This window comes from Periplaneta americana, chromosome 10, assembly GCF_040183065.1.
Source record: "Periplaneta americana isolate PAMFEO1 chromosome 10, P.americana_PAMFEO1_priV1, whole genome shotgun sequence".
In the NCBI taxonomy this organism is placed as follows: domain Eukaryota; kingdom Metazoa; phylum Arthropoda; class Insecta; order Blattodea; family Blattidae; genus Periplaneta; species Periplaneta americana.
In genome coordinates this window covers 153,484,472-153,556,560 of record NC_091126.1, presented here as the reverse complement: position 1 = coordinate 153,556,560, position 72,089 = coordinate 153,484,472, and the positions used below count along the sequence as shown (strand labels likewise).

The 72,089-nt window shown below is 35.3% G+C and overlaps 1 protein-coding gene across 1 annotated transcript; it reads right to left on the bottom strand.

The window, feature by feature from the left end:
- Positions 1 to 13,183: 13,183 nt before the first annotated feature.
- LOC138708112 (protein DENND6B) lies at positions 13,184 to 70,071 on the bottom strand. Its single transcript, XM_069838304.1, has 8 exons — positions 69,892 to 70,071; positions 57,531 to 57,803; positions 50,155 to 50,340; positions 44,410 to 44,657; positions 39,132 to 39,322; positions 38,780 to 39,051; positions 33,110 to 33,322; positions 13,184 to 17,387 (listed from the first exon to the last, which is right to left on the bottom strand). The coding sequence occupies exons 1-8, from the start codon at positions 70,054 to 70,056 to the stop codon at positions 17,190 to 17,192; spliced, it is 1,746 nt and encodes a 581-aa protein (XP_069694405.1). The 5' UTR covers positions 70,057 to 70,071; the 3' UTR covers positions 13,184 to 17,189.
- Between the last annotated feature and the right edge of the window lie 2,018 nt (positions 70,072 to 72,089).

Genomic DNA, 72,089 nt, shown 5'->3' with positions numbered 1-72,089 from the left:
ATTATAGTAAATTTCAGTTCGTTTTGCACAAACAAAAATTATATTAACTTATTTCTTGCAGGTATCTTCGAGCTTATGGTGAAATTTAATATACTTCATTAAAATAATAAATTAACTTTATGCATTTAATATTTCAATAATGGAAGGAAGGTGTTAATTTTTCCAAAAGAACACGACAACGAAAGTGTAACATATTTTGTCGGCTGCTAGGAGAGAGATCTGCAATGATGAGGCGATAGTAGCGATCCTAGTGGTGGGCAACTACCCATGTTTGCATTTTTACTACATATTGAGCTTCGCGACTGTATATAGTAGACTGTGATGTACGCATGTATTCTATCCGGTCTATTAGAGGAATTTACATCAAGGTTCCACAATTTAGATTGCCTGGAAATGGATTTGCGTATTTTTGCTACATGTTCTGATTCCAACTGATTATTGATAATGTCCCCCCTTCATTATAGTGTGAATTGATTGACCTGCGATGTGATCGAGAGATGCGAGCGAAATATGATTCAAGATCGAGTCTTATGCAGTTTTATGACGGATTCCCAAGAGGACGCTTTCCCAATCTGCATAAGCTGTGTGAGAAAGTTTTGTGTTTATTTGGTTCCACTTACAGATGTGAACAGTTATTTTCTATTACGAAAATAAACAAATCTCAAACAAGAAATGATGGGGTTTTAACGGCAGTTCTTCGCATAGCTTGTGCTAATACAGTTTCTCCAAATCTTGAGAAACTGAGTAATATGAATTAATGTGCAACAGACATGTTTTGTTTTGTGTTTAATGAAGTGTTTCATTACTTTATGTTCTTTTATTAATTTGGTAGAATAACATTTTCTTTTGAAACATACAGTACGTACCGCAACTTGAATAAACCTGTTTTCGTGCACTCTATAAGCACACTGCTCTTGTAGTACACCGTGCAAGCACAGAGTGCATAATTCTGCCCAACCCTGGTCTAGGAGTAACGTGGCTGCATAATAATCGAGAAGTTACGAGTTCAAGACTCTGCCCTGTTTTTCCTTTTTTTGGTTTGTTTTGTTTTCTGTCTCTCTACAGATTATGTGTTATAAATAATTTATAACAAAGTTATACACAAGGGGTAAATTAGGTGGAACATAAAAATTCTCTATCTTAATGGTTAAAAATATGACAGGTTTTCCTCGTGTGAACCAGGCATTATCCAAAGCACGACATAGACAAATTTACACTACAGGAGATCAGTCATTTTTTGTGTCTGTGACTGTAGGATTTCAAAATGTGTACATGTTCATGCACTGTATATGTAGCCACTGCAAAACGCAACACAATGTAATAAACTACACACATTTTCAGCTGACCCACTGTGTGCCTTTACTGCAGACAGACTGATACAACGAATTTCAGGCACCAGGGATTCACCAACCATGCAACTATCACGTGGTAATCTCTATCGCTCTTTCCCTCATTCCTTATCTTTTGGCACACATGTACAGTAACAGCTGACGCATGGAGGAAAGCATTAACACCAGTCGGGAGTGACGAAATAAGTTAAACATTGCAGGATTCAGCAGCCATGCAGATAAGGTGAGAGGATCTCATGAGAATAGTCAAATTATTATTTTTATGCTCGACCATGCCGAAATGTAGTAATTATTAACCTGGTAGCAGTCCTTTAATGCATGTCATTAAAGTACACCTACTCATTAAAGTACAGGTGTTCAGCCAATGACAACTCAGCTTACAGGTGTTCAGCCAATAACAAGTCAGCTTTGTACCATTATAAAACCGCGAGTATCGATTATTCTCGGATATGCAATCGAAAGAGAATTAGCAAAAAGTCACAGAGGCTGGAAATCCAATACTGTCGCAGAAGGTTATGTTCTCTTACTATAATAATTAGCGTTAATTGTAAATAATATTCAAATAAATTAAATTTGTCATCTCGTTTTTCAATGTCGAATTCAATAATCAAGGTTATATCAAGTTTAACGGGATTACATCAAGGTCAATGACATTATTGTTCCTCGGAAAAAATCAATACTTTCGCGTCTGTGCACATCTCACAATTCACGACCTAGAACAAGGTCACTTCCGATCTTGTCAGATACAAATAAAATGTATACACCTGAATAATTTAAAGTTAGAAATATGGTCGAGCATAAAAAGTCGTATGAAACTCGCCTATAATGGTAATTAAGAAGCTCATATGAAAATTATGAAACTCGCTTGCGTTTATTTCATAAACATCCATACTCACTTCTTAATTACTATCATTATAGGTTCATTGCATAATGTACTATTAGTTGTTAGTTATAAACCAGGAATATCCACTTTTTAAAACTTAAATGTATTAATATAACATGGTACGTAAGTTTAAATGTAAGTGCTGTGATTTCGCAGATGCTAGTAGCATCAGTAGTAGGACGGACCTGCCAATGGTCAGCCAACAGAAACACTGGGGACATTCACCATGACAACTTTTTTTTTAAACTTTCCATAATAATTTTAAACAGAAGAATTACCAACGCTGTTTATGAGAATTGTACTACTGCATACTGTTAAAGTATATTGGTGTCTTTTTTTTTGTTTTTTTTTTTTACTACTGGTTATTTAACGATGCTGTATCAACTACAAGGTTATTTAGAGTCGACGGCAATTCGGAAGGCGGTAGTCTGCTAGCGTTTGCATCGAGAGAGACAGATAGAGAGAGCAAGGCAGCATACAACATTGCCATATAGTACTTCATGTGCATGTGCAATACAAAAAGCACAGGAGAGAATTTAAATTATCAAAAGACAATAATGACCTTAGCCATTGATTACTGTAAGCATGACACCAAATAAACCTGTTTCCTTCACTAACAATATTCTTTGCACGGTTCTCAATCCCACACTACATGCTTCTGCAGTCATTTCTTGCACGTTGGCAATGTTGCAGCCAGCATCAAGATGGCTGGCAGCGTTGTGCTCGTCAACGTTTTTAAAATAATTATATACCATAAACAATATTTTCCGCACCTGCCTGTGCAATACTTTTTTTTTTTTACAATCTCTTCTTCCATTTATTTATCTTACACGCACAGTAAATGTTAGGTTTACTTATTCAATGTATTGAAACACTCACACGTGAACAAACGAACTTGGGAAGTACTTTTTACAGACTGATTCCGATTTATTCTGCTGTACAAGCTCATGACGTCACATGCCAGAAATTCTACGGCGCATATAGCAGCCGACCACCTTCCGAACTGCCGTCTAGTCTAGTGTCAATGCAATTTGTGATAGCATGATGAGGACAAGGATTCGCCATAGATTACCTGACATTTTCCTTACAGTTGGGGAAAACCTCGAAAGAAAATCAACCAGGTAATCAGCCCAAGCGGGAATCGAACCTATGCCCGAGCACAACTCCAGATCGGCAGGCAAGCACCTTAGCAGACTGAGCTACACCGGTGGCTTATATTGGTGTTATTTTGGCAGATTTATCGAAGGCGAATAATAACTGGGACAGAAATATAAACTGAGAGGATTCAATCCGGCATCGGAATTGGAATCCGGTATGGCTTAGTGGATAGAGCGTCAGTACATTGAGCTGAAAACCCGGGTTCGAGTCCTGGTCCCAGAGAGAATTTTTCTCCACTCCACCGATCCTTCATCATATGAAAATGCAGAATTCCTGCACGGAAATATCATATGTATTGTCGGACCATCGGATCTGTGCCCTCGTAAGATATGTGAACTGAACCCTAATTTCTTCTCAGCCTCGGTAATTCATTTCTCTCCCTGCATTCCTATCTCTCTCTTTTTTTTATCTCTCCCCCTTTCTCTCTTCTGCTACTCACAATTTTGAGCCTTCTTGCAGGACAATTTATTTGCACTTGCAGTCCAGTGTTGTCAACTCAACATGAATACTGTAGCACCGAGTGGTGGAAAAAATATTAAGCAAGTAATGGCATTTTTCGACGAAGAGAACAAATCAGGCAATGAAAAGAGCAGCTGCGATCACAGATGAGGCTTATTTTATTTCAATTGATTACGTATTAAAATTACTTACTTAACTAATACTGATATAATACAACATTTTTATGTAATTTATAATTTATATAGGTAGGTCAGAGTGCCTAATAAAGAAAATCAGGAGAGAGGGAGTCTGTGCACGAGATGAAAAGCTAGAATCACCAGGGAAGAACAGACCAAGGGAACCTTTAATTCTTGTAGATGATATGGACCGATGTATTTTAAGAAGAAGAATACAAGAATTTTATACCATGCAGAAAGAATTTCCGACTTTGAAGAAATTATTGAAGATTGCGAGAGAAGCAATAAATTTCCAAGTTGGGAGAGAAACGTTACGGATTAATAGAAGAGGAAGTAACTAGATTTGTTCTTGGGTGAAGATAGCAGCAGCAACAGCAATAATAGTGACTCAGATTCAGATATGTCCGGAATATGCCCTCTGTAATTTCATGCATAATATAACTATTGGTCTTTTTTGTAAATAAGTAAATTATTTTCATAAGCATAAAATAGAACTCCTGCACATTATCAGTATGTTATGTTATATAGTACGTAAATAAGATCATAGCAAGTAGTAACTTTGCCATATCCGGTACCTGGCTCTGATGAGAAAGAAAGAGGGCACATGACTATGTGTTCATTCATTCCTACAATTTTATAATTTTATTAGGACTTCAAGATTACGTTACAAACCTAACAAAATAAGATAATGAGGTCAAGGAGAAATATTTATGACTAAAACATTTCTCTTTAAAAACGAAATAGATTCCCTTCACGTAATTTCCATTTAACCAACAAATATCCACTGTAATCATATAGTGAATTATCTCCAAATAATCGTAGAAGTCAATCAGCGTCATTAGATCTACTTAAATTTAATTATGAATAATTAATAACTAACCTCACATTATTAATAAGCAATATTTAAGAGACGTAACACTGTTTGACTGAGGTTTGGCAACATCCTTATCCAGCAAGGTTCGTGGCCTGCTGTTTGAAGTAGTGGGAAGAAAGCTGGTGGAATGGAGTGAGTAACGGCGTTAACTTTTCCAAAAACGACGACAGCGCTGAAAGTGCACAGATCTGATGGTTCGACAATACTTCAGTACATCGCGATAATGTGATATGCGTATATAATCATTTAGTGATTTAAGATGGTGCTCATTCCATTGGATCCCGGCCACTTAGTCACTTGTATTGAGTACACCCCTGCACATAAGTGTGTTGGACATTGTACCACTGTCACACATCTGTGACACAGTGCATGAGGGTTGGCCACTAAAAGGAAACTAAGAGATGGAGCTTAAACCGAGAGGATTCAATCTAGCATCAAAATTGGAATCTGGTGTGGCTTAGTGGATAGAGCGTCAGCAAGTAGAGCTGAAAACCCGGGTTCGAGTCCCGGTGCCGGAGAAAATTTTTCTCCGCTCCACTGATCCTTCATCATAAAATTATGTAATGACTGTAAAATGTCGACTGCCATAAAAAAAAAAAAAAAAAAAAAAAAGGTAGCTGGTCTTAGCTGAAATTACAAGTGCAATGTACAGTAAATGTAGATGATGATTTTAAAATATGTTACAAACACTTTGGATCATTAGTGTACAGTATGGCAAAAAAAATTGAATAAAAATTTAAAACTTGCTGACACAAAAAGTTCTTATAAAGTTATTCATCCCCTTCATTTCAGTTCTCAGAGATTGTTACTCCATATTACTCTTTATTTTTATTTACTCTTTGACTCATCTTTTTTTTTTTTTTTTTGAAGCTCTGTTTTAAAATTAGTACACCTGATGATAGGAAAGCTGTCGCCTGCAGTTCATCCTCTGAAAATTTACTGTAAATATAACCACAAATTACAATAAAGTATCAACGAAGAGATGCAAAATTGCATGTAAATCGCAGCTGCAAAAGAAGTGTCGTGTATGTGAAAAGTTTCGCTATTTTCTGTCATAAATTTTGTATTTTCCGAGTTGCGCAATATGGAAAGCATTGCACTGCACCGTATTTCTGGCTTGTGTATGAACATAATGCTAGTTTTACAGCTTCAGTATAAAAACTGCGCAGTAAATGCAGCAAAATGAGACAGTACCTTTACAAAAACACAATTGATAATCCTACATTATTCTTCACAAAAAATTAAGACAGCAATCTACTACAAATATACGTTTAAATGTTTCTGTACAAAAGTCATGATACTGTACTTTATATAGTAATGTCAACATTTTTTTCCAGAAGAAATACTTTCAGTGCAGTACAGAATTTTCAACCTGGGCGTAAATTTACTCTCATGTATCTTTTCCTATTGCCAAACATACTGTCTTATGAATGTTAATATACCTGTACGACTCTTTAAGAAATCCTTCCCCTGTGCATTATGGATAATTTTAATTAACATTTAAGAACATAATTAAATACAACTCCTTGTTAGAAGTAAATGTGAAGAAGAAATATAATGTACAAAATGATAAGGGACACGAAAGAAAATTTCTTACAATGCATTTTCAGAGATTCTTCTATATTTTTACAACTGATTTTCTTTACTTCGAGTTATAACCAGTGGCCATTATTCATTACATCCTATTGGTGCTCTAGCATGTTAATATATATATATATATATATATATATATATATATATTGGTTATCATATAAAGCAGGCATGCCAAAACCCTGCACATTGTGCAGTAGTCTCTGTGCGATGTGCACTTTCTATTCCCCTACCTGGAGGGAGTGAATCGCCTTGGAGGGAACACGACAGGGCTATACAGACCTCAACAGCATATCAGCTTTTGTTTCAGTAACGCAGTTTCAGTATGGGTGCTGATTTGGCTGTGTCTGTGAATGAGTTATGATAAATAAAGTGAGGAGTTCACAGATAATGAAGAAGAGAAATTACTAATCATATAACATAATTGTTATAATGTTTTCCTCAGCCAACAATAATTATTTTAAAATGAAAGGCTTTTATCAGCCTATGTCGAGGTAATAGTCTTGTGACAGTTTAGATCAGATTAGTAAAGTTCTCAAAATATATTGCCAGCACTTATTTCTTAATCATTACTTTCATGGCAAAACGAACTTGACAATGGCGTTGTTTGGAGTCTGTACTAACATAGCCATCAAAGATTAGACGACTTTCGACTTTCATTTCATAAGCTGGTAAGTGATGAGAATATAGTAGGAATACATATGTGGCTCGTGAGGTATGGAGCGAAGAAAGCAACTATTTGCAAGGCGGGAAAATTTTCTGGAAAAATATATAATGGCAAATTTTCCATCTCACGTCACTATATTATGCTAATATACCTACATTAATAAACCTTTAAACCTGACATAAATAGAATATCGTCGCTTCACAGCTTGTGAACTACACTTTAATTTCTTCCAGTAACCTTCGAACTTGTCGATACTTGCTCTCAATGCTTTCCGAATAAACTATATGTGAATTTAAATTCTAAGCTTTATTTATATCACTTATTAATATTAATGTTAATTTATATTGACATACAGAAAGGAAATTATTTCAGTGCAAAAACTTCACAATGTCCTACTGCATCTAATTAATTGGGAGTATAATATTTTCTTCAACATTTGTGTATCAATGGTCCCAAAAAATAATAGTGCTCAACGAACAATGAAAGAGTAGGGTCTATTACTTTAAAATAATCAGTACCTACTATGTAAAATGAAATACTTGTTCGTTTTTTGTTGTTTCGAAATTACTGCAATATTTTTTTTCTTCAAATACTATATAAAAATCATATTAATAAATTATGCTTTACAAACCACTACTTTGTGGAGTATAACTGAATAAGCCTGAAGTTTCTTGTATTACATTGTCAAGTATAGGCACTGATAATAACCGTGTATTTTTCCTTCTGCTAAGTGTGTTTATAATGCAAATCAAGCTTTCAGGTATAACTCCCTGTGAAGTTGATTTGAATAATTTCAAGGGAAAAATTGTTCTGGGGCCGGGTATCGAACCCGGGACCTTTGGTTAAACGTACCAATGCTCTCCCAACTGAGCTACCCGGGAACTCTACCAGACACCGATCCAATTTTTCCCTCTAAATCCACAGACCTCAAAGTGGGCTGACAACGGTCAAGCAACCAACATTGAGTGCACACTAACTCTGTGTGACTTAAATTATGGTTTTCTGTTAACGAACAGTGACGTGTATTATGCAAATCAAGCTTTCAGGTGTGTTTATAATGTCCAAATGCCTATTTAATCCAATCCTAGAAGCGCAGAATAGATTATTATACACCCCTCCAGCTAAGAAAAGGTAAGAGCAACGCTCTAATGATGCAGTCTGCACAAACTGGCGATCCGCGCACAAAACTGCACATTTAGTGTTTGATTTCTGGCATGCCTGCTATAAAGGAACACTTAATATGTTAACAAAATGTAATCTGTAAATACATAATAAAATTGTTGATGGTTCGTACAGAAGATAATGAAATCCATCCTTTGATGTGCTGTGAACATTACAGCACGAAATCATTTCATTCCATGCAGGATTACACGTTTCTTACCACTCCAACCACTCAATATCCTTCATCTCCACAGAATAGCATGCAAGAAATGGTGCAGAACAAATGAGCATGGTAAACTTGAATTTCTTTCCACAGAGACTCTCTGGTACTAGATGTCAATGCTGAGTGCTGCAAATATGGTACTTCATTCAGAGAAACTTAAGAATGTATTGACTCTTAACCCTGATATTTTTAAACTGTATTATTTAACTACTTCGTTACATTTAGGCTCAGTTGTACAAACACGGGATAAAGTCATGTTGAAATTAATTCCATAGTAATGCGAGTAATGTGTTGTACAAAGTCAGAATAGTTCACTATTCAGAGGATATTTTCCAAATAAGCTATTCCATGCTTTCAGTCGCTGTTAAATTATTATCTAGAGAATAGATTACAAAATGGCAGCAGCATTCGACATGAATCTCTGATACTGATTGTGAATTACTATATAATATATTTTTGAGAACATGGAAACAAAAGAAAATAAGGCTGAAATGAGTATGACGAATTTCTGGCAACATTTAGACTAAAAATGGACACTGTTTTAAGAGTATTGGAATTAATCAATGATGATGATGTGACACATGACAGACAGGTCTAAAGGAGTTAGGTGGTCCAAAATTGTATTAATATTTCTTCCCTCCCCCCCAAAAAAAAAATTCTTCTGGCCTCCAAATTCCATTCTTATGTTTGAATAATTATATAAAAATGCTTAGTTTACTCCCAAGGTAACTAGTCCCAAACTGGGATTCGAACCCAGACCACCTGGTTTTGCGGCCAGACGCACTAACCATTACTCCACAGATGTAGACTTTTTAGTATTTCTATTCATTCATTCATTGTTCTGCCCAAGGGTGGGTTTTTCACTGCAAACCCAGCTTTCTCCAATATTTCCTATTTTCTGCCTTCCTCTTTGTCTCCTCATACTGACACAGCGGAAAAGGCATGGAGGGCATTACACTTTGTGATGAGGGTACTAAGGAAAGGCTCTGATAAATCCAAAGAGATTGCATATAAATCACTAGTTCGTCCAGTAATGGAATATGGTGCTGCATGTTGGGATCCTTACAGATTAGAACATATTAAGACACTGGAAAAGATTAAAAAATGGGCTCTCAAGTGTTGTCGTAATAATTCACCATTAAAATGGGACACACTCACGGACCGGAGAACGCGAATTCGATTATGCGCAATGTTCAAAACATACAGAGGTGAGCCTGCCTGGGGAGAAATAAAAAGTAGGTTGCAGCCGCCAAATTACTCTTCAAGGAACAACCACTCATAAATTGAGGGAAAGAAGGCAGAGGATGGACACTGGAAAGTTTTCTTTTCTCAAACGTACTATCAGGGACTGGAATGCTTTACCTGCAGACTTACTAAAGGCTTTACCAATAACCAAAAATGTATTTAAAAATAGGCTTAAGGACTTTACTAATAGATGGTAGTATATTATACACACTACTTAAAGGCTGTAATTGATATCTTGTTATTTAAAATGTTCTATCAGTGAAGAAGTGTGTTGTGTCAGCGAAGTCTATTGTGTAAGTGAAGTGTGTTGGTGTCAGTGAAGTGGCTGTGCAAAGTATTTGAACAGTGAAATGGTTAGAAGTGTTAGTGAAATCAGGTAGAATCAGTGCAGTGAGTGAGTTGATAGCGAAATAAGTGTAGTGCAGAAAGGTACTTGTGCAGGTATGAACCTGTCACACTCGAGGGTCTTAGTTCGAACTTAGGGTTAAGATACAAATTTGATTTGCTTTAAATGTTACTTTAAGTGACCATGCTTCATTTAATTTAGAATGCTCCTTGTTGTTGTTATTATTATTATTATTATTATTATTATTATTATTATTAATAATTGTTTTTTATTAGTTGCGTTTATTAGTAACTGTCATTATTGAGTGTAATTAGTTACCACTGCCACCGGGTATTCACCCAATTGCAGTGTGAATAAATAAATACATACATACATAATCCATATATCTTAATGTCGTATAGTAATAATAATAATAATAATAATAATAATAATAATAATAATAATACACAACATTTAAAATACTGATAATGTAAACTGTAAATGATTTTAATAATGACCCCTCCCCCCTTGACAAAATTCTGCGTACACCACTGGAATGAGATATCCCATATAGAGTACTAGAGGATTGTTCATCACAACACTGCGTTGTTAGGAGAATGTTTATCATTTGTCATTTGGAATGTGGTGCTTGTAAATACACCTTGAATTTTACGCATTTGAAGAAAGTTTGCACTACCATGGGCTAAAGAAGATGGAGTGTCACGTGAAAAAAAAACAAACAAACAAACAAAAAAACAAATACTTCCGAAATATTCTTTTGTTTCAGTAGGGCCGATTTCATAAACGAGTCTTTGGATGAAGACTTACCAAAGTCGACTTTCGTAGTAAAGTTTAACTTTGTTAAAAGTCCTATTCATAGACAATACTTCTGAGACTTTGACTTCGACTTCGGTAAGTTGAGATTTGACGATCTTGTTCTAATGTTGGCAATCACAATTACTGCCTTTTAAACGAATTAAATTAATAGATAATTGAAACAGAGTAGGCATTGCCAAAATCAAAGCCATCTTTTAAGTCGCAAATCAATGAAACAATTGAACATTGGTACATGTTAAGCGATTGTTAGCTTTATATAAGAATAATTTTTATTTCATCCTAAATTAATTTTATTCTGAAGGATTGGAAGATAAGAAGATGCCACCAATGACAGACTATGAAAGAGACATATTATCCTGGTGACATTTGCAGAGTTGCTTCCTGCATGTCTGCAGAAACTACTTAAAAATTATCTGAAATCAATATGCAGAAAACATTATGACAATCACAGGATTGTAAATTAACTTAATATCCAACTGTATAACCTATCCTCTATAGAATTAAATAGTCAAAATCAATATTAAACTGTCAGTCCTTACTTGTGGCATAAAATCGCGATAAAATAAGAAATTGTATTAGTGGTGGAACAGGTAATTCTTTCTGACTATTACACTCTTACTACGTCATACTACTTTTGACCAATAAAACGGTACGAAAGGACGTATTTCGACCAATCATGGCTGCTTATCGCACAATTTTATCGCGTCCCTAGCATTTGTTTAATTTTATCGCGTCCCTAGAATTTGTTTAATTTTATCGCGTCCCTAGCATTTGTTTCTTTGTGTGCCAACATTTGAAACTGCGCTGGTCTGGATGTCAAAAATATATATAAAATTACAAACCACTCCAGTCGATGCACAGCAGTTTCAAATATGACTCGCATTGGCATTCAAGAACAAGAATTAATCAAAATCACTGATCATACCTATCCATCTTCTGAAATCCGATTTACAAATAAATGAAGAGCACCATTCGGAAATCCTGAATAGGTTGAATACACCATGTAGGCCTAAATCAACGAGTTCCACTTCTATTACGCACACGTCCAATATAACATCAATTGAACCACCAACCACATTCAAATTTGAAGATTGTACATTTAATAATTATTCCTTTTAAAATTATTCATTCTGAAATCCTGAATAAGTTGAATACACCATGTAGGCCTAAATCAACGAGTTCCACTTCTATTACGCACACGTCCAATATAATATCAATTGAACCACCAACCACATTCAAATTTGAAAATTGTACATTCAATAATTATTCCTTTTAAAATTATTCATGTTTATTTTTTATGTCGTCGTCGTTAATTAAAACTTTTCTAACACTTGTGTATATTAGTTAGGTTATGTTATAGCTTCTGCTATATGATATTATGGATAGTCACGTATCAGAGATTGTTTAATATTAAGATTTATTGAAAATCATCTGCCAAGTGACGTTGATTACTGGGATTCGGATAATTGAAGTGGAATGCAACTGTCTTAATAAAAATGAAACTGAATCAACAAAGCTTTCTTGACTAATAACCGTCTACAGAGTTCAATGAAGATTCCATAGTTGGCACAACTGCCATCTAGTGTAATGGTGCAATAATACATTTGAAGACAGGTTTATTTTCGTAAGTCAATTAATATTTTATTGTATTGGAGTACTTTGTTACTTATAATCTTTATATACCGTACTTTCTTCTATATATTTTTGATGTACCGAAGTACATATGATATTTCCAAGCAGATATTCTGCGTCATCACATGATGAAAGAGTGATGGAACAGAGAAAAATTCTCTCCGGCGCGGGGATTTGAACCCGGGTTTTCAGCTCTACATGCTGATGCTTTATCCACTAAGCCACGCCGGATACAACCCCGACGCTGTTTAGAATCGTCTCAGATTAAGCTCCATCTCTTGGGTTCCCTCTAGTGGCCGCCCTCTGCACTACATCATAGATGTCTATGAACGCAGGACCGAAGTCCATACATGTGTTGAGGTGCACTCAGATGAGTGACTGTTTGGCCGGGATCCGACGGTATGGGCGCCGTCTTAAATCACAAAGTGATTTATTACGCATATCATTGTGTCATCACATGATGAAAGAGTGATGGAACGGAGAAAAATTCACTTTGTGATTTAAGACTGCGCCCATACCGTCGGATCCCGGCCAAACAGTCACTCATCTGAATGCACCTCAACACATGTATGGACTTCGGTCCTGCGTTCATACACATCTATGACGTAGTGCAGAGGGCGGCCACTAGAGGGAACCCAAGAGATGGAGCTTAATCTGAGACGATTCTAAACGGCGTCGGGGTTGTATCCGGCGTGGCTTAGTGGATAAAGCATCAGCACGTAGAGCTGAAAACCCGGGTTCAAATCCCGGCGCCGGAGAGAATTTTTCTCCGTTCCATCACTCCTTCTTACTTTCTTCTAATCGTGTAATAGTCAATTAAATCCCACTCGAGTTTTGATTTTCTCTAGATAAATCAAAACCTCTCGTGAGATTACTGTTGATTATTATTCATCAATGAATGTTGAAACATGGCGAGGATATATATTACGGTCTGTTTATCATATCTGTATCTTCATTTGAATTTATTATCTACATCTAGGCCTAATAATACGCTAAGGAACACGAGCAGCTTTAATAATCTCCTAGATGTCCTCAATATCAACAATTTCCCTAATATCAGCCATTTTCCTTATGTCCACAAACGAAAGTCAAACTCGATGTGTAGATTTTCGGCGACTTCGAAGTAAAGTCACGATTGAAGTTTACTGTCATCAAAGTGGCGATTGTGAATAGGAAAATGACGACTTTATACTTTCCAAAGTCAACTTTGGTCCAAAGTCTCGTCTATGAATACGACCCTTAATAGAGGAGCAAAGGCAGCGAAGGTGGCTCGAAACAATTTGTGCCGTATACAAAGAGAATAACATCGGAAAGAGGATTGCAAAAAATGGTTCTGTCATTTCAATGCACAACACCCCATACAAAAGTTAGTGTACATCCATAGAAGATAATGTTATGCATCTAGTAGGATAAAGAAGACGTCATGTACTACGAATTGCTTCCCAGGAATGTAATCATAACTGTTGGCACTTACTGCCAACAACTAAGATGCCTTGTGGCCACAATTGAAGAGAATGATCAGGAACACTACATCAAGTACTGGTGCAACACGATAATGTACGCCTGCACTCCACTAACATGACGAAAGCATTATCTTGAGTTTGGTTGGATGATGATTCCACATCCCCCATATTCTCCCGATTGTGTGCCCTCAGATTTCCACCTTTTCCGTTCTCTATACAACAATCTTCAGGAAAACTCCTTTAATAACGAAGATGCTTTACAAACTTGGCTCGATTACTTCTTTAATTCCACACCATTCTTCAGACATGAAATCGAGAAACTACCTATGATATTTTGCATGAACCCAATATATCAAGTAACAAATATAAAAGATTTTGAGTTCCAAATTCATTACCAAATTTTCCACCAAAAACAATAGCAGTAGATGGATTCCATTTTTCATGATTATGTGAATTGAATAACTCACCATATTACACGGTATCAATTTTGTAATGAGTCACCACTGGTTACAACCATGAAACCAATAACAATACACACACTGCACAGTGAGGCATGTTCCCTGCTATATTAAGGTAAACGTTCACTACATCGTATCGCACTCCTCGTACAAATCGCACGTAACGGATATTTTAAGTGCAGTGCATTCACTGTAACAGCTCTACCTCATCGCCTCATCGGATTCCCTATCAGCTGTTTAAAACATGACAGCGTATGGTATTGACATTGCTGAAAACAGAGGAGTTGAGGTGAGGTCTATTAATTATGAGTGTTAGTGAATAAGAATTTGTGATGGCTTAATGCGTCTTTATTGAAGAGGAAGAAACGAAAGAGATATTGTTTATATGTAAGAAACGATTTGATTACTGTAATGGGAAAGCCTCAAATTATATAATTCTTCGCAATTTTCTAAGTTTCCCGTCTGAACATGGCACAACATAATAGTAAGAGTTGAGCAATTAAAATTGATTTATTAAAGAAGGCCATGATCGCACGCATCGGAAAAGTTGCTCATCCGAGAAATGTGGACGGATTTGCCGAGAGCCAATGCGTGCGATGCGATGTGAACGCGGTTACATAACAATTACAGCAAAGATTGTCTTTTTCCGATCCGTGCGATTCGTCCGATGAGTGTGATACGATGTAGTGAACACTTACCTTTATTCGATCATTATGAGAGCCGACAAGTTCACACATCACTTCATCAAGGATCAGACACAACCAAACAAAATCTTACAGATTACGAGACTGAACATACTGACCACTGGCTCTTGCAAGCAGCTAGACAACACTTAGGGGAAGACCTTTGTCTATCAGGTGTCGGCATGCCACGTCTGGGACAATCAGAAGTATTCTTGCATCCTGTGATCATAACACTATGAATGCCACGCCTGCCCTAAAAAGCAGTCCACAAAATAAAATAACGCTGGTGCCACATTCAAACTACAAGGGCCTCAATATGAGACAAAGCAACAATGCATATTATTATCTGACTCTCAGATATAGGCATTCATGCAAGTAATATGCATTATAATGCTTTTCAAGCAACTTAGTTCTTAAGTCTCGTATTCTTCGTGGCTGCAATATTTTGTTCTGGAGGCATGTAATACAGTAAAACCCTGATAAGACGCTGTTCAAGGGACCAGGTGTAAACCGCGTATTAACCGGGACCGCTATTAGGCGGGTATACTAATTTTGACTTATATACAGTATATGTTAGCATTTTTCTTTATTGAAATACATGATTCATGAAAGGTAATATAGTATTACTCCATTATGTAATTACTGCACTGTACGTCAAAGACATTTACAATATGTACTGTACTTAATTCTTTCGGAAAAAAAATCATTTATAGTTCTTTGCCGTGTGCGTGTTCTCCAAGTCCTCATGTTTACCACACTTCAGTTTCCTGCGATTATATCCTCCCAACGACGACGCCGCAACTGTAGTGATAGAGTCGCGATTTTTTATTATCATTCTTAATGTCGATGATGGGATTCCTAATGAATCAGAGAGTTGTTTCTGAGTAAGAGTACTGTTCTCATCGTACTTTCGTAAGATTTCCAATTTTTCCGACACAGAAAGCGGTTTTCATTTAACACTCATTCTAACAACATTCACAAACACTTCAATACACTAAAGGACAACAAACTGCCCAGCAAAAATTTTCAGAATTTTATTACGGCCGAGTGAGGAATGCTGTTTGAGAGAGAGGGATAGCAAGAGGGTGAAGTATTGTAACTGTATGTAGGATTTAACCATGCAGATAAGGAGTCGAATAAAAGAGCGTAACAGAGGGTGGGGTATACTAAGGTATGAAGTATGAAGGTTTAAATGTGCAGGTAAAGGGTCGAATACCAAAACTTTTCAGGTTAATGGCACCAGTGAGTTCAGTGACCAAGATGTTTCATTGCTGTTACAGTACATTGCTGAAAATTACATCGAAAATATTCCACAAAAACAGTGTATTATGTGGGACTTGAGCGCAACAAACGGGGTATTTTATAAAGGCGTTATATATGAAATGTACAGGGACCGGACAAAAAAAAAAAGCGTATTGCACGGGAGAGCGTAATAAGCGGGCGCGTCTTATCGAGGTTTTACTGTATTTAAATTACCACCACTAACAGCAACCGAGTCTTAACAATACAACTAGGCAACATTGCTTAAGAGCAAATGGCTCGTGTTGTTCTGGGCAGCTAAAAAGCCACGCCCTCAATGAACTAAGTCACATGAAAAGGGGTATAATATTTTGGACATTATTCCAGCTACAATTTCGCGCTTTCTGGCACCTTATGTTTTAATTTGTACTAGGTTTCTGTTGTAAAAGTGACAAATTAAGTTAATAACAAAAAATATTACCATGTCGGCAATACCTTTCGTTGGATTAAAATACTTTACACGTAAACTCTTCAGGTGTTTTGAGCGGAATCTGTTTGCAGGACTAAAGGCACGTTCTGTAAAATAACACTGGTCAGCAACACTTTAACTTACACATCGTGTATCTTTCATCGGTTCTAATGTTCACCTCTTCCTCATGCCGCAGGGGACTAAGGCAAAGGCCAACAGTTGCGGAAACGTCCAAATCGACGACGGACTCGACAGTCACAGCCAGGTTCAGAGGTTGTCCCGTCGAGAGTAGATATCATCAGCTGGTCTTCAGTACTGTTTTCAGATCGTCGGGAAGAGTACAAATAATATCGGCCATTCGAAGACGTAGTTGGTTTCTCGTCAAGTCGCTCAGGGGTAACTCTTGTGTTTCGCTTTGCTCCAACTTGTGACGAATTCTTAATATCATGTCCACCACCTCCACTTCCTGCTTGCCTTGCACCCACACCTTCAGATCCTGATAAAAGTAAGAAATATTCAGTTTCCACAACAACATTATTATATTAACACTTTCCATGTTTGAAGGAATAACAACAAGTAAAACAATATAGATATACCATCAGTTATAGCTCGCGCAAGAAACGATTACCGAAAACCAATGGTGGCGTTGCTGTCTGTTTTGACGTGTGTATGTAGGCACGCCGAGGGGGGAGAGGTGTGAGCCGATGGAAGTACTGTCTCTTCCAAGAAAATGAACAAATGAGGACATCGCTATGGAAATGAACGCAGCAAGAGAAAAATTCGAAGCTAATTAAACACGCAATATATGTTTACGAATGAAATAATAATACCGTGTGATACACCAAGACATGCATTCACATGCAATGGAACAAACTCAAGTCGTAATGTAACTATCACAACACAAGACTGATTCTATTGATGTCATTTCTCTTCCGACTGTACCCTTAAATATCATTCAAGTTATCTCGTGACCTTTCCTCTCGCCCGCTCTTCCTTATCGCAGTGTTTGATTCGCATTCCTTCCGTCGGTAATCCATTCTTGCGAGATCTATATTAATGGAGAAAAATTCGCTCCGGCGACTGGGATCAAACCCGTCTATTCTACGCACTGGGCGAACTGGGGGTCCTGGGTTCGATCCCAGCGCCGGAGCGAATTTTTCTCCATTAATAACCAATGGTAACCATAACAGATAATTCTGTAGATCCAAAAATTAATCTTTACGTAGGTAATACAGATATAGTCTAAGACACAAATGAATTACATTGAAACCTTTCTGAAAGACCACTCCTAATAGAAACCACCTCTCTCAGAGACCATTTTTAGAACCGATGTAAAAAACCCACAAAAGAAATGTATTTCTTACATCCATTTAAAGTCCAACCCTCTCCCTGACTACCAACCTGCCTTGAATAGTCATTTTCTTAAATTTACTCCTTTTAAATAGCATATTTTAAGTAGTATTATGATTAGTTTAATGTATAAAATAAATTCTGAGAACTTGATAGTTGTACCGCACTGTATCTTCCAAAATTAAAATGAAATTTGACAATGTTGTTAACTATTTGTGCTGAATGTCCGATTCTTTAATACTCTTTCTAAGAAATGTCAAATTCTAACTCGAAAGAGGTTGTTGTTAAGGTCTGTGACCGCTGCACACAGCCTTCAGGGTCTAACCACGTATTACCTGTATGATGTTTGCTTCCTTGTTTAAGAGTTTCTTTTCTTCTGGTCATTGTGTAAGAACTTGCTACAAGTAAAACATGTTCAGTAAAATGAGTTAATGTATGATCATTGGAGCATCGAGTCAAAGTGATTCATAAAAGTGAAAGTGGCTTATCTGAAAGAAAATCAGCAGAAAAACTAAAATATTACAATACATTAATTCTGGTTTAAAATCGAAAGAAAAAATTATAACTGAGTGGAATCCCATTGAAAGACTGTGTGACTGGAGAACATATAAATTGAATTCTTAATATTTTGAAGGATAATTTAGAGAATCAAATTGCTAAAATAATTTAATAAAACGACACAGAATTGAATATACAGAGTGGAAGGTAACCTTTTACACTCCTTCTGGGATATATCATCTCGAATTATGACAAATAAGAAAGTCTAATAATATTCTTTTCCCAGAAGGGCGGTTTTCGAAAAAAAAAATGGTCTTTTGTAACTTGAAATTATGAATAAGTTGCCCACACCTGTGGAGTAACGGTCAGCACATCTGGCCACGAAACCAGATGGCCCGGGTTAGAATCCCGGTCGGGGCAAGTTATCTGGTTGAGGTTTTTTCCGGGGTTTTCCCTCAACCCAATACGGGCAAATGCTGGGTAACTTTCGGTGCTGGACCCCGGGCTCATTTCACCGGCATTATCACCTTCATTTCATTCAGACGCTAAGTAACCTAGATGTTGATAAAGCGTCGTAAAATAACCCAATAAAATTAAAAAAAAAAATGAATAAGTTTTTCATGAAACTGCTCAAAATTGGATTTTTATCTCATCTAGGATGATAGAGTAGGCTATGTATGACCATGTTGCAGTAGTATTTGCATGGAAAATAACACAGATTTCGAATAAATCGCGTTAATAATTGTGTACACATTGCATGGGAACAGGGCTGTGACACACTGGCAACACTGTTTCTTACGTATGCAAACCATGTGGCTGTGCTAAGTGTACGGAGCGGACGATACGCTTACATTCACTTCGTCATTAGTTGCAGGCTACATGCAGTTCGAAGCAGTTGAAAAAAAACGAGATGCCACAGTTTTCTAATCGTGAGTATCTGGATGTGTCATTAATTTATGGCGAAACCGGTCACAATGCCGCTGCAGCTGCTCGCTTATGCCGTGACAGATAACTGGATCAGGAGTGTGAAAGTTGTAGACACGCAACTGGTGGACACTTTGAACAATACCTTTAAAAGACATTGTAGAGAATGGTGTACAAAATTTAACAGTGTACCTCACATTAATGTGTATCATTAGCATTTAGTTTCAAAGTTGTTTATTTCTTCCAAACATTGTATTGTATTGTATTGTATTGTATTTTATTGTATTGGAGTGACATCAATTGTGTGATCCTCAATGTAAAATAATAGTGTATTTAAAGGATTAATTTTGTTTTCTGCATAATTTTCCATTCTACTGTATTATTGATGAAATTGCCTTAAAATGTAACAGAAACTACGTGTTTGTTCGTACTACATTTAGTGCTGAAACGATACAATAACGAACATTTCATCACAGATAATGAATAACATAGTTCATGTAATTAACATGTTACGATTACATAAATTTTGATTTGTCTGCATTCTCAACAGATGTTTTTGTTTACAAAACGGTGTGTGTGTACATCCTCTCAAAACCCCTGCCAAGTAGACCATTGGAGTGGTATTCAGTAGGCTGGGATGCAATGATCTCGTGAAGTAAACACTGCTACTGTCTACAACATTGCAACATTCATTTTCTCGAAATATTACAAAAACTATTGGTCGTATGAAAAAATATTATTTGACAAAACATTCCCAAATGACATGATCTGTTATGTGTGTGAAGGATTGTAAACGGTTACCTTCCGCCCTGTATAATTTTCTAAAGCAGAAGTAATGACTTGGAAAATAAAATTCTATAATAATTTATCATAATTAACAACACATTCCAAGTTTCTGTATATTATACGCATACAGTAGTTTAAATCATTATTTGTATAAAAAATAGCCTCCTCCATCCCTCTAAAAGATTAATTTTACAAGGCACTGTCAGTGGTCGTTTAATACAAGTTTCACTATATATCAAAATTACTGTGGCTAATGATAATAAAACTGCAAAAGCTATAAGCAAACATAAATAAAAAAAAATTGAAGTAAGAAATAAACATCTAGTAAGTACTGGTGCAACAACTTCACTACATTATGGCTTTGTATAAAAGCTATACTACACAGAAAACTTCCTGTATATGAGCTTCAATGGCTTTAAGGCTTCCGCGAATCAGATGAGTGCAGCATTGCTTGCAGGATTATAGCTATAAAGGTAGACAAATGGTGTTCAGACATGTCTTTATTCTTATATCCACTAGCTTGCCAAGTATAAAAAGAATGAATTTTTAAGTACTCCCAGAAAATAACCATAATTTTAGCTCAACTACTCCCTCACTACAATTATATAAGTGAGTTGTAGTGCATTGTTCCAGTGACAATTCAACAGGGAACTAATTTCTATCTCCTCTGTCTCTTTTTCCTGAGACAGCGATATTACAGCCAGCATGACGAATTTTGGCATTTGATCTTGATAACAGTTCTCAGTCAACGAGCCTCTGTTATTCTACATGAATGAGTTGTGATAACGCTCTCCATTGTTTATAGTCTCACACCCTCTACTAATACACAAATGAACCACACCACAGTACAGTCCAAGTGGATTCAGAAGCGTGCCATAAGTGACTTTCGTTCACAATAACTTTACAGTACGTCTCTTCAATTTTATAAATTAAGGTATATATTGACTCTTACAAGGGAAGGGTTTCGGCTCAAACAGGAATTTCGTATCCAAAATTTGTATACAGGCCCATCTTTACATCTCTGTAAAGCTCACAAAAGCATTCGTTTGTGTAATGTGTGGTTTGTCTGTTAGAGCACTGAACAAGTTGAGGGGTGGGGAGAGCACTGAACAAGTTAAGGGGATGGGACACCTTACCAGTAAGCCTAGCCTAGCCTAGAAGCTAGTGCGACTGGTAAAATGTCTAAAGCCCATTTAAAAACATTTTTCTCCAACGTTCTGTCCGAAAATATTGCAGCTAACCAAAAATGTGCACTGTTGTACCTATGAGTCATTGAATGCGCACAAGGACACGATCTTAATAAATGGATCATTCCAAGGCTAGGACATGGAATGTATGATCATCCCACCTAAAAAAACTAAATATATCCAGCCTCTGGATATCAATTTCCTTAGACAATATTATGCTCGTAGGATAATAGATTGCATAAGGACTCTTGCTGAGAATCCAAAACGTAACTTGGGAAATCGAGTGTTTATAATGAAAATGCACTCTGTTGTTCATAACCAGTTGTCTACTCCAGTATACCGCCCTATGCTTCAGTATTCCTGGCAGCCAGCTGGTTACGTGAATCGTGAACAAGTCTCGGACTTCAAAAATGTAATTCAGGTGGCATTTGATTTTTCAGCACTGGAGTGTGATTCAGAAGATTGTTTAGGTATTGCTTTTGCGTGTTGTACTTATTGCTTTACTCCATGCTGTATCATGCATTTTATGGAGAATCCTCATGTGCATTTTTAAAGAAGTGTATTGACCAATACCAACCAAACGGAGAGTTACACAAATGAATGCTTTCACGGTCTTCATCACCATTGTGAGGTAAGTCTCTGTACAAATTTTTAACCAAAAATTCCTGTTCGAGCCGAAACCCTTCCCTTGTTAGGATAAAAATCCACATTTTTTCTTTAATGTCTTTAAAACTTTGGTGTCATGATTCTTGGGAGTAAATTAAGCATTTTCATATAATTATTTAAACTTAAAAATGAAATTTGGAGGACAAAAGAAACTTTTTTTTTGGGAAAACTACTGATAAAATTTTGGACCGACCTGACTCCATTAGAAATTTTCCTAGGGTAAAACTTTTTTCGCCAAAATGATCCCCCATATTTAGAGAAAGTTACATACTAAAATTATTTATCTTATAGAATATGTATTATATGACTTTCTTGTGTTAAATTCTATCGTACCTGGTTTACATGTTTCGACCTATTATTGGTCTTCTTCAGAACTGCTCGTTGCTGGTCTTGGTGCCTCTTCTTTTGTTTCCTGTGAGGATGTGTTTGTGTAGTGTAATGTGCAGTCAAAGAGTGTGTGTGTTCTGAAATTGAGTTGTGTGTTGAGAATTTCATTGGGGTGTGTTTTTGTGTGTCTGTATATTTCATATTGTTCTAGTATGTTTAGTTTTTGGCATTTTGGTTGGATATGTAGTATTTCCATGTCTGTGTTGATGTCTTTTTAGGTGTGGTTAGCATTTGTGATGTGTTCTGCATATGTGGAGGTGTTTTGTAATTTTGTTATGGCTGTAATGTGTTCTTTGTAACGTGTTTGAAATGATCTGCCTGTCTGTCCTATGTAGAAGTTGTTGCAGGCGTTACATTTGAGTTTGTATACGCCTGTGTGGTTGTATTTGTTTGTGTTGTTTGTGTGTTGAGATGGTTTTGTAGAGTGTTATTTGTTCTGTATGCGATGTTGTAATTTAATTTCTTGAATGAGGTTGCAATCTTGTGTGTGTTTTTGTTTTCGTATGATAGAATTTAACACAAGAAATTCATATAATACATATTCCGAAGTGATACAGTGTTAAAAGTTGTGTAATCAAGATGTATTTATCTTAACCTATTCAAAACATACGCGACATTATTATAGAGGATTTCACATTACGAAAAAAGCATCGAGCATATGGAGTTATTCCATCAAATGATCAGTTACCATAGAAACGCTTACCTACCACATAGCTTGTACAATGTATTAGGTAAGGCCCATGAAACCAAAGATTTTTTCTTAAAGTGAAATCCTCTATAGCATGTTAGAAAAAATATATATATTTTTTGGGATAAATAATTATATTCGATTAAGAATAATAATTTCAGTTTAAAATATAGCCACATGTTTAAGCTTTCATTTGTAATTTGGTAACTCAATTAAGTCTTTTGCCCAATTGGAAGTCAACTTTTTGTTTGTTGCAAGGATAATAAATGTCGGAAGATGTGAAGCAGGAGAAAACAGACACTGAAGATAGTGTAAGGTATAGAAAGTATAGTGCGCTTATACAGGGCATATCAAAAGTCAGGTAACACTTTCAATATTTTATTACACAAAAACTACAAATGATAGCACTTTCAAACACACGTCAGTTTTTTAAGTCAAACTCTCAATGTTCTGTTTACACCTTACAGAGATTCAATGTGTGAACCACAAGTGACTCGGCAGATGTCCAAACGATAATCAAACTCTTCCCATACCCTTTTCAACATATCCTGTGACCGTGGCGGCAGCTTCTCGAATTCTGGTTTTTAGTTCCTCTAAATCATGTGGCAAAGGTGGTACAAACAAACGGTCCTTTAGTTACCCCCACAGGAAAAAGTCACATGCAGTCATATCGGGTGATCTTGGTGGCCATGTCATGAAAAATCTGTCCTTTACTCCAGCACGTCCTATCCAACGATCAGACATCTCCGTATTCAGGTAAGCACGAACTGCATTGTGGAAATGTGGCGGAGCCCCATCTTGCTGCAAGATGAAATCGTCATCGAGATCTTGTCTAAGTTGAGGCACCAACCATTGCTCCAACATGTCCAGATATGAATGTCCAGTCAATGAAGAAGAAAGGTCCGTACAGTTTTCGTTGTGACAACGAGCAGAAAACACTCACCCAGGGGCGTATTTTGCGGGCTACCGGCGGTAGCCCAAGGAAATTACAAAAGAAAAAGCTTATAATATAACATAATGTAATAATTATGTATTATTAGTTTTACCATAGTAATTAAAATTAAAGTAATTGTTAGATATATTTTGTGTAATAATAGGGTCAGCGGTAGCCCAAACCCTTTAACCAGTATACGCCACTGCACTCACCTTTGGTGAATCACACTCATGTTCAATGATTCTGTGAGGTTTCTGTGTACCCCAAACATGACAGTTGTGCTTGTTATTTTTCCGAGTCACTCGTGGTTCACACATTGAATCTCTGTAAGGTGTAAACAGAACTTTGAGAGTTTGACTTTAAACTGACATGTGTTTGAAAGTGCTATCATTTGTAGTTTTTGTGTAATAAAATATTGAAAGTGTTACCGGACTTTTGACATGCCCTGTATTGTAAATGCTCAAATAATTATGAAATTATTGAGATAATGAGTACAAGTTATATAATTTTGGAAACTAGAAGAAATGAGCTTCCAGATGAGGTAAAAACATTATTTACCAAAATTGTGAAGAAATCTGACATTTCTAGAGTCGATGTATACCTTAAAACTCATTTCTGAGAAATACGAGATTGAAATTTCAGATGATAAAACTAAATTAAGGGCTTCATTGGAAAAAAATCATGCACATAGCAAAATTTGCCATTATCATATAAACTCGTAAAACAGATTTCATGTTTTAAATATTTAGGTTGTCATATAGGCTATGAACCAGAGAAAAACATTTTTCATTGTTTTATATACATTTTTAACACTTAGATAATCGCTGATTAACTTGCTATTTGTTTATTGTGTTATCTTTCTAGGAAATTACCTGGTTGACTAGTTTCGAAGTGTTATCCTTCATTGTCCAAAGCCTAGGCCAAGGACTAGTTAATCAATGAAAAATATTTCTACAAAACTGAATTGTTTTGATTATGCAATGAATACTACTAACAACATTTTAAAACCTTCTCTTGTCCAAAAACATACAAGAATCAACGCCTATAAAACATTAGCGAGACCTATTCTCATGCAAGGAAGTGAAACTTGGACCATATATAAATGTGACAAACACCCAAATGCCAATGAAATTAAAATTTTAAGAAGAATTGCGGGCTACACTAAATTAGACAAGAAAAAATACAGATATTTTGAAAGAATTAAAAGTTGTTCCTATTTTAGAGATAATCCAAAACTATAGATCGCAGTCCATAGCTGTGGAGTAACAATTAGCACGTCTGGCCGTGAAACCAGGTGGCCCGAGTTCGAATCCTGATCTGGGCAAGTTACCTGGTTGAGGTTTCGGGAAAAACGTAATACGGCGAACGCAAAGCTCCGCTCACGTCCCCTTTCCACTTTTCCCCTACAAGCTCACCACACACCCTAGCGGGAAAGAGTGGAAATATGGGTTTAGGGTGGGATGACATCTAGTGTAGGAAAGTGGAACAAAAAGAATAACGACATCTACGAAGCAAAAGAGGAACTTCGTCCTGTCTGTCACTCCTCTCTCTCCCTCCAGCCTCTCCTTCTCTGTTCCTTGCTCCATGTCTCTTTTTTTTTTTCTTACGACTTAGCAGGGGGGGAGATTCGATCCGAGAAAGTTCGTAACTAAACCTAAACGCACGCTTTTTGTTCACGCTTTAGACCTCTCGGCTACCGAGGTGAGTTGGGGATAGAAGGGAAAATGAATCTATTTATGTTTAAGGGAACTGCCATAACGTATTGTAGAAATGCAATGTGTGTCGTTGGATATGTCTTAGCCTATAACATCTTGCAGTATCGTCCAAGGGTTGTTGCAAAGATTCATAATGGGAGACAATGATGGAATGGCGCGGGGGGACAATGACCGAATGGCGTGGGTAGAAACTGGCGGGCTTGTGAATGTAGCTTGGTAGGTGTTGACTACAGGGGTGGCATAAGTGTTAACACGCGCTGGTGGGGCTTCATTGTGTCCGTGTCCAGCTTCGTGTACAGACGTAACCACATGTAGTGATGAGCCGTACCAAAGACGTGTACTTCTTCCTCAAATTGGCGGGTCCTGATAACAGCAAACGAGGCTCTGGTGACTATTGCGTTACTTCGAGGACAGTACAAAGTTAACAGGTGAGTGTTGTTTAATGAAAACCAGATTACACTGTGTTGTGTTGTGTTAATAGTACATGTTGTGGACAGTTGTCTAATGCGTATTGCATTGTGGTTGTGGACAGTTGTCTAATGCGTTGTGGTAGGCAGTGATCCATCGAAGTGGGGCAGATAGTAGAGAGAGAGCATGTGAGCGAGGTGCCGAGCGGCGCGGGTGGGGATAACTTCCCCTACTGGCGTTCGCCGTAATACATTTTTGCAGAGGTTTCTTCCAGGGTTTTCCCTCAACCCAATATGAGCAAATGATTGGTAACTATTGGTGCTGGACCTCGGACTCATTTCACCGGCATTATCACCTTCATCTCATTCAGATGCTAAATAACCTAAGATGTTGATACAGCATCGTAAAATAACCTATTAAAACCTACATTCCTTTAGGAAAAAGATCTTTGAGCCATCCGCTCAAATGATGAAGTGAGACAATAACAGGCCAGGCCACTAGGTCTAATATATGATAGGAAGAAGAACAAGAAGATCTCCATGAAAGTTCAACAAATTCGGTATCTTGAACACTGTGGAGACTCCCCCTTTGAACAGTTAGTTGATAATCAAAGTAGTTCCAATTTTCAGAATATAGTTATAACAAGACAGCTTAATCTTAGCTGTTAATTCATCACTTAATATTCTTTCTCAGCTACAAAGAAGATGAGATGATTTGGTGATTATTAGAGACTGAAGTGCTGCAGCTTCAAACTTTGCCAATTGCAATTCTGTTACAACTTAATACTGCAAATATAAAGACTCTATTTTTTATTGTTTTTTTATTTATTTATTTGTTATTGAACATAACAGGCAAAGCCCAATTACAATGTTCAAGACTGACAAACTAATTTATAAAACATAAACAAAGAAAAGGAAACATACACTTATTAAAAACTGAAACAAAATAGAAATAAGAGAAAGAAAAAAAAAGAGAGAAATTGAAATAAGGTGTTAAAGTAGCTTCAAATTAATTAACAACAATATTCTGTAAAATATGATAACAAATAATTCTGAATCTAGAGAAGCTCATATTGAAAATATGAACATTCGGATGAGGATGTAATTTATTGTACAATTGTAACATTTGGAAAACTGGGGAATTTTTGTGGGATTCAGTATTTGCCCTTGGTATGTAAAATAAATTTCAAAATTTTGTATTAAGCTTAGGTGCATATAATGTTATATAATAAAATAAACCAACACAGTCCAACTTATTGTTAATAATTTTATAAAGAAAGTTTAAAGTTTGACAATTTCGTCTAATTTGCAAACTAGTAAAATGGAAATGTTGAAGCATTATAGCATAACTCTCATAAGTAGGATAAGTATTATAAAGTCTGTAGTATAACCACTTTAGAAATTTATTTTGAATTTTTTCTAGTAACAATATATTTGTTAGTAATTGGGTTCCAGATACCTGCATCATACTCTAATTTAGATGGAACAATGGAATTATACAAAAGTATTATAGTTTTGACTTTAAATTTACAAGAATTTCTCATAACAAAACCTAAACTTTTATAGGACAAATTTATAATATTATTAATATGACTATGAAATGTAAAATTACTCCTAAATAATATACCTAAATCTTTATGTTCATTTTCTGCTGGTAAAAATGTTGCCTCTATTTTATATGAAAATTTAATTGTATTTTTCAATCCAGAAAAGGTCATATGTTTACACTTATTAATATTAAATAACACTTTATTATTAATATTCCAAATATGCAAGTTTGCAATATCTTTTTTGAAGTAGCTTACAATCTGATATAGTTTTGATTTCTTTATATAATTTAATATCATCCGCAAATAATAAAATTTTAGAATGTTGTACACAATTCACAATATCATTGAAATGAAATTAAATAGCCTATTAGCGTCCCTTAGAAGGGCTAAGGCCTCCTGCAAGAGGGAAAGCTCTGGCTCCGTTTTGCTCGCGTGCCGAGCTAGTCCACGTGGGCGGAGTTGTATACTACACATTGACAATTATGACTCAATATTAACACTTTGTCACTTAATTATAACTAAGATATTCAACACTTTTGTCATTTAGGATTGTACTCATTGCTGTTAGTCTGTTCTGCACGTTAGTTATCACATTAGAATATTTAGGCTTTGTCATTCAGGTGATTTCAGTTCCTACCCATTGGTCTACGTTTAATTCGCACTAAATTAACATATTAGGATATGTATCACTTTGTCCTTGGGATGCGTTGTCTCTACTCAACTAGCTGTCGTCCTAGCTCCTTCCATCCTCTCCTACATTGTGCTACTCTGCTCCAGTGTGTTCCGATCTGCTGCCTGAAGGAGTCAGCCCATCTGACTCTCAGCCTTCCCGGTTTTCTCTTTCCTTGGTAGGGGTTCCAAGTAGTTGTTATTTGCGCCCATCTATTCCCCTGCAGCCTTACCACATATCCTCCCCATCTCCATTTTATCCTTACCGCTTCATGAACTATGTTCTTGGAGGATGTGATTTCTTGCAGCCTCTTGTTGTTAATCCTGTCCTTCAAAGATATGCTGAGTATTTTCCTCTCCATTCCCCTTTGGCATACTGCTAGGGTGTTTTTCCGTCTAGCTGTGAGGGCCCACGTTTGGCAGCCATCAAAAGGACTGGAAAGATACAGGTGGTGAGTGCTTGGAGTCTGAGGTTCCTATTTAGTGACTTGTTTTGTAGTATGAATTTTAATGCCCAGAAGGCTTTCCACGCTTGTGTCACTCTTCTTTTGATTTCTTTTTCCATCCTGCTGATAAGTGAAACTAATTGTCCTAGATATATATATATATTCATCCACATAGTTCAGTTCAGTTCCTTCGAGTTTGATTGGTATTGGTGCTTTGTTGGTCATAAGTTGTGTCTTACTGAAGTTCATTTCCAGGCCTGTTGACTTGCTTATCTCGTTTAATTCCCGAAGCATTTGTTGAAGTTGCTTGTGTGAAGTTGCAAATAATACAACATCATCGGCGAAGCGTAGGTTTGTCAGTCTCCTGCCATTCACGGTTATCCCGCATTTGCTGCTCCACTGTAGCTTCCTGAATATTTCTTCTAATACACATGTGAAGAGCTTCAGGGAGGTGGGACAATATCATTAACAAACAATAAAACAATAATCTAGCATCTGAGTGAGATGAAGGTGATAATGTCAGTGAAATGAGTCCAGTGTCCAGCGGCGAATGTTACCTAGCATTTGCTCTGAAAGAGTTGAAACCTCAACCAGGTAACTTGTACCAAACAAGATGTGAACCTGGGCCGCTCATTTCACAGTCAGGCATGCCAACCCTTACTCCACAGTAGTGGACAATGTGATATCATTTCATTATACATAATTAATATATCTCATTTCATAAGATATGAATTATGCGCATATCTGCCAAGTTTTATTTTGAGCTCAAAAATAGTCAATAAAAATCAAGGTTAAGGGAAATGGAATGTACAAGCAATATTAAGAGAGTAAAATGTATTATTCAATCACACAATACTTCCAATAAAGTTAAGAAATTTCTTACATCATTCATGTTACGAAAGCAACATTATTTTTTTCACAGAAGTAGCAGAATTGCAATGTAATGAAATGTAAATGGATAGGTGTGAGTTGAAAGAAAAATAAATATTAACTAGTGGCTTGTGCAGCAAATCTGCTGCAAACTAAGTTCGTTAGATGTTCAAATAAAAATTTTTCAGATTTATTTTCAATGAAGAATACTTGTCTTTTTGATAGCTATTTGCTCCCATAATAATGAAACATACTCCCTCTGAATGGATTTTTTTTTAGGCCATATACTTTTTCTTGAACCTATCCAACTTCAGTTTTTGAGTTTCAACGCGAAAACGCAAGTATCAATGTCAGGACGACAGCAGTAACTATTTCAGGTCATTGTGGATTCTAGGCAAAAGTTAAAAAAAATGTCAGGTTTGCTAAGCTTTCGAACAATAGCATTTTCGTATAGCTGCTGCATATAGAACTTGAAATGTAAAGCATAAAATCATTTTATCCTACTAAGAGATCTTGCTTAAATGATCTGGAGACTACAAAATTTTCTAGGCCTCTTATTTTATCAGTAAGTAATACCTTTTTATCTTTCCTTAGGAACTGTAATTTTTGCGCTCTCTCGAGCCAATACTGAAGACAATGACACATATCAATATCTACACACACCGCCATTAAGTATATGAAAAAGACCCAACCCCACTGGGTTAATAAGTATAAAAATATATGATTTTTAATAACAATATTATTATCTCACTTAAGTTTTGTAGTTATATATAGCAGTCACTCAGTAAATTGTAGAAATGAAGATCTAAATTAAGATATTCTCTACATTTACTTACATAACCTCAAAATGTTTCACTTTCATGTCATCAATATAGCATCAATATATTGTACAACAACGCATCATGATATTAACTATAATAATATTTAATTTCTAATGGTAATAATGTCATCAAACCACCTCAAGTTTCGTAGATTTGAATATCCAATACACAGCTGTACTCAGAAAATTATACACTGCAGAATCAGTTTTTAATAACAAATTGAACTGAGATCTAAATATGTCGGCAATCCTGCAGGTCTTGGCCTTCGTGTAATAGCCTAATGTTTATTGTAGTGTGTGTTTTGTTCTGAAATCCAATCAAGTTGGCTGTGATTCAACAAAATTAATTCTCAAAACTGACAACAGATGGATTTTGGAAAATAGGAAAATTATGTAGGAAAATTGACATTTCACTGAAAACTACTACTTTTCCGAAAAACTTTGGATGCCAGGCATGAAAATGAGGGGTCACTCATTAAAATCCGTTCAGCCGTTTCCCCGTAATTTCCATTACCAGTTCAAATTATATATATATATAGATAATACAACTTACTTACTTACTTACAAATGGCTTTTAAGGAACCTGCACGTTCATTGCCGCCCTCACATAAGCCCACCATTGGTTCCTATCCTGTGCAAGATCAATCCAGTCTCTATCATCATATCCCACCTCCCTCAAATCAATTTTAATATTATCCTCCCATCTAAGTCTCGGCCTCCCCAAAGGTCTTTTTCCCTCTGGTCTCACAACTAACACACTATATCAGAGGTCTCCATCGGACATTTTCGCTCGAGCGCCAAGTAGTTCATAGCATAATCTGATAGATAGCGCACATGCAAGATTGGTAAAATTGTCATGAGCAATAAATCCTCGAACGGTATAAGCCAAGCGTTAGACATTCGTTCTTGTTACAGTGATGAACTGTGTAGTAACATCAAAGATGTTTATCATTTCAAAACTTTGCAGTGTTTAACTAACCTCTCCACAGTACAACTACAAAACTTGCTTTAAAATGTAATATAAATGATGTAGGTTTTTTTTTTTTTTTCCCCCACAGGAGTGATTTTGTTTTTGCCACATCTGATAGATGTTATTGGATGTAAATATAATTATTATAAACGGAGAACACAATCATGATAATGCAAGAACTGTATCACGTTTTCTAGTACAATATTAATATTAATAATAATAATAATAATAATAATAATAATAATAATAATAATAATCTCTAATAATTAGTGTATCAATCTTTGCGTCTGTAACAGTTGTGCAGCATGATTATTCGTTTTTTTATATTTTCTGCGACGTTATCTCTGTACTAATATTGTTATTAATCTACTGCTATATCAATAATATTTTGTAAAACGTTTCTACATTGTTGCAGTATATAGGCGGAACATTATGTATGGACCTATCATATTATATATGTGGTAAATCAAATATTGAATAATTATCAATTAGCAGTAATAACTGTATATCGAAGTTTTTCATACTATTTTATTTATAATTTCATGTTCCTGTTTTTGTACGTTTCATTGACTGTTCCATTAAACGTTTGTCATAAACGCAGAAAATAAAGCCTTATTTTTACCGTGTGAGCAAAACATATGTGTATCTTATCTGTCGCCTTCCATACAAGGCAAGACATGTCGGTGAGATAACCTTATACTGTGCTTCTATTTATTATGAGCATATCACGACCGATCGCATCTCACTCGAGGGTGCGACACTCGACCGAGTTCAAGCGAGTGATTTAACTCCAATGCAGCACTCTGCTCTATATACATTTCTGGATTCGCCCATACATGCTACATGCCCTGCCCATCTCAAACATCTGGATGTAATGTTCCTAATTATGTCAGGTGAAGAATACAATGCGTGCAGTTCTGCGTTGTGTAATTTTCTCCATTCTCCTGTAACTTCATCCCTCTTAGCCCCAAATATTTTCCTAAGAACCTTATTCTCAAACACCCTTAATCTCTGTTCCTTTCTCAAAGTGAGAGTCCAAGTTTCACAACCATACAGAGCATACTAATAATAATAATAATAATAATAATAATAATAATAATAATAATAATAATAATAATAATAATAATAATAATAATAGTAAAAACAACAATAACAAGATCATTTAACATAATGGTTTCACATTAAAAAAATATGATAAAGGACTATAAAATACAGTGAACTACCAACATAACAAAACATATTTTAGCAATAATCCTCATGAGCCATGCCAAGCAAAATAACGCAAAGGTAGGACAGCAATGGCTATGAAGTAGCACATACCACACTGCATTCTTGGTGAAGTTTCACTTACAGCATCAGAGAGTGCTTCCAATTGGAGAGCCTGCAGCTTCTGACTTACTTCCCGATAGCGGGCATTGAACCATCCACTGAAGTTGGGAGATCGGAAGAACCGACGGTATAAGCCTACCCAATCACCCTTGATCCCTGAAGTAAGCTGTGGGCCTGATGTCCCCAATGTTGAAAGGAAGTCATCTGGATTAAACGGACGAGGTGCAGGAGCTGCCTAGTAAACGTTAAACAAGCATTTACAAGAAAAAATACATTTTCTTACCACAAATTAAACAAATAATACATAAATCATGAAATGTTTAAATTGAGAATCTACCAGTAACCATTATCGAAAAAAATCAGCCTACTTTAACATCACCTAGAAATAAGTTGGGTTTAATAGAAGTAGTGTACTTATGATAGGTTTTCTTTTGCTTAGGGGAGATCCGGGCAAAGCAAATAACCCAGGCAAAGGGGATAATGCCTATTTCTTAGAAACGCCAACAGGTAGCACCTTCTGCTATGTTGAAGAAGAATCCCAACCAGATTTTGCTGCTGGAAGTGACTTGTCGCCATTCTAGCTTGTGAGAGAAGAAGTCAGCGTGCGTTTGAAGAAAATTTACTGTTTTCTTAAAATATTTCAAGGTAAGAGAAACATGTGTACAGCACACAATAATTTAGAAACTCTTTGTTATATGATAGTAATACACAGGCGATACGATTACTTCTAAAGTGCCATACTTATGAAGAAAATTATTAATGTTTATATTTGTATAACCTTCAATGAAATGCGAAATGGCGTCTGCGGGCAAAGTGAATAGGGCAAAGTGGATAACTTATCCGCTTTGCCCTGCCACCTTTATTTGACTATATAAATGTTAGCTGTGGTGGATTTCTGTATATTTACTAAATAATAGATACATTTTACATGTGAATTTTTATCTTCGGTCTCTAACTTAATAATTACACTAATTAAACTATAAATCAGCAGCACTGATCTTAATTTTTACTTAAAAAGGTCGTAATGTGTTTTCAGATGGTTTACTTTTTCAAGAGGAATACAGAACAAGCCAAATGGTCTGAAGAAGCCATGAAGAAAGCACCTGAAAAAATAAAATCTTCCAATCAGTGGTTCTGCTATCTGGCCATACTACTAAGCGTTTAGTTAACTCCCTTAATAACAGTAATCTTTCAGTTGTTACCCTTAACAACACGCTAATCCCTTATTCATCTGTCGTAAAAAATCTTGGCTTCTTTTTTGATAATAATCTAAGTTGGAATTTTCAAGTTAAAGAAACGATAAAAAAAATCTGTTCCTCCATTCACTGTTTGAGTTGCTTGAGAAACTTCTTGCCCCAGCAACTAAAACTTACCCTAGTGCAAACCCTAGTAACGCCGCACTTCGATTATTGTGACGTTTTGTTAAGTGACCTAAGTTCTGAATTGTCAGCCAAGTTACAGCGAGCTCAGAATATGTGCGTCAGATACGTGTGCAACATCCGACGGTATGATCACATATCACCGTCCTTCGCAAGTCTCTCGTGGCTCCGACTTAAAGAACGTAGAACTTTACACTCTTTGTCTTTACTCTTTCGAATTCTGCACACTTCAACACCAAATTACCTTTCGTCTCGTTTCTCTTATCTATACTCTAACCACGACGTAAATACCAGATCACTTATCTGTGGCACGCTAAGTATACCTCTTCATAGAACATCTTGTTATTCATCATCTTTTACAATATCCACCTCGCGTCAATGGAATTCCTTGTCACAAAGTATTAGGGGCTGCAAGACAATAAACACCTTTAAGAACAGCTTAAAAGATAACCTTATTAGCATTTCACTCCAATCATACTGATTTAAACTATCACTGACTACATTGTTACTTTTTTCTTTAGACATCATCCTGATTGTGCTGTATTTTAATTGTCTCGTAATAATCTCTTTCTATTATCTAATATTATTTGAAATATATTAACATTCTATGTATTTTAGTTTAATTCTGCTACACAGTTTATTTCAGTGTTTAATTAATAGTTCATAGTATTTTGTTGTTTAATTTGTAAATAACTTTTGTATACATGTAACTCTCATCTAAATCAAATTGTTGGATTCTTTGTAAGTTCATGCATATGTATATACACTTTTTGCTGGTTGAGTGGAAGAGAAGGCCTTACGGCCTTAACTCTGCCAGCTAAAATAAATCATCATTATTATTATTATTATTATTATTATTATTATTATAATGTGTTTGTTGATGAAGATTTTGCTCCAGATCAACTTACAGATCGCCCACTTGACACAGAAATCAGCGAAATGCCAGGTGGCTCAGATTCAACAAATTATGCTGTGCCAGCTTCTTCAGCAACTGAAGAAACAGTTATTGCTGACTCAGAATCAACCACCTCTGTGATGTTGGCATCTTCAAAGATTGAAGAAATATCAGGGGCGTATTTTGCGGACTACCGGGGCTACCGGCGGTAGCCCAAGGAAATTACAAAATAAAAAGTTTATAATATAACATAATGTAATAATTTTGTATTATTAGTTTTACCATAGTAATTAAAATTAAAGTAATTGTTAGATTTATATGCGCTCTCTGCTCTCGAAAAGAAAAAAGTTGTCAAGGCGGCATCGCTGGAGAAACCGCTTGCTACGTGAGGTAGCCTGTGACCGTTTCGCTCACGCTGTCCTTCGCACAACTGCCCGTCCCCCTCGCTCCCTTATGTTTCCATCGTGCACTGGAGGCCGGGCGAGTTGCCGCTCTCGTGATCGGTTTCTTCGCAGGCGCGAAGCAGCAATACGCCTAGTACGCTAGCAATTGAATGTGATTGTGTTCTTGCAGTGCATTATTTTAAATCTGTGATTTGTTCGAGTGTCTAAGAGTTATATTAATTGTGAATTATTAAGTTTTTAATTTCCCAATTAAGAGATATTGTGAAAAGTATGACAGAACAAATTTCTGGAGAAGTTTGTGTTGAAAATGACTGTGTAATAGAAGGTTTATTAAAAGTGCCTTTTAACTGTCGTACATAACAACGAGAAAGTTGAAATTGTGAAAATGGAAAGACCAACTCCTGAGTTAAATTTGTCCATGGACGTAAAAGAAAAACAGCAAGAGTACACACGCCATTTCACTTCAACATCATATGGTAAGTGGAATTGGTTTGTGGTACTTCTAAACTGTCCTAAACTATTTTGCTGGCCATGTTTGTTATTTAGCCGCGAAACTAATGTGTGGTCAAAAGAGGGGTTTTCTAATATGAACTCCCTTCGAACGGCAGTCCTAGAATACGACAAATCAAAAGCTCATATTTGTAGTAGCATGAACTTTGCAAACTTTGGGAAGACAAGAATTGATTTACAGCTAGATAAGCGAAAAGCTCTACACATCAACCAACACAATGCTCTTGTGAAAAAAAAATCGGGAGATTTTACTGCATCTTATTAACGCAGTCTGCTTTCTAGGAAAACAAGAATTGGCTTTTCGGGGTCATAACGAGAGTGTGGAATCAGACAATATAGGAAATTATATTGAATATTTAAGTTCCTTAAGTGAATTTGACCATTTACTGGCCAATCATCTTGAGAGTTCAACAGTATTTCGTGGTACTTCTCTCGCAATTCAGAATGACTTAATATTTGCTATAAGTGGGGTTATGATAAAGAACATAAAACCTTTTGTGGCCAGTGTTGTTGATGAAACAAGTTACTGCTCTAATCAGAGTCAATTGTCCACTGTTTTAAGATACGTCGACAGTACTGCCAATGTTCAAGAACGGTTTATAGGATTCACAAATGTCAGTTCGGACAAAACTGCTGCTGCTTGTTTCAGCATGTGGAAGGTGTTATAGCAGAATACAATGTCGGCAATAAGTTAATTGCACAGACATACGATGGTGCTTCAGTTATGGCGGGAAATATTAATGGCTTAAAAACAAAAGTTCAAGAAAAGTATCCTCAAGCACTATTTGTCCATTGTTACAGCCATGTTCTCAATTTAGTTTTGCAACAAACTACTTCATCCATTCCAGAATGCCGCATTTTTTTTCAAAACACTGTCGGGTTTAGCTGCATTTTTCTCATCATCTCCTAAAAGATCAGAAAACTCAAGGAATTTATGAACAAGAAACTCCCAAAAGTAGCACCGGCTTGTAAATACAGAGCCACCGGCGTGGCTCAGTCGGTTAAGGCGCTTGCCTGCCGGTCTGAAGTTGCGTTCGGGCGTGGGTTCGATCCCCGCTTGGGCTGATTACCTGGTTGGGTTTTTTCCGAGTTTTTCCCCAACCGTAATGTAAATGCAAGGTAGTCTATGGCGAACCCTCGGCCTCATCTCGCCAAATATCATCTCGCTATCACCAATCTCATCGACGCTAAATAACCTAGTAGTTGATACAGCATCGTTAAATAACCAACTAAAATAAAAAAAATAAATTGTAAATACAGTAAAGGAATACAGAGAAAAACGGACTGCTTTCTTTAAAAATATCATTTGTAATGACTCTGAAGAAAACTGGGATGATGCTGTAAATGTGCAGGCTCAAGGATATTTGAATTTTTTCACACAGTTTCAGAATATATTTCTTCTTGAAGTCTATGCTAGAGTGTTCGCACATACAGATGTGCTCTACAATATTCTTCAGACAAAAAGTCTAGACATAGCATACTACTTGCAAGAGGTATCAAAGTTAAAAAAAAAATACTATATCCGAGTTCAGACGTAATGGATTTCCGTCCATATGGAGTAGTATGGAAAATGAAAATTCTTCAGCCAATACAATGGAACCACCATTAAAGCAAAGAAAAGGAGATGATGAATTGAAATACAGGCAGCTGTACTACAGCATACTAGATCGTATGCACATGGAAATTACCGACAGATTTTCTGATTATGGAAAGCTTCAGTTCACACATCTTCTAGATTCTCAAAAATTTTCTGCTTATAGAGAAAACTTCCCGAATGAGGCACTAAACAAATTATTTCCTTCCTATAACAGTCACTTTGATCAAGTACACTTGAAAAATGAATTAAGTGTAATATATTTCAGCAGAAGTCTTTGATTTTTCGAACAAACCTATCCATGAAATATTATCTGCCATATATGAAAACCAGCTGAACCAAGTTATTCCTGAAGTCCTTAAATTGGCAACATTAATTGTGACAATACCAGCTACGTCAGCATCGGTAGAAAGAACATTTTTTGCGTTGAAGAGAATAAAATCCTACTGTAGATCAACTCATACACAAGAACGTTTATCCGGCTTGGCACTAATATCCATTGAAAAGTCATTTCTACAGAAACTTTGCAAGTGGCCCAACTGTAATTTCAAGGACGAAGTCATCAACGTATTTTCGTCCCAATCAAGACGTCTGGAATTCACATAAATATGTAAGGAATTTTATTATAGGGATTTTAAAATATATTTTGTGTAATAATAGGGTCAGTGGTAGCCCAAACCCTTTAACCAGTATACGCCACTGAGAAATATTCAATACATCATTTACACTTAGTAATTTTTAATTTCATGTTGTATGGTTTTCCGATAAGCAAGTTGTAATACAATGTTAAAATTGAAATATACCGTCTGTGCCGCGCGCGCACGCACGCACACACACATACACACACACACACACACACACAAAAAAAATCGATACTGGTATGAAAATCATACCCTGCAGTGTTGCTTACTTTGTAAGGAGATATATTCTTCTGCAGAGGCATGAGACTTGCCATGTACCGCTCCAGAGGTATCATGAAGCTCTGAGTCAACTCCAGGAGATGCCTTCGAAGCAGAGCTGTCTGAACCTCACCTGGCCTTTTAGTCTGGACACCTTTCAACAATTTCTTTAATATGATTTTATCCTTATGAAGAAATGGGCGGTAGTACGTATAAACACCAGGTTTTGAATCCAGCATCTTCAAATTTCCTCCTTTCTTTAATTTATGTTTCTGAGTAGTTGCTATGGAAAAAAAATCTCATTGTTAATAACATTAACACATAAAGATCAACTTTAATGCTTCAGCTGCAACATATACTTACGTAAATGTGGTGCATCACATATCCTGATGATGTGTGGCCAGTGCTGTAGAGTTTTCGCAAAGAATGGATTCGTTACACCAAGAATGACAGGTGGTGGTGCATGAGCTTTTGTTGTATATTCTTTGAATTCACTGTCATGGATAGTAAAATATGGTCGAAAATCTGCACAATACATTAAAGGTGCTATCATGCTGAAAAATATTAAAAAGAGTGTCATTACGAATCAATAATATTTGCAATTAGAATATGGTGACAGTCACTATCAAAATCATGAGCTATGAAATATCTGTTTGTTAATCACTTATAGAAAGGAGCTGAATTACAACAGTTATTATCAGGTTATGACTAAATTTAAGAGACATGATGAGAACCGACAAGCTAATACATTGAATTGGGGATGAGCAGGATCCGTCTATGCTTATCTACATAACAAATAATATAGTACATTATGCAACGAGCCTATAATGGTAGTAATTAAGACGCGAGTATGTTTGTTTATGAAACGAGCGCAATAGAGTTTCATAATTTTCATATGAGCGTCTTAATTACCATTATAGGCAAGTTTCATACGACTTTTTATGCTCGTCCATATTTCTAACTTGAAATTATTCATAAGTATTCATGTTATGGTTATGTAAGTGAGGAGCGGAACTGACTTTCTAAATTGTGAGATGTGCGCAGACGCGAAAGTATTGATTTTTTCCGAGGAACGAATGTCATTGACCTTGATATAATCTACTAGAGAATAACATGAACATTAATCTTGATATAACCTGGAAATTGATTTAGAATTGAAAAACGAGATGACAAATTGAATTTATTTGAATATTATTTACAATTAACACTAATTATTATAGTAACCGAACATAACCTTCTGCAACAGTATTGGATTTCCAGCCTCCGTGATGTTTTGCTAGTTGTCTTTCGATTGCATATCTGAGAATAATTGATACTTGTGCACAATGGTGATTTCTCATTGGCTGAACAACTGAACTATAATGAATAGGTGTACTTTAATAAGGTGCATTAAAGGGCTACTACCAGGTGTATAATTACTACATTTCGGCATGGTCGAGCATAAAAGTTATTTGTCACATTTTATTAGCTTTAATGTTTTCGGCTCGAAGGAGCCATCTTCAGAAAATTATGCCTGAGAATACACATAAATAAGAGTTGGTACATGTGTGTTGTGTGATACAATATGAACAAAATGCAAGTTATGAGCCTCTTATAAACAATTATGAACTCAAAAGTGATTAAAAAGTAGTTAAAATGGGATAAAAGCTTATATAAACTGTGATCAATAAAATATTAAAATGTAAAATGTTGTTCTGATATAATTTGCTGAACCATCTGTAACAAAGGCTCCAGTATGGTGTCTTGAATGGAGACAATGGTCCACATTTTGATACACATTTTATTCCGTATTACAGTTGAATTGTCTCCATTCAAGACACCATACTGGAGCCTTTGTCACAGATGGTTCAACAAATTATATCAGAACAACATTTTACATTTTAATATTTCATTGATCACAGCTTATACAAGCTTTTATCCCATTTTAACTACTTTTTAATCACTTTTGAGTTAATAATTGTTTACAACAGAGGCTCATAACTTGCTTATTGTTCATACTGTATCACACAACACGCATGTACCAACTTTTATTTATATGTATTCTCAGGCATAATTTTCTGAAGATGGCTCCTTCGAGCCTAAAACGTTAAAGCTAATAAAATGCGAAAAATAACTTTATTATTTGTTATGTAGATAAGCATAGACGGATCCTGCTCATCCCCAATTCAAGGTTATGACTAGTTAAAATAAACATCAGCAATGCAATTACAGAGTACAGAAAAAATTATTTTGCAAATCTCTGTGGTGTGCAAGAGTAGACCTAAACAAGCAGTTTGATGTAGGAAACCATAGTCCGGAAATGGGTAATTACCCTTCTCATAGATTTAGATGCTATACTGAAAATGAAAAAAAACTCAGTATTGTAACTCAACACAACATGCGTCATTAAGTTACATTTTATAGTAAGTACTCAAAAGTGCGAATTTGTGCATTTACACACAGCGTACATCTTCGGATTAGGGACTGGAGGGTTCGCTCAAAGATTCCTGATGTTTCTTGAATGACCTGCAAAGCTGCTGCAATGAGGGTGATGAGTTGCTCTTCTGACTCGATAGGGTCAGAGTAGACCAAGTCCTTCATGTATCCCCAGAGAAAAGAAGTCCATAGGGGTGAAGTATGGCGATCTTGGGGACCAAGCAATGTGTCCTCCTCTGCCAATCCATTGGGCACCAAATTGCGTACTGAGGTGACGTCACATATGAACATCATAGTGAGCCAGAATGCCAATGTGTTGAAACCACATGCCCCACCAAACGTGCAATGGGACATCTTGCAGCAGTTCTGGTAACACATACTCCAGGAAGATGCTGTAATGAGGACCACTGAATCTCGGTGGAAGCAAATATGGACCAATTAGATGATCATCTACAATGCCTGCCCAATAAAGTAAATCAGTCCTGGTGTAACATGGGTATCTGGTTCTGCCCAGATGTGACAGTTACAGCCATTGTGTACTCCCTCCTTTGTAAATGCAGTTTCATCCGAGAAAAGGGTGACTGCGGGGAAATCCAGGCCTCTCTAAGGTCTGATCTAACATCTCCTGACAAACCGGCTCTCAAGCAGCAGGATTACCTGGACACAGAGATTTCACTGGTTGTGAATGGAATGGATGACATCTTTCCTCGTGTAAAATATTCCACACTAGTCGATGGGTGACTTCAACATGCAAATGATCGCATACTTGTTGATGACTCTTCTTCAAACTGACGCAAAAATCCTTCGTCGAACTCGGAGTTTGTACTGATCGCCTGTAACCAGCATTAGCCTTTGTTTGTTGGCTTGAAATGAACCTTGAACCTTCCTCTCACAAGCATCGGTTGATACCAACAAACGTCACTCAACATGGAATGTGTCTGCAAGGAAACCATTTACAGTAACACTCTCTTTGCACCATAGACCATGTGCATGTCAGCCAGTTCATTCACATAAAACGCTCCATGCCTGGTAGCTATTCATCCCAATACTGTGACGCTGTGTACAAAAACATTTGTGGTTAAGATTCGTTGCCCCCTTTTATTTATGGACGCAGTTTAGTGGTGGTGATGGTAGATTTAAACTTCACGAAACTACAGTAGAATTCCTCGTATCTGGCAACTGTGGGACAAAGCCAGTGCCGGGATAACTGATTTTTCCGGATAATTGGAAATACGTTTGTAGGTTATGTGAAGACATACTGTACTGCACAAACATTTTTTTCCTTGTTGAAATTTATTAATTTTCATATAGATATTTAAAAATAAAGTTTTGAAATACGTACAAAGTTTACTTTTAGTACTGAATACGGTAATGTATATTCATCAGTTCATAATTATTATAATACATAATAGCGTAAAAGACACTAAATGTTTTCGTAACCTTATGACAATTTTAATACATCTTGATTATACAATTTTTAACACTGTATCACTTCGGAATATGTATGATAAGAACTTTCTTGTGCTAAATTTTAACTCTGTTCCGAAGATGACCGAAAATAGGTCGAAACATGTTAACAAGGTACATTAAAATTTAACACAAGAAAGTTCTTATCATACATATTCCGAAGACAATTTTAAATAGTGGCCACATGACGTGAAGAGCAGTATAGCCAACGTCGCAACTATGAAGAAGATAAAGTAGCACGCGATGATTTAAACCTCTTTAACATACCTCTAATGTATGCTTGTTTATATATATAATCTATCACTCGAATGAAACAGAGAATTTCACACTTTCTTATTTAGACTCGTCCAACACCCTTTCAAAATGGGCGAGTTCAAGTGGTAAATTTAAAGATATCATCTCTGCGCATTGTTTTCGAGGCCCAAGTAACAGCTTACCGATCCTACCCGATCTACTCCAAGGACATAACGGGGTTTTCTGTCTATGTTTTCACGCATGAACAATGTAAAGAGTAAACAATATGCGGCATGTGCGATCCATGAAAACCACTCACATCTTCTTCAGATTCTTCTCTTTTGCATGAATGACTTCTTTTTTTTTCTTGACCTAGCAAAAATTGCCGTTGTTTTGGTATTACCAGTTATTTGGGTGCTGGATACGAGAGATTTTACTGTACTAATCTCCTACAACTGTAATTACCCATATCTGGCCTATGGTCTCCTATTTCAAATTGTTTGTTTAGGTATGTACTATAGTTGTTCAGCATGAAAATAATGCCATGCCAATTTTAAATGACAAATGTAGTAAATTATATATAAACAGAGGTTGTAAGCTTCAACATAAAAATAAAAACATAGGAAAGAATTAGTTTAATGATCCATACACCATTTTTAACTATTAAGGGGAGGCAGAGGTGAAATTTTCGAACAAAACTGAAGAAAAAATGAAAATTTGGTTTTTTCCATTTTTATTATCTTAATTTTCATATTCCGATGTTAGTTTTTGATTTTGTGCCCTTAAAATTATGAAATTAAAACCAAGATAAATGTATTACTATATTATTCCCATAATACTAATACTTATCATTATTTATACTGTATACCTTCTCTGAACATATAAATAAAAATAAATATTGAAAATTTCTTACAATATGGTGCATGGAGCATTTTATATCAAACGATAGAAAGTTTTATAAAATTACTAATATTTACAGAACTATTGTACTTAGAAAGTTGAAACTTGGTATGTCCATTACTAATAACATACTTAGTATCCATGATCAATTTCAAACAAATCGGATAAATTTTGTGGATTTTTAAATATTCACCTCTGCCGCCCCTTAAGAATTATTTGTTTACATGTTGTTAGCTCAAACAAATATTGAAGAAACAGAAAACCTATGCTTAAGAGGTTGTTAACTTTTAAATAATTGTTAAATGATCCAATAAAACTTGGAGAAACTGGCCATTTTTATGTTAAATTTACTGTTATATCAGTATAACAGCTTGTTAAGTTTTAACATCTGTTGGTGAAATCAGTGGTATTACTAACAACTTCACCTTGAAGTTAACAGTTTTTCCCTACGTTCATTTAAGTGGAATTCTTCTGTAATGTTATCTCCATGTGAATTCACAAGCACAGAATTACACGACAGATGAACTAATTAATCACGTAACAGTTATCAATAACCACTCAAAAAGATTACAAATATCAAACTTCAAGTAGACACTTCAATTAAATGATTGTGTATAAAACTCACCTAACTAAAGCTTGCACCATCTCTGAACAAGTTGTAGGAGAACCAGCCATAACTACAATTGGTTCGGCAGTAAGAACCAGCTCCCAAAGTAGATGCACGTGTGAAATTACAGGTGAAAAACAACGAAACATGTGAACCTCATGCACTGATGACAGCACGGTTGGTGGAGGGAGTGGCGAGAGATTCATTTCTGATGGGGAGCCTGGTGTGTGCCCACCCACTTTATTACTTTGACTGGGGATGTGAGCCTGCATTAAAGAAAATACATATGCAATGACTTCTACAGCCAATTCATGCACAGATTTACACTGTCTTCAAACACTTCCAATCGAATGCAACTCTATATTAACTGGAAAGTAAAAATAAACACACTCAATTTAATTTGTATTGTGTACAGTTACCTCTGTACTAAAAAAAAAAAACATAAATATATAAAGAAACAAATTAAATATTTTAACCTTTCCCTATCTTAAAAAAATGCTACATTAATGCTTAACACGCAACCCACTGAAGAAGGAAAAAAAAAAAAACATTCATTCTACTGACCACTCCAATAATTCTACTTACAACGGACAGAAATTATGCAAATCTGGTTTTCAGGTAGAAGCTCCCTGCAAAGCAGGTTTGAATAATTTCAAGGAAAAATTGTTCCAGGGTCGGGTATCGATCCCAGGGCCCTTTGTTTAGCGCACGAATGCTCTCCCGACTGAGCTACCCCAGGAACTATACACGACATCGTCACAATTTTTCCTTTATATCCACACAACTCAAATGGGCTGACAAGATGCCAGAACCCAATTTTGAGTGCACACCAGGGGCGGCCCGTCCTTATGTGCTACAGTGCTACAGCACAATGATAATTTTTGCTCAAATGTATTTGCCATACCATCATAGTATCTGATCTGCCATTTGATAATTTCCCGTGGTTATGTTCATGACGCATTATACAGTGTTTAGTCTTCGCTCTTAGCTCTTTGGTGCCTCAGGGGGTACGTTGTGCTACTCAAAACTCTACATGAGAATGTAGACAATTAATGCGCATGTGCGAAGCTGAAATCACTGCCCTGATTGGCTATTTTTACGCAGGGAAGTGCTGTAGTCAGCTTCAGCACAACACAGCTTGGAGATTGCAAAAGTAAAGTGTAACGAAAGAATGCTTGTTTGTGGAAGAACTAGGAACTATTTACAATGTATTTGGTAATTCAAGTGTCCGACTGCTGCTGCCGTCTACCTGCCTTTTTGAGGTTCCTCCTGAATCAGTCAGCAGGAGATGGAAAATGGAATCCCAGGAAATTGATGCCAAGGAAGTATGTGACCGTATAATTCAGGAAACTACTCATCGTTTCCAGTCTTTAAGCTACCTAGACGCAACAAAATTATTAAACAGAAAATTTTCTGGCAATTTTTCGCATAGCCTAATTTTCATGAACGCGAAGTTCTTGTCAACAGCCATACTGTACTGAACAAAAGAGTGTTAAAGATACAACTTTGAGTTCTATACGGAAGACCCGACTTCCGAAATATAGATGGAGCTGTTCAATTGTTACGATACATAGCATCCAACAATTTACAGGATCCATTCTGTGAAATAACGAAGTTGTTAAACATTTTGGTTACAACAGCAATCACCACTGCTGAGCCAGAAAGATGATTTTCTTGCTTAAAACACATAAAAACGTTTTTAAGGAACACTATATCCCAGGATCGCCTCACTGCTCTTCCAACACTGTCAATAGAAAAGAGTATGATGTCCAAGATGGAGAGGTTTAACACCAGGGTAATTGACAGGTTCTGCAGTAGGAAGGAATGTCGTATGGATTTCATATTTCGTCACTAGGCAAGTCTCAAATTAAGATAAATACATATAAGTGTATACAGTAGGCCAATATAGAAATTGTAGCACACTCATTATTTTGAGCACCAGCCGCTACTGGTGCACACAAATTCTGTGTGACTTAAGTTGTGGCTTCCTGTTAAGGTACCTCCAGTAACGAATGTATTATGCAAATCTGGTTTTCAGGTAGTAGCTCCCTGTAAAGCATGTTTGAATAATTTCAAGGAAAAATTGTTCTGGGGCCGAGTATCGATCCTGGGACCTTTCGCTTAGCGCATGAATGCTATCCTGACTGAGCTACTCCAGGAACTATACATGACACCGTCACAAAGTTGGGTTCTGGCATCTTGTCAGCCCATTTGTGTTGTGTGGATATAAAGGAAAAGTTGTAACAGTGTCGTGTATAGTTCCTGGGGTAGCTCAGTTGGGAGAGCATTCGTACGCTAAGCGAAGGGTTCCAGGATTGATACTCGGCCCTGGAACAATTTTTCCTTGAAATTATTCACAGACAGAAATGTTTAGGAGTTCATACAGAGTGTATCTAAATTCAATACTCAGACTTTTAGGGATGATACAAGAGACCAAAACAAACGTTTCTTGTTAAATGACCAGGGGTCAGAAACTAATTTATTGAATGACAAAACCAGAAATTGTACTGTACTGTAATGTCAGGAATAAAGAATGCAGTTATAACGTTACTCATGACACTTATTCCTCAAAACCATTTCAATTTGTACTCATTTGCAAAAACTGTTCAAAAGTGTGGTCTCCTGCATCAATACAAACTCAGCAATGATGTGTCACTGTCTGCTGTACACATTCAAAGACTCCAGGCATGTGCTGTAGAGTCAGCAGCTGCAAATGTCTGAGGAAATGAGCTCTTCCTTCGATTCAAGTGCCCCCACACACGAAAGTCAAGTGGGGTGAGGTTGGGAGAACGAGCAGGCCATCCAATGGGTCCACACCGATAGGATGAGAATTCCTCGCCAAAATTGCTATAGCCTGTTTTTCAAGTGTGTGGAAAGATCTCAACATTACTTTCAAAACGAAGGAATCACATTTCTAAAGCAGAGTCAGCAGTATAGAACTTTTCAAAACTGTGTCTATTGTACGTTAATGAATGAATGAATGAATGAATGAATGAATGTTAGCCATGATGTCCCATGTTGGGCACAGGCCTCCTGTGATGGGGTTAGAACCCCCTCGACAGGGATGGCTCAAGCGTACTCGCTTGTTGAGCCAATCCAAGCGAGCTTGTCGTGTATACTACTTTTGTGACATGGTTAATAACCCTGTTCAACTTTAACTAGTCTCAGCACTCTGTTCTTTGTTCATTTTTTTTTCTTGCACTACACACATTATACTGACACTGGCACTTTGACAAACACTGTTTGCCATTTACACTATTTACCTGACACTTTCTCAACACTGACTTCACTATTTACAAAACTTATCTTACATTTTCACTAATACTGACTTTACTATTTACAATATATTAACACTGATTACGTTATCTATTTACAATGACGTTAATATGAGGTGTTAAACTTTATAAATGTCCCTGCCAAAGCTCTATTTACTGTATATTAATATTCGTTCATTCATTCGTAGTTTTCTACCCAAGAGCAGGTTCTAGCATTCTTCAATCTTTCCTATTTTCGCCTTCTCTTTGTATCCACATACGATCCATATACCTTCATGTTGTCTATCAAGTGATATCGTCTGTCCCGAACTTTTCTCCCATTCACCATTCCTTCCAGTGCATTTTGAAGTAGGCAGTTTTTTTTAGCCAGTGACTCAGCCAATTTCTTTTTCTCTTCCTGATAAGTTTCAGAGTAGCTAAATTTTATCAATTATCATGCACAAAGATAAATGTAAAATAAAATAATCGGTTAATTATAAATAAGTGCACAGAATCCAGAGTCCATTAAGTACTCCATTAAACTTACGATTTGCATAATATTTATGATAATGAAACCCTATATCAACAATTATTCTCAATAGTGAAGAGCGATATAACTGAATGTTGAGCTCTTCTCTTACAGCTAGCACACTACAATTCAAGGCTGGAATACACAGTTCTTTGTAGAGACCTAGAACACACCTCCTTAACGCATCTTGATTGAATTTATCAGGTGCAATATAACAGTGGTTTCACAGTTTCTCTTTTTTTGAAGGACTTTTCAATTTTTCGTCCTTTTTTTCATTCAGATATAAATGAAGTGCAGATTTGGATACTCCTGTTACTTTCAGTGTTCTCTCCAGCACTTTCTCTCTGGAAATCGAGGGCCTTCCGTTTTTTGCGTCATATTCACTCAGAAAAGACGCATACACTGTACTTGGCACATTACTTCTTCTGTTTTTGAGTGTATGGGCTTACCTCTTTCCCCGTTCAAGTATATTGTAAAAATGAGACACACAAAAAAATATTAAGCTTGTAAATGTATCCATATTTTCACTGAACACTAAAACAGACTGCACTACAGTTTTTAAAACTAACTGTCTATCTAAACTTTACTTAAGGAGAGAGGATGGTATTTTTTGGTGAAAAATAAATAACTTCTCAAAAAAAAAAAATCTTTAAAATACTCTGTGATATGTGTGGAATGCATAGCATAACATTTTGTGGGTATTTGTGCCCTTATCGGATGTTGAGTCGCCATTTTTAAACTTCCTGCGTTATGGATTTTTAAATCACTTGCCCACTTTTGTTGTTGTTTCCAGTAAATTTAATTTTCAAAAAAATTTTTTTTTTCTTTAAAATACATGCAGTGCATAACATTTTGTGGATATTTATGCCCTTATCGGATGTTGAGAGGTCATTTTTAAACTTCCTGCGCTATGAATTTTTAAATCACACGCCCGCTTTTATCAGTTTCCAGTAACTTCATTTTTTTTGCTACATTGCCAGACAAAAATGGATATAATTTTTGAACTATTAAAGATAGATGCATGAAATTTAGAGCACACATTCTTTAGACTATTAGGAAACTTTTCTCTGTAACAGAATTTTGTTAAATGATTTCATTTTAAAAATACGTCCGTTTGTTTGCAAGAAAGGAAATCAGAAAATTGTTATTAAATTTTAATTGTTTATTTTACAAACGTAGGGACTAATATCAAAATTCTGTTACAGACAGTTTGTAGAACATGCTTTTGCAAATACATTGCAAAAAACTGTTTGAATCTATCTTTAAAAACGGTTTAGATATATCGGTTTTAGTACAATCCTGCATTGGGTATATTTTTTTCAAATTTGGGCCCCCAAATATTTTTTTTTTTTCAAAATATTTTTATTTGGTTGAGTTGCCACAGCTATGAGCTCTCTACGTACAAAAAATTAATATTTTACACCAAATAGGAAAAAAGTTTTTAAAAATACCATCCTCTCCGCTTAACTAAATTTATCCAAAACTTTGTTGTAGACACGAGCAATATGAAAATAGCCACTGCACTGTACAAGACACAAACAAACAGTCCCTCAGTAGGAATTCTGGTAGTAAAATTGTAGGGCAGACGCGCACTGGTAGACATTATTTACAAGTTCAGTGAAGTTGGAGGGGAGGGTGACAATCTAACCTTCAAAACCATTGGTTCTCGTTGAAATGCGCTGGAGAGATCTTTCCATCCTTATCAAAAACAGACTATAGTAACACTTAAATCGACACCTTACTAAGAAAAGTCACATTTCAAAATTTGCTCTTTTGACTCTGGTCAGTGCTTTGTGGGGCCCTCACGGTGAATAAAAACGTGGCTATTGCGTCCTTGGCATTACAAAAAAGAAATAGGGAACAGGCAAAAAATGACTAAAGAATATGACTGCCATATATTCAAACATTACTCTATTCATTCTGGAACTGTTGTACACACCTCCATGAACAATAATACTAAACTGACGGAAGTGTGCTTACCTGCAGAACTGTCCCCAGAAGTGGCAGATTCACAGTTTCTCCAGGCGAAGGATTCGGCCACTGATCGATGTCATGGCATGCTGCTTCAATACTTGGCTCGCCATTATCGAAATATTCAGGTGCAATTAAAGCAGAAATCTCGGTGAATAGACTCACAAAAGGTAGACGTGTGATGATGACAACACTCTGGAACAAGTTTTACAAAGTACTCATCAGTAGAGCCTGGATGTTTAGGCATTTATAACACTTAAAATAGGCAGGCAAAAAAGCAATAAAAACGTAAAAAAGGCATTATAAATTTTTAAATGGCATAATATATCTTAACAATAAATTTAAACTATATCAACGTAACTCACATATTTACTTCGTAGGTGGCACATGTTGACTTATAAAATACTTTTGTGCGAGATCGTGCGTATTTGCTTGTTTTCCGCACAGAACCAATACGCGGTAAGTGTGAAATACCACATTCAGTATTCCCAACGTAACACGCATAACAATTTCCCTCTTCTTACCGCTTAAGCGCGACATTCATTTTACTGCTTTAGGCTTTTAACATATTATTTTTAGAGATGTTTAACATAGTAATAATTATAAATTGGAAACTTACTACTGCAATTTCACCTAAATTGCAATGTTAATTATTGTTTTTAAATATTTGCAAAAATTAAGTAAAGTCTACTACTCCACGAAACTTATTGCATTCCTGATACAAGTAACATTAAGGAAGCCGTGAAAAAATCTACAAGATTCCAGATGCCGATGTTATTACTGCAATATGTTATATAAATAATATTGTTAAAATATTAAAATGAAAAATAAATCATTACATAACCTTACCGTTTGTTTTAAGTTCGCATTTATAGACTGGGGGAAAAAAAAAGACAGACGTATATCACGGCCTGCTGGAGTATAGTAAACACAGAAAACATTTTGTAGCAACAATGTTGAAGAAAGATATTTTGGCTTTCCGAAGTTGCCGTCATTAAACAGAAACCAAGATGAAGATTTCATTGCAACTAATTAGAAATTCGTCTTTCAGGTATGTAATAAACGATCTTCGCACAAAATAATGTACGATACACGAGCGGTATGTTTGTTTTCATTTTCTCGGAAATTAAAAAAGCTCAACTACGTTTCGCTTTTTCAATCTTTTCCTCGAACATGAAAACGTCAACATATCGCTCTTGTAATGTATATTACTATTTTTTTTTTTTCGTGATTCACTGTCTCTTCACACATCTTACATAACAAAACTGTTCCATCGTTGAAAACACATGGACACCAAATTCACTAACATAAGCATGAAGCTTACTTTTCAATGGTTTACTGAATTTAGGCATTCTAGCTAACCGATCTTATATCTCCTGTTCCTCACTCAAATTTTTTTCTCCTACAATAATAAACATGTGTAGCACAAAATTGTAACAGTAAAATTTGAAAATATGAAAGCAAACAATTGAAAATGCTACGTGACAACTTCTATGAGAATGAGCTTAATATTTAAAATTATAAATCTGATTGTTGGTATAGTGAAGGCATGACAATATTATATTTGTGATTGTGGATTGTCAATCATTATTCATATTACACCAATAGTATTAAAGCACGATTATTAGCAGATTAAGCACCGAAACAAATTACTTTTATTTACTATTGTTAGTAAAGTTAGCCATTGTTTCAAATATTTAAATTTCATACACATAACATTACAATTAATTAGAAAATTGCAAATAAACAAGAAATATTGCTTTAAAATAACAAAAAAGGCATTTATTAGTAAGAAACACATTAAACAAGGCAAACTAGGCAACATAAAAATTGGCTATATCACTTTGATTTACCCCAAATCACATTTATATCTATGCAAATGATGATTTGCTTCCACTCAGTAAAAAAAGGCATTTTGCCAAACATTCGGGCTCTACTCATCAGAAATTGTTATGCTGAATATTCAATATGCTCAAGATCAGCGGTTCCCAACCTGGGGTACACAGAACCCCACCACATGTGATTCAAAGGAATCCATGGAACCAACGTGTGTTTTCGAACGGAATGTGAATTAATCCTCCTGCTACCAAGGCTTTTCACAACTTACCACTACCAAGGAGGGTAATAGAATAACCCTAATTAAAATCATAATATACCGAATTTTATTACATATTTGGAACATAAACAATTTATGTAATGTTGACTATAGACTTTACTTACTTACAAATGGCTTTTAAGGAACCCGAAGGTTCATTGCCGCCCTCACATAAGCCCGCCATCGGTCCCTATCCTGTGCAAGATTAATCCAGTCTCTATCATCATACCCCACCTCCCTCAAATCCATTTTAATATTATCCTCCCATCTACGTCTCGGCCTCCCTAAAGGTCTTTTTCCCTCCGGTCTCCCAACTAACACTCTATATGCATTTCTGGATTCGCCCATACAAAAAAAAATGTAAAAATATGAAATATATGTAAATATTTAAAAAATACAGGGTGATTCAAAAGTCCTGTTCCATTTTCTTGAAAATGTATACCAAAATTAATGAACTATAGATGTGTTACTGGTGACACTATGGAGTAACATATACAATACATTTGAATTTGCCTCCCTTCCATATAAAGACAAACTCCTCAATGCTATATAGTTTTGGCATGGTGGAAAACACATTTACAAGCAATGAAAGTCATAGTACTATAACATCACTTGGAAATCATTTCAGTTAATTCTTGAAATTTAAACATTCGAATACCATATATACAACCATGAGCATCTCAAAAACATTTGGGTATTTTTCGCGCTAGAGGGCCGTGGTCTGTCGGTGATGCAACCAAACGTTTCGTGCACTACTCCGGTGGACAACTTCAGTGGCGTGGTACAAGTGTGCGGAGAGATCTGCTGTGCGTATCAGGAACTGGCATTGAGACTGGTAGCACGTCGATATTTAAGGTGTGGGACGGTTGTGGCTTGTCATTGTCGCCGCAGTCCGCACCAGTGGCTTCGGTGTTCTGATTGTTTGTCATAGTGTCTAATTGTCGGAGAAAGAAAGTGACAAGCCACAACCATCCCACACCTTAAATATCGACGTGCTACCAGTCTCAGTACCAGTTCTTGATACACACAGCAGATCTCTCAGCGCACGTGTACCACGCCACTGAAGATGTCCACCGGAGTAGTGGACGAAACGTTTGGTCGTATCACCAACAGACCACGGCACTCTAGCCCAAAAAATACCCATCCTATCGACGCCGGCCATGAAAGCCTACATTCTAAGATCAAAAACCTTTGTTTATAACAAAATAAAATCCAAAAAAAATTTAAAAGTTCTAAAAGTAAATAAAAATTTAAAACTAATAAATAAAATTTCAGTTCTTTGTTGAAATTAAAATATTTGAACAACACCTGTACTACAATGAGCAACTAGAAGAGAGACTCCACTAATAACAGAGAGGTAGAACTAAACTGAGAAGGATTCAATCTGGCATCGAAACTAGAATTTGGTGTGGCTTAGTGGATAAAGCGTCAGCACGTAGAGCTGAAAACCCGGGTTCAAGTTCTGGTGCCGGAGATAATTTTTCTCCGTTCTACCCATTCTTCACCATATGGTAATGCAGATTTCCTACTGGAAATATGTGTACTTCAGTACATCATAGTAATTTATACTGTCTAGCTTGTATTTGGTTTTATAATACGTGACAGAGGCTCATATATGCTCTTCTTCACAGAGTCCACCTCCTCTGGCTTCGTGAGACTCAAAGCAGACAGTAGAATAGGAAATTATGCTAGGGAGATTTTTAAGTAACGTGAAGATCATTTATTTGTTCTAAAAAAGGTAAAAGGCAAAGGTATCCCCGTCATATGCCATGAAGGCACCCGGGGCATGGAGGTAGAGCCTCATGCTTTCAATGACCTCGGCACTAGAATGAGGTGGTGTGGTTGGCACCACACTCTAACCGCCTTTTACCCCGGGAAAGACCCGGTACTCAATTTTATAGGAGGCTGAGTGAATCTCGGGACCATTCTGAAAGTTTGGCAACGAGAAAAAATCCCGTCACCACTCGGGATCGAACCCAGGACCTTCCAGTCTGTAGCCAGCTGCTCTACCAACTGAGCTACCTGTTCTAATTTGTATTTAAATATTTAAAATATTTCTGATATTAAATGAAACAGCTAAAACAAGGAACATTTGCTGTACAGTACCTATTTTATATTGTACACAGACCAAAAAAGGAAAATACCCTACTGTTCCTTAAAAAAAAAAAAACCTATGTCTGGCAACCCTACTCAGAACCAAGTTTCCATCTTCACTTCCTGGCCAAGGCAAGAAAAAAGTGAAACGAGCACCAGTGCATCACAAATAATGCTTACAAAGCAGAAGAGGAGGAAAATGGTAAAGTAAACATTGAATGTTACAAAGAGGAAATGGGTAGACGAATGCGTATTTACTCAAACCAGGAAGAGGTGACATTACAAATAGCAATGAGTATAATCCAGTGGTGATCAACTCAGCTGCTCTTATGAAGCATTGTGTGCTCTCACAAGCAAAAGTATAACATTGCAAGCATTGGGATGATCTGCTCTCGCATACTGCTTGTGTGTAGCAAAGACTGCTCTTACACGAAAGGCACGAGTTGCATCACAGGTCCAATCTCTCTCCTGTTCAATACTTCAAACTCATATTCAACAGATGATATTTTCAGAAGTTTATTTAGCAGTCCTATTACTGACTGGTTACGTCACAACTCACTGCACATGCATGTTACTGGAAAGTAGATTGTCCTGTCCTGATTTGGAAATAAAATTAATGTATGGCAGAGTTGATCGTTTCGACGAAAATGTAAACCCAGAGTTGGTCATTAAGGGAAAAAATTATGGCATTCTTTATTTGCATTTGGATGGAATGCAGCCTACCAGAATGCTTAGCAAATTATGAGAAGATTAGAAAATGGAAGAGAATTCATTTATTGCTAATTATATTTAACAGTGGTCCAAACTTACTGTCATATGTGTGGAAAACAATATTATCAGTGTTAACAATTTATTTTTTTGGTTCTTTTATGAAATGTCGTGTTCCTTCTGCAGTAAAATGCAGTAGTGGTACAAAAGGATAACTATAGTCAAAAATGATTTGCTCTTTGATATAAATGGAAAAGGAACATGTGCAAGAAGTGTCAAAGTGGTCTGAACTTGCAATGCTGGTATTTATACCATACCAAAAATTCTGCTTGAAACACATGTGAAAAATAATAAATCCATTTTTATATTACGAAATAAGAAAAATAATTATGTTGTTTATGTATTTTATATGGTATATTTGGGGTGACTAAATTATTACGCAATATATTTGTATCCCAAACAACTAATTCTTTGAAAAAAATAAATATATTACCCAGTATCCCCTATAGGTGACATCTCCCCAAAGGGCGTAAATAGTGGTGTTTCAAAATAAAAAAAAAAGTAAACTATCTGGACGCTCATTGACACATACATATTATAACTGAAAATAACTCAAATGAATTTATTACACTATCAGTGTGAACTGACTCGTTAATTACTGGTATTTATTTATTATTATATTACCGAAACAGTCTTACTAAATATCACGCAAAGTTTTCATTTTTTCCTTTCGATATATTCATTGGCACCTTTCATTCATGAATTTATCAACAAGATGAAAACGTGATAATCGAATGATTTCAATCAATCTTACAGTAATAATTTATTCCAAAAATAAAACATAGCTACATATAAACATATTTCTTTTCGATTAAAACTTCGAATAAAATTACATCTCGATATTAAAAGAAAAATCATCACATTTTTAAGTATAACACTGATTTCGTTTAATAAGAAATTATTAAATCCATTATATTTATTACACGATTTCAAAAAAAGTTGAATTCTTTCAAATTCTGTAACACCAAATAGCGTGCATCAATGGTAAATGTTTTGTATTCAGCAAATTATGTGTACTATATTCCGAGTGTAAAACGTGAATAAAGTCCATGTTACACACAATTTCTAAACAACATTATTTTCAGATATATGCTTGTAATGAATGAAAGGGAGACAGAACTATGTCAAAATTCCTATTTTAGAAGATGGCACCTCCTACATGTATTTGAGTAAAAAGTTGTATGCAAGAAAATTAATAATAAATACATCTTGATTACACAACTTTTAATACTATATCACTTCGGAAAACGAATTATTTGTCAACAACACATCCAATCACCCAACACAACACAAACAAACTGCATTCCAAACAATGGTAAACAGACTACTCAACATACCAATGAACCAACAAGACTACAAAGAAGAGCTAAACACAATCAAATACATAGCACAAGAAAACGGATACAACCCCAACATAATAGACAACATAATAAGAAAGACAAAACAATCACAAGAAATATAAGAATACAACACAAACACAAGAACACAAAAAAATACATCACATTAACATACGAAAACAAAAACACACACAAGATTGCAACCTCATTCAAGAAATTAAATTATAATATCCCATACAGAACAAATAACACTCTACAAAAACATCTCAACATACAAACAACACAAACAAACAAATACAACCACACAGGCGTATACAAACGCAAATGCAACACCTGCAACAACTTTTACATACAACAGACAGGCAGATAATTTCAAATACATCACAAAGAACACATCACAATCATAAAAAAATTACAAAACACTTCCACATATGCAGAACACATCACAAATGCTAACCACACCTGCAGAGACATCAACACAGACATGGAAATTCTACACATCCAACCAAAAAGCCAGAAACTAAACACACTACAACAATACGAAATATACAGACACACAAAAACACATCCAAATGAAATTCTCAACACACAACTCAATTTCAGAACACACACACTCTTTGACTCCACATTACACTACAAACACGTTCCCACAGGAAAACGAAACAAAAGGTGCCAAGACCAGCAACAACCAGTTCTGATTATGGCCAATAGCAGGCTGAAACATGTTAACGAGGTAATATAAAATTTAACACAAGAAAGACAAATAATACATTTTCCGAAGTAATAATACATATTTAAATTGTTTGTTCATAGTTCACATGTTAGTCTATAAGAATGGACTTACAAGAAAAAATACATTTTCTTACCACAAATTAAACAAATAATACATAAATCATGAAATGTTTAAGTTAAGAATCTACCAGTAACCATTATCGAAAAAATCACCCTACTTTAACACCACTTAGAAATAAGAAATTGGCATTTTGATTTTCTGTAATATGACACGAGCACAAATGATGATTTCTTTTGGAATTTACAACCAATATAAACAAACTGCATATTTTTAAGTGTACGTAATATATTTAACTCACCTTTTGGAAGTAGCCTCGAGGTAGTGATTTGTCTTTAACTTGTCGAAAATATACATAACCATAATAATAACCAGGATCCGCTTTAAGATACACAGGACATTTCTGATTGTATACTTGATGTTCCTGCAGTAAACCATTTCTGCCAGGGGATTGTCTTATTCTCACGTGGAACTGTGTGTCACCCATACAACCAGAGTTTGAGTCCGGAAATGCCAAATAACAGATATTTGACTTCTCTTGTTCTGAGAGTTTTATGTGAGCAGGATAAATAATCTAAAGAAATACAAACAAACATTCCAGTTACAATATCTAGACAGATATATCAAATTAATGTAATGTCAGAAAGTCAAGAATGAAGCAACTTTATCAAAATATCACACAAATTACATCCACATACACAACATACATAAGAAATGTTGTGTATCATTTATGCAAGCAGTTGACAAATTTTACAATTCCTTCCTAAGTCACATCTACTGAGCACAGAAAGTAACTTAGGCATATACTATGTGGCAATATTCATCAAAGCAGCAAATAATGATGGCCATTTTGGCGTTCTGTTTTTGATCCATGGAAAATAACTCGTCTTTCACCAAAATAGGTTGCAGCGCCAAATTACTATTCAAGGAACGACCACTCATATAAATTAAGGGAAATAATACAGAGGGCGGACACTGGAAAGTTTTCTTTTCTCAATCGTACTTTCAGGGAATGGAATGCTTTAGCTGCAGACTTACTAAAGACTTCACCAGTAACCAAAAATTTATTTAAAAATAGGCTTAAGAAATTTACTAATAGACGGTAGTATATTATACACAATATTTAAAGGATGTAATTGATATTTTGTTATTTGAAGTGTTGTATCAGTGAAGAAGTATGTTGTGTCAGTGAAGTGTGAAGTGTGTAGTGTCAGTGAAGTTCTATAGTTCATAATGGCTATGCAAAGTATTTGAACAGTGAAATGTTTTTCAAGTGTTAGTGAAATCAGGATAGAATCAGTGCAGTGAGTGAGTTGACAATGAAACAAGTGTTGTGCCGAAAGATACTTGTGCAGGTATGAACATATCATACTCGTGGGTCTTAGTTCGAACTTAGGGTTAAGATACAAATTAAATTTACTTTAAATGTTATTTTAAGTGACCGTGCTTCATTTAATTTAGGATGCTCCTTGTTATTGTTATTATTATTATTATTATTATTATTATTATTATTATTATTATTGATTTTATTATTAGCATTATTATTAACTTATTATTGTTTTCTATTAGTTGTGTTTATTATTAATTGTCATTATTGAGTGTAATTAGTTACCACAGCCACTGGGTATATACCCATTTGCAGTGTGAATAAATACCCTACATATATACACACAAAATACTCACAACGGCCATAATTATTTACCATTTTTCAAAGTTCATCTATTCTTATTATTTTTCTTATATTCTTCATTTTTCGTAGTTAGCCTTGTACAATATGGATTTACACTAGGGTGTACATAATTCTTTTTTCGAAATTAAAGAATATGTAGTTAGGAAAAGTTCTAATTTCACCTAATAATCAACTACAAAAAAAATCAGACCTCTAGATTAAATTTTCACCAGGGTGTAACGCAGGCTTGCAGAACTTGGCGCCAATTGTGACATTGCGTCACTCATCGGAATACGTCACTCATCCCTTCCTTCCACCCCCACGTCATTGACTTGGTAGGGGAGGGGATCTGTATTTAGTGTCTGTGTTATGTGATTGTGTACGGGGTCACAGTGACGTCATTCAACACCAGTGGACTGTGGATGGGGAACCAACACTTTCCCCATGCTTTCCACCCCTCTCTCGCCAGTTCTGTATCGCTAGTGTAATGGTTTCAAAATTTTATACAAATTATTAAAAACTTAATTAAACATACTCCAGTATTATGTTGTTTGTTTAGTTAAATGTACAAAGACAGGTCTGAACTTCACAAGTGATACCAACAAGGGAACACTTATGAGTATTAAATAAGTATATAATAAATTTCAATCTTAAGACATATCAACTTGCAAATGTTTATTTGCTATGTAATAACAATATGAATGTTTTCGCCGTTTAGGGCATCTTCAGATATAACAAAAAACATATAATCTGGACCTATAACAGTAAATTATGCAAATGACAAAGAATAGAAAACAATATATGTAATACATAAGATTCATGAGCTATATGTAAATATGACATAATGCAGGATGAATATAGAGATAATCTTTGAATTTTAAAATTAGACTAGACGAATGTTTTATACATATAGCTCATGTTACAATTAAATATACAATGGTTAAAATTTGTCAATGATGTTAAAATTTAAAATTTATAATGATGATAATAAAATATTTTAGAGTAATCATAGCTGAGAATTGTCGTGAGTTACAAGATAATTTGCGTAGCTGATGTTCGTGTATTTTGTAATTGTTTCATTTAGAGAGATCGTTGGCTTTTGAAATGGATGTTGTTTGACGATTGGTGACTACTCTAATTTGACATCCTATTACGTGTCATCACGTTTATTGAAGTATATAAAATGAAGATGTTATTTGTATGCGCCGATCGGCTGACTCCCTCTGGCACTATAAATTAAGTAGCTAGGTACCCTCAGATATCACTTAACCCTGAAGATGAGGAAGATGAACATCCTCGAAACGTCGGTGGATCACCAACTTATGACCTGGCTGGAAGCCCGAGAAAATTTCGAATTATCACGTCGCCAGGAAAGCTTCAGTAGTTATTTGTAATTATTGTGGTAAATTGTATTGTGTATTCTTATTGTATTATGTATTGTATAAATTGTATTGTATATTGTATAATTGTATTGTGTATTGTTTATATTGTGTATACCATTGCCACCAGGTGCTTGCCCACTTACAGTGTAAATAAATACATATACATGTAAGACCTGCTAAACTGAAATGCACCTAACAGATGATAATTCCTCTGCCAACAGTTTAAAAATTTACTGATAAAGCAGTGTCGGTAGTCTTAGAAGGTCTTGTTCTAGTGTCTAAGATGACGAAAGTAAACTAATAGATAGTAAAATTCAACGAGAAGTGAAGAAAAATTGCAGTGTTGTACAGGAACTGCAGAAAACAACATTTTCCCAGGAATTTATATCAATGATAATAAAGACAAACATTATTTCTGACAAAAAAAATTACAAAGAAACCGAAATGGAAGAGCAGTATGTCCTAGTCAAAGAACTAGACAGTAAATATACGCCTATTGGTCACGCTTCACTTTCTGAGTCAGCTACTGCAAAAAATATTTTGTGCGAGATCGTGCGTATTTGCTTGTTTTCCGCACAGAACCAATATGTGGTAAGTGTGAAATACCACATTCAGTATTCCCAACGTAACACACATAACAATTTCCCTCTTCTTACCGCTTAAGTGCGACATTAATTTTACTGCTTTAGGCTTTTAACATATTATTTTTAAAGATGTTTAACATAGTAATAATTATAAATTGGAAACTTGCTACTGCAATTTCACCTAAATTGCAATGTTAATTATTGTTTTTAAATATTTGCAAAAATTAAGTAAAGTCTACTACTCCACGAAACGTATTGCATTCCTGATACAAGTAACATTAAGGAAGCCGTAAAAAAATCAACAAGATTCCAGATGCCGATGTTATTACTGCAATATGTTATATAAATAATATTGTTAAAATATTAAAATGAAAAATAAATCATTACATAACCTTACCGTTTGTTTTAAGTTCGCATTTATAGACTGGGGGAAAAAAAAAGACAGACGTATATCACGGCCTGCTGGAGTATAGTAAACACAGAAAACATTTTATAGCAACAATGTTGAAGAAAGATATTTTGGTTTTCCGAAGTTGCCGTCATTAAACAGAAACCAAAATGGAGATTACATTGCAACTAATTAGAAATTCGTCTTTCAGGTATGTAATGAACGATCTTCGCACAAATTAATGTACGATACACGAGCGTATGTTTGTTTTCATGTTCTCGGAAATTAAAAAAGCTCAACTACGTTTCGCTTTTTCAATCTTTTCCTCGAACATGAAAACGTCAACATACCGCTCTTGTAACGTATATTACTATTTCATCAATTCGTAAAACATTGGTAAAGAACAAGGTAGACCTTTTAAATTTAATTGTCGTGGGATTTGATGGTACAAATACTAATGTCAGTTCAAGAAGAGGTGTAATATCACATCTCTAAAATCATGTTGAAAAATCTCTTCAATGGTGTATTTCCCTCTTACATTTCATTGAGTTACTAAGACATTTTTTCCAAGAAATAGGTAATTGAACAACTGGTCCTTATGGATTTTCGGGCATATCGATAAATTACTGGAAGATGGTAAAGGTCGTTCTGTTGTAAAATGTGAATGAATTTTATCTCATATTGTGCCAGTGCTTTATCCCCTTCTGTATGTATCTGTGATGGGAGAGATAACTACATTTGGTAGACCTTAAACTTCATGCAAAGAAAGAATTACCTAAATATCAGAAAAAATGTGAGTACTTCAACATCTAGACAAAAATAACACTGATAACAGAAAGCAAGATGGTGGGTAGGTTGGTGGGTGAAATTCAATAGCAGCCACTTCCTCGTGGTGAGTTCCGGGCTGTTACAGGCTTCTTAATATTCAAATAATTCTGTTCAATTTTTTATTATTTACCTAGTATTAAACTTTCTACTTTACTGCTGCCCTATATTCCACCTAGGAACAACAGGATATAAGAAGAAGAAACTTTCTGCATCCATCTTACCTTAACATATGCAAACTGAATGAATACAGTATTACATCTGTAGCAAACGAATGTCTATGACATAATTCAGGCATATTTTGGATAAAATCTGAAAATTTTAAGGCCAATGCACTCAGCTAAAAATCGTCTGTTGATCAAATCTGGTATACATAATACTGAACACATAATAGTACATTATGCAACGACCCTATATTAGCAGTAATTAAGACGCGAGTATGTTTATGAAATGAGCACAAGCGAGTTTCATAATTTTCACACGAGCATCTTAATTACCATTATAGGCAAGTTTCATACGACTTTTTATGCTCGACCATATTTCTAACTTGAAATTATTCATAAGTATTCATGTTATTCTTATCTGACTGGGGAGCGGAACTGACCTTGTGTAATATCTCGTAAATTGTGAGATGTGCGCAGACGCGAAAGTATTGATTTTTTCCTAGAAACAAATGTCATTGACCTTGATATAATCTAGAGAGTAAAATAAACATTAATCTTGATATAACCTTGAAATTGATTTAGACATTGAAAAACGAGATGACAAATTGAATTTATTTGAATATTATTTACAATTAACGCTAATTATTATAGTAACAGAACATAACCTTCTACGACAGTATTGGATTTCCAGCCTCCGTGACGTTTCACTAGTTGTCTTTCGATTGCATGTCTGAGAATAATCGATACTTGCGCTTCCATATTGATACAATGGTGCTTTCTGATTGGTGGAACACCTGAACTTTAATGAATAGGTGTACTTTAATGAGGTCCATTAAAGGGCTGCTACCAGGTGTATAATTACTACATTTCGGCATGGTCGAGCATAAAACAACTTTTTAGATCCAACTATTTTAATATATATCTCTTGCTTTCTGTTATCGGTGTTATTTATATATATATATATATATATATATATATATATATATATATATCATTCGCTGTTTTGATACATCCTAATGTACACGGCAACACAAATACAATAAAAAGATACAATGCAACAATGTAAATAAGAATAAATAAATAGCCGAAACAAATAGAAAATATAAATTTTAATTTGTTTATCTATTGAAATAATTAAAATAATTTTACTAAAATATGTCATTTGTAATAGTCTTAAGTAACTCGCCAACACTAGAAAAGATCTTATTTTTTTAACTATTCTTTAATTCAATAACTAATTTAAATCTTTTAAAATTAACACTAATTGAATTTACTGCCAATCTATTAAAATATTTAGCCTATCTACTCTGCAGACCAGATATACAGTAACCATCAAGTTAAAAGTATTGAAAGATCAAATTCCCTTAAATGGAGTTTCAGTTGAATTATGAGCTAACTACTGTGTAATATCTATTACATGGTACTCTCTTCAATTAATAAAAAATGCATTGATACAGCTTTTCACCAACATAATTTTTGGTTTTCGATACAATTTTATGAAGATTTCTGTATGTCAATTACTGACAGTCTCTCATGGTGGACCTACTAGAATCATTTCAAGGATACATAAATAAACAAAATAAACTCCTCAAGTTTTAATGGAACACGTTGCAACGCAAAATAACCTCGGATCTTTACATCCTGCCTCTGCAACATCGATGAAGGTTAAACTGGTGTTTTTCTCGATTATTTTTTGACACAACGCTAAACAGCGATATATGCAATGGACGTCTCACATCTGCTGGTCTAAAGCATAGCATTAATTTTGGCCCTCGGTTGTACAATGCTTTAACTAAATTAAACCCAGAACTTCTAACATGTAACCCACTAACATACAACAAAAAAATTAGAAACGTGTTAATATCTTCAACTTGATTAAATAAATTTATAGCCTATGTGTATGAATTAATCAACCTATATTATATTTGTATTCTATAATTTTGAAATATATAGTCCTACTTTTCACGTGTGATATTATTCTTCTCTAGTGTTAATATTATATTATATAATTCCATTGCCGCTGTAATTTAAATTTTAGTTTCTATTTTATTTTACTTATTTATTTTATTATTATTATTATTTTTATTTTCTATATTTCTCTTATATTAATATTGTATTATATAATTTCTGTAACTGTAATTTTACTTCTATTTCCTATTTTATTTTATTTTATATTCTCTTATAGGCCTATTAATATTATATCTGAACTGCTCATTCGGTCTCAAATTTTGTTAATACTACTAGGTGTTCATTTCAAAGTGTGTCATGACGTCACTGTTGTTGGGTCACCGATTTGAAGCGAGTTTCAACTTATATGTTAGAGAAGTTGCCTATTATTTGAGGCATTCTTCAATCTAAACTTGCGAATGTGTACGGTATAACTTGAACGTCGTAGCAACAGATGGCGGTCTATACAGTCTGTGTGCTACCATAACCTCTTTCGAACTGTGTTTTGCACCGGCAAGTCGTACGCAGGGTATTTGTTATCATCGGTTGCGTACGGTAACATTCCACAACACAAATCAAATGCTCCGTGTCCATATTGACCGTCGAAGTTAATGTCAACAAATACGTAAGTAATCGTCTTAACCCTCTCCCCATATCCCGACAGTACGTATTTCCAAACAGTTCACATTCCTGCCACTACCAGCGTTACCGTACGTATCGGTACGTACTCTTCAGAATGAACGCCGTACTTGCTAGCCAACTTCTCTGCCTCTTAGATTATACACCTGAGCTGCGGAAGTGTAGGAAGATTGAATTCTCTAGGCTCATCAGCTAGCCACATGACGACATACAGCGAGCCATGACACATTTTGAACTGAACACCCAGTACTGTATCTCCTTTTTTATATTGTTTGTATTATTTTATTTCTATTTCTCTTGTTTGTTTGTACTGTAATTATATTCTTCTGTATATTTAAATTTAAATAAATAAATAAATGCAATGGAAGGGGAAAGGAACTTGCCATCCTACCCCATTATCTCCTGGGCTAGTTGCCTCATAAGTGGTGCCTTGTTAGTATTACTTGTGAGATTCAGACCTGTCTTTGGACAGTTGACTAAACAACAACAATAAACATTGGTGATATTAGGCATAAATTTGAATTCAAAGAGAGAACAATTTGACCAACTAAATTCTTCAGGTAATAAAGGTCGAGTCAAGTAATTTTAACAATAAATCCATGTCCAGAAATTCATTTCATTTCTTAGAGAGCATCAAAAGTATTAACACAATGTCCTTTGAAATAGGCTTCGATGTTTGAAACCTGAAAGTAATGCAAATGACAGACAGGCATTGCTTATGTTGAATCAAATGCAATAGAGACAGGGATTTCGAATTCCTACAACGACTACTGTACACTAAACCTTTAACAGCAAAATTAAAACAAATTAAAAGGGACTACTTCAAATTTAAATGAAACGAACATTACAGTTACAAATCTTCCACAGAACACTACAAAATTCACAAAAATATTTAACCTGATATCCATCTCCCTGTCTAAATGCTTGAATTTTATAACGGTGAAGCATGGAACAAGCAGAATCACTGAAATATTCTTGGCATAATGTCTAATGGAGTCTGCAGCAGCAGCAGGAGCAACAACAAAAACAAATTTCACTGAGGTTTCGTACACAAATCTGTTGTCCTCCCACAACTTCAGAATATGTCTCTCACAACATTATGAAGTTCTTTACGTGAAATATCAAGACTTTAAATCTTCGTATTTTCTTAAGAGGGGACATAAACAAGTCCTTTTAAATAGAAAAAAATTGGTGAAATTCAGTTTTTTTCTCAGTAATGAATAAACCTGTAACCTTGAAAGTTTATATACTGAATATACACTAGTTTTGTAATTGTGTAGTAGGCCTATTTCCAGATTTAGTGAAACTATTACCGTTATGTGTTACTAGAAATACAAAATGGTGCCCAAGTTTTGTTTATTCAAACATTTTCTCTGATAATTCAAACAGATTTTAAGATATTGCAGCGAAAATTTGCGTGGAATTGTATTTTATACTTGCGATCAAACCTACTTAAAACTATTGGTTTAAAACTTACAGATTATTATTATTATTATTATTATTATTATTATTATTATTATTATTATTATTATTATATATTGATCAGAAAGAGAAAAAGGAATTGGTTGGGTCACTGGCTGAGAAAAAACTGCCTTACTGAAGGATGCACTGGAAAGAATGGTGAATGGGAGAAGAGTTCAGGGCAGAAGAAGGTATCAGATGATAGACGACATTAAGATATATGTGGATCATACGCGAGACTAAGAGAAAGACAGAAAATAGGAAAGATTGGAGAATGTTGGGTTTGCAGTGAAAGACCTGCCCATGGACAGAACATGTATGTATGTACGTATGTATGTATATTTTTTGTCCTAATAAAATTTAAAAAAATTCGACTTTAAAATAGAAATTGAAATAAAAAATATTTCTAGTGAAGATATTTAAAAGATTCTAAGCCATATTGTTCATATGACATTCAGAAATAAATAGAAAAGAGAATCACTTAGAAATACTGATATTTGTACAAATTATCAGGGAAACGGCATTTCAATGCACAAAATGTAGCTACACTTTGAATTGCTAATTAGCCACAATGGTAATAACTATAATAAATCTGAACATAGTATAGAATGCAGAAATGGCACATATTGAGCATATAAAAATGTCAAGGTTACAGATTTATTTATTGCTGAGGAAAAATATATTGAATTTCACCAATTTTTAGTATAGTTAAAAGTGCTTAAAAATATGGATTCAATGAACATGTGAGCACTAAATGAGCTTCATATTCCGACTTCTGAATTGTGTAGGGGAAAATTTCATCGAGGAGTTTTCTATAGAATTTTCTGCAACATTTTCTTCACGTAGATCTTTAATGAACAAGCCTGTCATTTCAGTTTTTGCTTGAGGGGGAAGTAACATGTTTTTTTGAGGAAAGACCTTGCAGGATATATAGTGTGGTGTACTCCTTTCCTATTTCCTCTGAAATGGAAGTATTTTCCATTCTAGTATAAAATTAACTGCTGTGATTAATTTAGCAGTAAAGAAATAGAACTGAAACCAAATGGCATTTTTTTAGTAGGCCTAGGTTATTTTACGATGCACCAAACGGCATTGAAAGCCTGGTACTTTGAGATATGAAATTACTTTCTTCTAATTAGCTAAATATAAAAAATTAGTCGATCTAAAAATTTAATTTTAGAAATTCAAAAATTAATGCTGAAACACTACCTGTAAAATGCAAACCACAGGCTTAGTCGTTGGAAAAACATATGAGAAATAAAATAACTTAAATAATGATAGATTTTTTTTTAATAAAAGTGTGGTATGAAATTAGCCTAATTGAAAATAGCAATACAGTATGTATTTTTATTTTCTATATTCAATTTCAATTTCATATTAAAAATAATACTGTTTATGGAAAATAATACAAAAAATTAAAAAATTCAGAGAAAAGAATTTTCACATACCAAGTAATTATCTCTGAAGAAAACTAAACTAGAATGAGACACAAATATCTACCTTATCACCATTGCGTAGTATGCAATTTTCCCTGTCTAGGTGGACAAAAATCAAATTTCAACTTGTTTGCTTAGGCATAAGTGAATATGAACTCATGTTCTTTAATATTTAGAGAAAGTTGTAAGGATAGCTTTTACTGTTCCATCAGCATCGTTATTTTTAGTAAGGTATGAACAATGAGTTCTTCCTAACACTTCTCCCTCCTGTTCCAATAAGTACGTTCTTACTAATGTAGGCCTAACTTCAATTTCAAGTTTGTAAAGTATGTTTCTCTTTACATTAGTGTTTTTTTTTAATATTACAACTGAAAAACTATTTTTAAAGTTCTCCAAATATAATGTCAGTTCTAATATAGCTGGTCATGTCCGGTTACGACAATTTTTGGTAACTGATAAGTACAGAAACGCCATTTCGTAGTGCTTTAGCAATAACATCTTTAGCAAGACTTCTGGCTTCTGTTACATTCAAACAATTATAAAATACGATAATTTGGTCCAGGGAGCATCCGTTTTTGATGCAAAGATAAGTAATTCGTTTGGCTTGTTTCGTAAATAAAACTACGAAATGGCGTTCCTGTGCTTAACATTTAATCAATCTTTTTACCATTTAATACAGCATGATTTAGGGTGTTGAAGCCTTGTTTTAAAGTTTGCGCGTTCTTGCGCATTTATCAGTATTTTTTTTTTTCAGTGGTGGGGCACACGGTAATGTGGCGGCAACTGTTTCATATTTGGCTTAACAGCAAAATAGAATCATGGAATGAGGAAGCGTGAGTGTTTTAGACCTGCAAAATTATTCACACTAAATCGAACATCAGGTTAAAAACATATTTGACACATTTTTATGTAACCTTGACAAACTCACCGTGGATTAGAACGCAAATCTAGCAGTCGGACAAAATTAATAACTTCTCACCATTCTATTGGATTGTTGTGAAACTTCGATCTAAAATTTAATTTCAGAAATTAAAAAATTACAGACCTTACAGGTGGTACATATTTTTTGTGATTTTTCTGTAGGTGAAAAGTTATTAATTTTGTCTAAAACCATCCCTATAAAAGGGTAGTGCCTCTGAAACAAACGTAATCAGAGTTTATACACAAAAAATATGTGTTATCAATAAGGTCTGTACAAAGTTTCATAACAATCCGTTAGAATGTAGAGAAGTTATTAATTTTGTCCAGCTAGATTTGTGTTTTTGCACACTGTCCATGGTAGAGAATTTAAATATTTTAACCTGTATTAATAACAGTTAATTTCAATCTCAATCCGAGGCAAGTTACTGAAAACACACTACCATCGATTGACTTCAAATGTGACATCTAAAGAAACTAGTACGAGCTTACGACAATGTTATACACATTATTTTTTATAAACACGTTCATTCCTATAGGCTACATCAACAGAATTTTTATGCTATAATCTTCATTCTCAAAATTATAAATTGAAACAATCTTTGGCATGCAACAGTGAATTTTTTTACGTAGATGTCACATTTGAAGTCATTAAATTTTTACGAAGAAAATATAAGACTAAGATGACTAAATAGGCCTATATATCCTGCATCATATAACAGTAAAACATGTCAAATTTAATTAAATTACATTGTAGTTTACGGGCACTGAGAAAAGTGGGCATACGCATAATTAAATTACTCAGAACTACAGGAACTGTTAATTACTATAGATTTCCTCTGGCAGTGAAACTGAAAATCAACATTCATAACATAACTGCTCCACTTTCTCTCTCACAATCAACGATGCAGATTTCCTCACATTATATTATTTACTATTCACAAGATCTATATAATGATATCCTATTACATACAAATATAATCTTAAATTGGTAATGATTTGCGTGCCCAATCTAAAGATATTGAAATTACGGAATTATTTATTTTCCATTTCCGCTCGTTAACAACATAAAATATATAAAAACAGCACATAAGTAACAATTTTTTGATGTCAGAATCTTCTATTTTGAAAATCCTGCGTCTTATATGAAAAGCTTATATATAATAACAAAATTATAATAAAAATTACGGAACTATCCATAATATTAAATGCAAGGTGAAAGCTCTGATGTAGGTCGGATCATGCTTACCTCCAATGCTTGACCAAGTTCTAAATCGAAAGTAACAATACATATACAATGGATCCAATTAGAAAATCTGTCCCATGGCAAAAGAGCGGAAGTTTTCGATTTATTTCCATCTTCATCGTCCAGATCTTCTACACCTCTATCATCAGCACCACTCTCCTCTGCCATCTTCAATGTTTATAGACTTTAACGCCATCTGTAATGGAATATTTTACGTACCGCATCTTACTGGCGGGACTGCAAATGTCAAACATGTTTATTCAATTTCTTCTTTCATTTACGTCACGAAACTAAATGTCCAATGCGCAAACAGTGTTTCAGAAGAACTAGTTAAATAACATAGTCCAATCGCGTACTTTACAAGGTAATTATTTGCCGAATATATACATTTCATTTTATAGGTCACGTGTAGACTATAAGAGATATGGCGAATAGAGACATCATTACTTTATTCACTTAGAAATTCGATATACCATTTGGTTCTGACACTCAATAATGAGCCACCGGAATATATTACCCTGTAGGCGCGTTTGCCTGTTGATCATGAGTTGCGCTGTAGTGTAGGGTTCAACTCCCGCTTGGGCTGATAACCAGATTGAGTCCTTTCCGAAGTTTTCCCGAACTTTAAAGCGAATATCAATTATGTACCGTAATTACAGTACATGGCGAATCCTCGGCCTTATTACGCCAGATATAATAACTGACTAAAAACTTTATAATAATTAAACTCCATAAACTTTATTTATTTGTTTTTATGTTTTATTTCAGTTCGTTATTAACGACGCTGTATCAAGTGCTAGGGTATTTAGCGTCGATGAAATTGGTGATAGTGAGATAATATTCGGCGATATGAGACCGATGATTCGCCATTGGCCACAGGATTACCTGAATTTGGACTTACACATTAGGAAAATATACCAAAAAAACTCAACCACGTAATCAGCACAGGCTATAACTGAACCCATGACCGAGCATATTCGCGGATCAGCAGGAAAATGCGCTACCACCTTAGCTATGCTGGTTTTCGTACTATTATCAGGGGTGTAGTTGTGCCAGAGCGCCACCCTGATATTTTTTTCTGCAGCCTGGGAGCGCCCTGCCTCTTTATTTTTACTTTAAAAAATAATAATTGTTTTACTTACCGGTACTTCTTATTCAACTTTATATTTTATAAACATGGATTACTAGTGAATAGCATTACTAATAAGAAATAATAACAATACTAATAATAATAATAATAATAATAATAATAATAATAATAATAATAATAATAATAATAATAATAAACTTCTCGAGATGCGCCCTGGTACTATTCTATTTACGATTACATCCCTGATTATTATCCCGAGCACCATAATTACTTTATTCAAGAGTTGTCGCAGTATATTAAAGTTAAAAAAAAATTCTGGTCAACTAATTCAGCACAACACAGAGACAATGAATTAATAATGATAACAATTAATAATTATTTATCGAAATAAAATGCACACATTAAAATACAGTGGACCCTGAACGGCCATTACGCATGTTCAGGAGCCAATTAAATAGAAGACAAAAATCAACTATTTTGTCTTAAAAACAGAAACAATATGTAATAAAGACAATTCAAAAACACTACTGACAGGGCCTAAAAAGAGCAGATCACTAGAACTGTTCAAGGTAGCCAGAAGATTTCCTTTGCTTCCTTTAAAACAGTACTCGAAGGCATGTAGCACATAAGGGCGAATCCAGAAATGCATATAGAGTGTTAGTTAGGAGGTCGGAGGGAAAAAGACCTTCGGGGAGGCAGAGACGTAGATGGGAAGATAATGTTAAAATGGATTTGAGGGAGGTGGGATATGATGACAGAGACTGGATTAATCTTGCTCAGGATAGGGACCAATGGCGGACTTATGTGAGAGCGACAATGAACCTCTGGGTTCCTTAAAAGCCATTTGTAAGTAAGTAAGTAAGTAAGTACGTGCATACGTTCCTTAAAAGCCAGTACATACGTATGCACGTACTTACTTACTTACAAATGGCTTTTAAGGAACCCGAAGGTTCATTGCCGCCCTCACATAAGCCCGCCATCGGTCCGTATCCTGTGCAAGATTAAGCCAGTCTCTATCATCATACCCCACCTCCCTCAAATCCATTTTAATATTATCCTCCCATCTACGTCTCGGCCTCCCTAAAGGTCTTTTTCCCTCCGGTCTCCCAAC

Bases quoted from the DNA above. Each gene is read 5' to 3' on its own strand.
- LOC138708112 (XM_069838304.1), bottom strand. From the start codon at position 70,056: ATGGCAGAGGAGAGTGGTGCTGATGATAGAGGTGTAGAAGATCTGGAC. The intron at 57,804-69,891 runs GTAAGCATGATC...GTATTTCTTTAG, and splicing joins AACTTGGTCAAGCATTGGAG to ATTATTTATCCTGCTCACAT. The intron at 50,341-57,530 runs GTGAGTTAAATA...AACTTGTTCCAG, and splicing joins CTCGAGGCTACTTCCAAAAG to AGTGTTGTCATCATCACACG.